Source organism: Amphiura filiformis, chromosome 17 (genome assembly GCF_039555335.1).
Source record: "Amphiura filiformis chromosome 17, Afil_fr2py, whole genome shotgun sequence".
In the NCBI taxonomy this organism is placed as follows: domain Eukaryota; kingdom Metazoa; phylum Echinodermata; class Ophiuroidea; order Amphilepidida; family Amphiuridae; genus Amphiura; species Amphiura filiformis.
The window spans coordinates 18335310-18407398 of NC_092644.1; the positions used below are offsets into that span (position 1 = coordinate 18335310).

A 72089-nucleotide genomic window follows, 5' to 3' on the forward strand; every position below is an offset into this window, starting at 1 on the left:
AATCACCCCCCTATAAAAAAATTAAGATTTGAGAGGTTTAAGGACTTGTGCCGATTTGTCACCTTAAGACAATTTTGCTTCAAATCTGACAAATATTAGTTTTCTCACAATTTTTGACAGTTTCTTTAACCTTGAAGGCCTCTGAGAGAATAAACTTAGCGCGACTTGCATCTAAAACGCATTAAATATATTCACTAACATAAAAACTATCTATATAAATCAAAAAACCGCAATTTAATCGAAAGCCAACTTCAATTTTGGCTGAATCTCTCTAGAGCACGATTTTACACCTAGGCCCTTCGAAGGGCGCACACCACTAAATAATCTTCCCATTGAAACACGTGTAAAAACACCGGTTTTCTTTGCTCATTTTGAGGCCTTTTGGGCTCGTTTTAAAATATTTTATGATGACCAGTCGATTGCAAATCGATGAAAGTTTAACATATGTTTCAATGTACGGGGTTCTTCCATCTCGTTTTTTTCCCGCTAGGAGGCCGCGAACAGCGCCCTCACTGTTTTGACATGCTCTCAAGACTGCAAACCCGATTCTGCCATTTTTTTAATTCGCGGACCTATTTTCTCAATAATTATAAAAATGCGACTTTTTTGGCGACTCAAATTTATGTATAGGCTTTACACTTTTATTTATGCTAAAATTCTCCACTCTTTCTGATTAATAAGTCTACAGACCAGCCCAAAATACCTCAAAAAGTTTCTGTTTTTTTCCTGAACTCATTAGGGTTACACAAATGGCGCATTGTTTTAGTGGTGTGCCCCCTTCAAGGGAATAATGATGTTCATAAAATCGAATTTTTTATATTTTTCTTGAAATATAAAATGGTTTGAGTAAAACACTCAAGGTTTGAGTGCTCTGTGACATCCACATCAAGAGAAATGTCCTATCAAAGATACATGGTGCATTCCAAAAATGTGCACATTTTCAACATTTTGACCATTTGTGCTTATTTCCCTAGATTTGCATTAAATACCAATTATCAACATATAGTTTTAGACCGTTTATCTGCTAAAAACCGCTTTAAAATGAAAAGAAATTAGGTTTCATAATGGCAAAGGTCTATATATTAATGATTTACAACAATCACCCCCCCCCCTATAAAATAATTAAGATTTGAGAGGTTTAAAGACTTGTGCCGATTTGTCACCTTAAGACAATTTTGCTTCAAATCTGAGAAATATTAGTTTCTCACAATTTTTGACAGTTTCTTTAACCTTGAAGGCCTCTGAGAGAATAAACTTAGCGCGACTTGCATCTAAAACGCATTAAATATATTCACTAACATAAAAACTATCTATATAAATCAAAAAACCGCAATTTAATCGAAAGCCAACTTCAATTTTGGCTGAATCTCTCAAGAGCACGATTTTACACCTAGGCCCTTCGAAGGGCGCACACCACTAAATAATCTTCCCATTGAAACACGTGTAAAAACACCGGTTTTCTTTGCTCATTTTGAGGCCTTTTGGGCTCGTTTTAAAATATTTTATGATGACCAGTCGATTGCAAATCGATGAAAGTTTAACATATGTTTCAATGTACAGGGGTTCTTCCATCTCGTTTTCCCGCTAGGAGGCCGCCAACAGCGCCCTCACTGTTTTAGACATGCTCTCAAGACTGCAAACCCGATTCTGCCATTTTTTAATTCGCGGACCTATTTTCTCAATAATTATAAAAATGCGACTTTTTTGGCAACTCAAATTTATGTATAGGCTTTACACTTTTATTTAAGCTATAATTCGCCACTCTTTCTGATTAATAAGTCTACAGACCAGCCCAAAAAACCTCAAAAAGTTTCTGTTTTTTACCGGAACTCATTAGGGTTACACAAATGGCGCATTGATTTAGTGGTGTGCCCCCTTCAAGGGAATAATGATGTTCATAAAATCAAATTTTTTTATATTTTTCTTGAAATATAAAATGGTTTGAGTAAAACACTCAAGGTTTGAGTGCTCTGTGACATCCACATCAAGAGAAATGTCCTATCAAAGATACATGGTGCATTCCAAAAATGTGCACATTTTCAACATTTTGACCATTTGTGCTTATTTCCCTAGATTTGCATTAAATACCAATTATCAACATATAGTTTTAGACCGTTTATCTGCTAAAAACCGCTTTAAAATGAAAAGAAATTAGGTTTCATAATGGCAAAGGTCTATATATTAATGATTTTACAACAATCACCCCCCCCCCCCCTATAAAATAATTAAGATTTGAGAGGTTTAAAGACTTGTGCCGATTTGTCACCTTAAGACAATTTTGCTTCAAATCTGAGAAATATTAGTTTTCTCACAATTTTTGACAGTTTCTTTAACCTTGAAGGCCTCTGAGAGAATAAACTTAGCGCGACTTGCATCTAAAACGCATTAAATATATTCACTAACATAAAAACTATCTATATAAATCAAAAACCGCAATTTAATCGAAAGCCAACTTCAATTTTGGCTGAATCTCTCAAAACACGATTTTACACCTAGGCCCTTCGAAGGGCGCACACCACTAAATAATCTTCCCATTGAAACACGTGTAAAAACACCGGTTTTCTTTGCTCATTTTGAGGCCTTTTGGGCTCGTTTTAAAATATTTTATGATGACCAGTCGATTGCAAATCGATGAAAGTTTAACATATGTTTCAATGTACGGGGTTCTTCCATCTCGTTTTCCCGCTAGGAGGCCGCGAACAGCGCCCTCACTGTTTTGACATGCTCTCAAGACTGCAAACCCGATTCTGCCATTTTTTAATTCGCGGACCTATTTTCTCAATAATTATAAAAATGCGACTTTTTTGGCGACTCAAATTTATGTATAGGCTTTACACTTTTATTTAAGCTATAATTCGCCACTCTTTCTGATTAATAAGTCTACAGACCAGCCCAAAATACCTCAAAAAGTTTCTGTTTTTTACCGGAACTCATTAGGGTTACACAAATGGCGCATTGATTTAGTGGTGTGCCCCCTTCAAGGGAATAATGATGTTCATAAAATCGAATTTTTTATATTTTTCTTGAAATATAAAATGGTTTGAGTAAAACACTCAAGTTTTGATTTCTTTTTGTCATCCACTTCAAGAGAATTGTCCTTTCAAAGATACATGGTGCATTCAAAAATGTGCACATTTTCAACATTTTGACCATTTGTGCTTATTTCCCTAGATTTGCATTAAATACCAATTATCAACATATAGTTTTAGACCGTTTATCTGCTAAAAACCGCTTTAAAATGAAAAGAAATTAGGTTTCATAATGGCAAAGGTCTATATATTAATGATTTTACAACAATCACCCCCCTATAAAATAATTAAGATTTGAGAGGTTTAAAGACTTGTGCCGATTTGTCACCTTAAGACAATTTTGCTTCAAATCTGAGAAATATTAGTTTTCTCACAATTTTGACAGTTTCTTTAACCTTGAAGGCCTCTGAGAGAATAAACTTAGCGCGACTTGCATCTAAAACGCATTAAATATATTCACTAACATAAAAACTATCTATATAAATCAAAAACCGCAATTTAATCGAAAGCCAACTTCAATTTTGGCCTAAATCTCTCAAGAGCACGATTTTACACCTAGGCCCTTCGAAGGGCGCACACCACTAAATAATCTTCCCATTGAAACACGTGTAAAAACACCGGTTTTCTTTGCTCATTTTGAGGCCTTTTGGGCTCGTTTTAAAATATTTTATGATGACCAGTCGATTGCAAATCGATGAAAGTTTAACATATGTTTCAATGTACGGGGTTCTTCCATCTCGTTTTTCCCGCTAGGAGGCCGCGAACAGCGCCCTCACTGTTTTGACATGCTCTCAAGACTGCAAACCCGATTCTGCCATTTTTTAATTCGCGGACCTATTTTCTCAATAATTATAAAAATGCGACTTTTTTTTTTTTTTTTATTTATGTATAGGCTTTACACTTTTATTTAAGCTATAATTCGCCACTCTTTCTGATTAATAAGTCTACAGACCAGCCCAAAATACCTCAAAAAGTTTCTGTTTTTTACCGGAACTCATTAGGGTTACACAAATGGCGCATTGATTTAGTGGTGTGCCCCCTTCAAGGGAATAATGATGTTCATAAAATCGAATTTTTTTATATTTTTCTTGAAATATAAAATGGTTTGAGTAAAACACTCAAGGTTTGAGTGCTCTGTGACATCCACATCAAGAGAAATGTCCTATCAAAGATACATGGTGCATTCCAAAAATGTGCACATTTTCAACATTTTGACCATTTGTGCTTATTTCCCTAGATTTGCATTAAATACCAATTATCAACATATAGTTTTAGACCGTTTATCTGCTAAAAACCGCTTTAAAATTAAAAGAAATTAGGTTTCATAATGGCAAGGTCTATATATTAATGATTTTACAACAATCACCCCCCTATAAAATAATTAAGATTTGAGAGGTTTAAAGACTTGTGCCGATTTGTCACCTTAAGACAATTTTGCTTCAAATCTGAGAAATATTAGTTTTCTCACAATTTTGACAGTTTCTTTAACCTTGAAGGCCTCTGAGAGAATAAACTTAGCGCGACTTGCATCTAAAACGCATTAAATATATTCACTAACATAAAAACTATCTATATAAATCAAAAAACCGCAATTTAATCGAAAGCCAACTTCAATTTTGGCTGAATCTCTCAAAGCACGATTTTACACCTAGGCCCTTCGAAGGGCGCACACCACTAAATAATCTTCCCATTGAAACACGTGTAAACACCGGTTTTCTTTGCTCATTTTGAGGCCTTTTGGGCTCGTTTTAAAATATTTTATGATGACCAGTCGATTGCAAATCGATGAAAGTTTAACATATGTTTCAATGTACGGGGTTCTTCCATCTCGTTTTCCCGCTAGGAGGCCGCGAACAGCGCCCTCACTGTTTTGACATGCTCTCAAGACTGCAAACCCGATTCTGCCATTTTTAATTCGCGGACCTATTTTCTCAATAATTATAAAAATGCGACTTTTTGGCGACTCAAATTTATGTATAGGCTTTACACTTTTATTTAAGCTATAATTCGCCACTCTTTCTGATTAATAAGTCTACAGACCAGCCCAAAATACCTCAAAAAGTTTCTGTTTTTTACCGGAACTCATTAGGGTTACACAAATGGCGCATTGATTTAGTGGTGTGCCCCTTCAAGGAATAATGATGTTCATAAATTCGAATTTTTTTATATTTTTCTTGAAATATAAAATGGTTTGAGTAAAACACTCAAGGTTTGAGTGCTCTGTGACATCCACATCAAGAGAAATGTCCTATCAAAGATACATGGTGCATTCCAAAAATGTGCACATTTTCAACATTTTGACCATTTGTGCTTATTTCCCTAGATTTGCATTAAATACCAATTATCAACATATAGTTTTAGACCGTTTATCTGCTAAAAACCGCTTTAAAATGAAAAGAAATTAGGTTTCATAATGGCAAAGGTCTATATATTAATGATTTTACAACAATCACCCCCCTATAAAATAATTAAGATTTGAGAGGTTTAAAGACTTGTGCCGATTTGTCACCTTAAGACAATTTTGCTTCAAATCTGAGAAATATTAGTTTTCTCACAATTTTTGACAGTTTCTTTAACCTTGAAGGCCTCTGAGAGAATAAACTTAGCGCGACTTGCATCTAAAACGCATTAAATATATTCACTAACATAAAAACTATCTATATAAATCAAAAACCGCAATTTAATCGAAAGCCAACTTCAATTTTGGCTGAATCTCTCAAAGCACGATTTTACACCTAGGCCCTTCGAAGGGCGCACACCACTAAATAATCTTCCCATTGAAACACGTGTAAAAACACCGGTTTTCTTTGCTCATTTTGAGGCCTTTTGGGCTCGTTTTAAAATATTTTATGATGACCAGTCGATTGCAAATCGATGAAAGTTTAACATATGTTTCAATGTACGGGGTTCTTCCATCTCGTTTTCCCGCTAGGAGGCCGCGAACAGCGCCCTCACTGTTTTGACATGCTCTCAAGACTGCAAACCCGATTCTGCCATTTTTAATTCGCGGACCTATTTTCTCAATAATTATAAAATGCGACTTTTTGGCGACTCAAATTTATGTATAGGCTTTACACTTTTATTTAAGCTATAATTCGCCACTCTTTCTGATTAATAAGTCTACAGACCAGCCCAAAATACCTCTAAAAAAGTTTCTGTTTTTTACCGGAACTCATTAGGGTTACACAAATGGCGCATTGATTTAGTGGTGTGCCCCCTTCAAGGGAATAATGATGTTCATAAAATCGAATTTTTTTATATTTTTCTTGAAATATAAAATGGTTTGAGTAAAACACTCAAGGTTTGAGTGCTCTGTGACATCCACATCAAGAGAAATGTCCTATCAAAGATACATGGTGCATTCAAAAATGTGCACATTTTCAACATTTTGACCATTTGTGCTTATTTCCCTAGATTTGCATTAAATACCAATTATCAACATATAGTTTTAGACCGTTTATCTGCTAAAAACCGCTTTAAAATGAAAAGAAATTAGGTTTCATAATGGCAAAGGTCTATATATTAATGATTTTACAACAATCACCCCCCTATAAAATAATTAAGATTTGAGAGGTTTAAAGACTTGTGCCGATTTGTCACCTTAAGACAATTTTGCTTCAAATCTGAGAAATATTAGTTTTCTCACAATTTTTGACAGTTTCTTTAACCTTGAAGGCCTCTGAGAGAATAAACTTAGCGGACTTGCATCTAAAACGCATTAAATATATTCACTAACATAAAAACTATCTATATAAACCAAAAAACCGCAATTTAATCGAAAGCCAACTTCAATTTTGGCTGAATCTCTCAAGAGCACGATTTTACACCTAGGCCCTTCGAAGGGCGCACACCACTAAATAATCTTCCCATTGAAACACGTGTAAAAACACCGGTTTTCTTTGCTCATTTTGAGGCCTTTTGGGCTCGTTTTAAAATATTTTATGATGACCAGTCGATTGCAAATCGATGAAAGTTTAACATATGTTTCAATGTACGGGGTTCTTCCATCTCGTTTTCCCGCTAGGAGGCCGCGAACAGCGCCCTCACTGTTTTTGACATGCTCTCAAGACTGCAAACCCGATTCTGCCATTTTTAATTCGCGGACCTATTTTCTCAATAATTATAAAAATGCGACTTTTTGGCGACTCAAATTTATGTATAGGCTTTACACTTTTATTTAAGCTATAATTCGCCACTCTTTCTGATTAATAAGTCTACAGACCAGCCCAAAATACCTCAAAAAGTTTCTGTTTTTACCGGAACTCATTAGGGTTACACAAATGGCGCATTGATTTAGTGGTGTGCCCCTTCAAGGGAATAATGATGTTCATAAAATCGAATTTTTTATATTTTTCTTGAAATATAAAATGGTTTGAGTAAAACACTCAAGGTTTGAGTGCTCTGTGACATCCACATCAAGAGAAATGTCCTATCAAAGATACATGGTGCATTCCAAAAATGTGCACATTTTCAACATTTTGACCATTTGTGCTTATTTCCTAGATTTGCATTAAATACCAATTATCAACATATAGTTTTAGACCGTTTATCTGCTAAAAACCGCTTTAAAATGAAAAGAAATTAGGTTTCATAATGGCAAAGGTCTATATATTAATGATTTTACAACAATCACCCCCCCCCATAAAATAATTAAAATTTGAGAGGTTTAAAGACTTGTGCCGATTTGTCACCTTAAGACAATTTTTGCTTCAAATCTGAGAAATATTAGTTTTCTCACAATTTTGACAGTTTCTTTAACCTTGAAGGCCTCTGAGAGAATAAACTTAGCGCGACTTGCATCTAAAACGCATTAAATATATTCACTAACATAAAAACTATCTATATAAATCAAAAACCCGCAATTTAATCGAAAGCCAACTTCAATTTTGGCTGAATCTCTCAAGAGCACGATTTTACACCTAGGCCCTTCGAAGGGCGCACACCACTAAATAATCTTCCCATTGAAACACGTGTAAAAACACCGGTTTTCTTTGCTCATTTTGAGGCCTTTTGGGCTCGTTTTAAAATATTTTATGATGACCAGTCGATTGCAAATCGATGAAAGTTTAACATATGTTTCAATGTACGGGGTTCTTCCATCTCGTTTTCCCGCTAGGAGGCCGCGAACAGCGCCCTCACTGTTTTTGACATGCTCTCAAGACTGCAAACCCGATTCTGCCATTTTTTAATTCGCGGACCTATTTTCTCAATAATTATAAAATGCGACTTTTTGGCGACTCAAATTTATGTATAGGCTTTACACTTTTATTTAAGCTATAATTCGCCACTCTTTCTGATTAATAAGTCTACAGACCAGCCCAAAATACCTCAAAAAGTTTCTGTTTTTTACCGGAACTCATTAGGGTTACACAAATGGCGCATTGATTTAGTGGTGTGCCCCCTTTAAGAAATCATGATGTTCATAAAATCGAATTTTTTATATTTTTCTTGAAATATAAAATGGTTTGAGTAAAACACTCAAGGTTTGAGTGCTCTGTGACATCCACATCAAGAGAAATGTCCTATCAAAGATACATGGTGCATTCCAAAAATGTGCACATTTTCAACATTTTGACCATTTGTGCTTATTTCCTAGATTTGCATTAAATACCAATTATCAACATATAGTTTTAGACCGTTTATCTGCTAAAAACCGCTTTAAAATGAAAAGAAATTAGGTTTCATAATGGCAAAGGTCTATATATTAATGATTTTACAACAATCACCCCCCTATAAAATAATTAAGATTTGAGAGGTTTAAAGACTTGTGCCGATTTGTCACCTTAAGACAATTTTGCTTCAAATCTGAGAAATATTAGTTTTCTCACAATTTTTGACAGTTTCTTTAACCTTGAAGGCCTCTGAGAGAATAAACTTAGCGCGACTTGCATCTAAAACGCATTAAATATATTCACTAACATAAAAACTATCTATATAAATCAAAAACCGCAATTTAATCGAAAGCCAACTTCAATTTTGGCTGAATCTCTCAAGAGCACGATTTTACACCTAGGCCCTTCGAAGGGCGCACACCACTAAATAATCTTCCCATTGAAACACGTGTAAAAACACCGGTTTTCTTTGCTCATTTTGAGGCCTTTTGGGCTCGTTTTAAAATATTTTATGATGACCAGTCGATTGCAAATCGATGAAAGTTTAACATATGTTTCAATGTACGGGGTTCTTCCATCTCGTTTTCCCGCTAGGAGGCCGCGAACAGCGCCCTCACTGTTTTTGACATGCTCTCAAGACTGCAAACCCGATTCTGCCATTTTTTAATTCGCGGACCTATTTTCTCAATAATTATAAAATGCGACTTTTTGGCGACTCAAATTTATGTATAGGCTTTACACTTTTACGTAAGCTATAATTCGCCACTCTTTCTGATTAATAAGTCTACAGACCAGCCCAAAATACCTCAAAAAGTTTCTGTTTTTACCGGAACTCATTAGGGTTACACAAATGGCGCATTGATTTAGTGGTGTGCCCCTTCAAGGGAATAATGATGTTCATAAAATCTAATTTTTTTATATTTTTCTTGAAATATAAAATGGTTTGAGTAAAACACTCAAGGTTTGAGTGCTCTGTGACATCCACATCAAGAGAAATGTCCTATCAAAGATACATGGTGCATTCCAAAAATGTGCACATTTTCAACATTTTGACCATTTGTGCTTATTTCCCTAGATTTGCATTAAATACCAATTATCAACATATAGTTTTAGACCGTTTATCTGCTAAAAACCGCTTTAAAATGAAAAGAAATTAGGTTTCATAATGGCAAAGGTCTATATATTAATGATTTTACAACAATCACCCCCCCTATAAAATAATTAAGATTTGAGAGGTTTAAAGACTTGTGCCGATTTGTCACCTTAAGACAATTTTGCTTCAAATCTGAGAAATATTAGTTTTCTCACAATTTTTGACAGTTTCTTTAACCTTGAAGGCCTCTGAGAGAATAAACTTAGCGCGACTTGCATCTAAAACGCATTAAATATATTCACTAACATAAAAACTATCTATATAAATCAAAAAACCGCAATTTAATCGAAAGCCAACTTCAATTTTGGCTGAATCTCTCAAGAGCACGATTTTACACCTAGGCCCTTCGAAGGGCGCACACCACTAAATAATCTTCCCATTGAAACACGTGTAAAAACACCGGTTTTCTTTGCTCATTTTGAGGCCTTTTGGGCTCGTTTTAAAATATTTTATGATGACCAGTCGATTGCAAATCGATGAAAGTTTAACATATGTTTCAATGTACGGGGTTCTTCCATCTCGTTTTCCCGCTAGGAGGCCGCGAACAGCGCCCTCACTGTTTTTGACATGCTCTCAAGACTGCAAACCCGATTCTGCCATTTTTTAATTCGCGGACCTATTTTCTCAATAATTATAAAAATGCGACTTTTTTGGCGACTCAAATTTATGTATAGGCTTTACACTTTTATTTAAGCTATAATTCGCCACTCTTTCTGATTAATAAGTCTACAGACCAGCCCAAAATACCTCAAAAAGTTTCTGTTTTTACCGGAACTCATTAGGGTTACACAAATGGCGCATTGATTTAGTGGTGTGCCCCTTCAAGGGAATAATGATGTTCATAAAATCGAATTTTTTTATATTTTTCTTGAAATATAAAATGGTTTGAGTAAAACACTCAAGGTTTGAGTGCTCTGTGACATCCACATCAAGAGAATGTCCTATCAAAGATACATGGTGCATTCCAAAAATGTGCACATTTTCAACATTTTGACCATTTGTGCTTATTTCCTAGATTTGCATTAAATACCAATTATCAACATATAGTTTTAGACCGTTTATCTGCTAAAAACCGCTTTAAAATGAAAAGAAATTAGGTTTCATAATGGCAAAGGTCTATATATTAATGATTTTACAACAATCACCCCCCCTATAAAATAATTAAGATTTGAGAGGTTTAAAGACTTGTGCCGATTTGTCACCTTAAGACAATTTTGCTTCAAATCTGAGAAATATTAGTTTTCTCACAATTTTTGACAGTTTCTTTAACCTTGAAGGCCTCTGAGAGAATAAACTTAGCGCGACTTGCATCTAAAACGCATTAAATATATTCACTAACATAAAAACTATCTATATAAATCAAAAACCGCAATTTAATCGAAAGCCAACTTCAATTTTGGCTGAATCTCTCAAGAGCACGATTTTACACCTAGGCCCTTCGAAGGGCGCACACCACTAAATAATCTTCCCATTGAAACACGTGTAAAAACACCGGTTTTCTTTGCTCATTTTGAGGCCTTTTGGGCTCGTTTTAAAATATTTTATGATGACCAGTCGATTGCAAATCGATGAAAGTTTAACATATGTTTCAATCTACGGGGGTTCTTCCATCTCGTTTTCCCGCTAGGAGGCCGCGAACAGCGCCCTCACTGTTTTGACATGCTCTCAAGACTGCAAACCCGATTCTGCCATTTTTTAATTCGCGGACCTATTTTCTCAATAATTATAAAATGCGACTTTTTTGGCGACTCAAATTTATGTATAGGCTTTACACTTTTATTTAAGCTATAATTCGCCACTCTTTCTGATTAATAAGTCTACAGACCAGCCCAAAATACCTCAAAAAGTTTCTGTTTTTTACCGGAACTCATTAGCGTTACACAAATGGCGCATTGATTTAGTGGTGTGCCCCTTCAAGGGAATAATGATGTTCATAAAAATCGAATTTTTTTATATTTTTCTTGAAATATAAAATGGTTTGAGTAAAACACTCAAGGTTTGAGTGCTCTGTGACATCCACATCAAGAGAAATGTCCTATCAAAGATACATGGTGCATTCCAAAAATGTGCACATTTTCAACATTTTGACCATTTGTGCTTATTTCCTAGATTTGCATTAAATACCAATTATCAACATATAGTTTTAGACCGTTTATCTGCTAAAGACCGCTTTAAAATGAAAAGAAATTAGGTTTCATAATGGCAAAGGTCTATATATTAATGATTTTACAACAATCACCCCCCTATAAAATAATTAAGATTTGAGAGGTTTAAAGACTTGTGCCGATTTGTCACCTTAAGACAATTTTGCTTCAAATCTGAGAAATATTAGTTTTCTCACAATTTTTGACAGTTTCTTTAACCTTGAAGGCCTCTGAGAGAATAAACTTAGCGCGACTTGCATCTAAAACGCATTAAATATATTCACTAACATAAAAACTATCTATATAAATCAAAAACCGCAATTTAATCGAAAGCCAACTTCAATTTTGGCTGAATCTCTCAAGAGCACGATTTTACACCTAGGCCCTTCGAAGGGCGCACACCACTAAATAATCTTCCCATTGAAACACGTGTAAAAACACCGGTTTTCTTTGCTCATTTTGAGGCCTTTTGGGCTCGTTTTAAAATATTTTATGATGACCAGTCGATTGCAAATCGATGAAAGTTTAACATATGTTTCAATGTACGGGGTTCTTCCATCTCGTTTTCCCGCTAGGAGGCCGCGAACAGCGCCCTCACTGTTTTTGACATGCTCTCAAGACTGCAAACCCGATTCTGCCATTTTTTAATTCGCGGACCTATTTTCTCAATAATTATAAAAATGCGACTTTTTTGGCGACTCAAATTTATGTATAGGCTTTACACTTTTATTTAAGCTATAATTCGCCACTCTTTCTGATTAATAAGTCTACAGACCAGCCCAAAATACCTCAAAAAGTTTCTGTTTTTACCGGAACTCATTAGGGTTACACAAATGGCGCATTGATTTAGTGGTGTGCCCCTTCAAGGGAATAATGATGTTCATAAAATCGAATTTTTTATATTTTTCTTGAAATATAAAATGGTTTGAGTAAAACACTCAAGGTTTGAGTGCTCTGTGACATCCACATCAAGAGAAATGTCCTATCAAAGATACATGGTGCATTCCAAAAATGTGCACATTTTCAACATTTTGACCATTTGTGCTTATTTCCCTAGATTTGCATTAAATACCAATTATCAACATATAGTTTTAGACCGTTTATCTGCTAAAAACCGCTTTAAAATGAAAAGAAATTAGGTTTCATAATGGCAAAGGTCTATATATTAATGATTTTACAACAATCACCCCCCTATAAAATAATTAAGATTTGAGAGGTTTAAAGACTTGTGCCGATTTGTCACCTTAAGACAATTTTGCTTCAAATCTGAGAAATATTAGTTTTCTCACAATGTTTGACAGTTTCTTTAACCTTGAAGGCCTCTGAGAGAATAAACTTAGCGCGACTTGCATCTAAAACGCATTAAATATATTCACTAACATAAAAACTATCTATATAAATCAAAAACCGCAATTTAATCGAAAGCCAACTTCAATTTTGGCTGAATCTCTCAAAGCACGATTTTACACCTAGGCCCTTCGAAGGGCGCACACCACTAAATAATCTTCCCATTGAAACACGTGTAAAAACACCGGTTTTCTTTGCTCATTTTGAGGCCTTTTGGGCTCGTTTTAAAATATTTTATGATGACCAGTCGATTGCAAATCGATGAAAGTTTAACATATGTTTCAATGTACGGGGTTCTTCCATCTCGTTTTCCCGCTAGGAGGCCGCGAACAGCGCCCTCACTGTTTTTGACATGCTCTCAAGACTGCAAACCCGATTCTGCCATTTTTTAATTCGCGGACCTATTTTCTCAATAATTATAAAAATGCGACTTTTTGGCGACTCAAATTTATGTATAGGCTTTACACTTTTATTTAAGCTATAATTCGCCACTCTTTCTGATTAATAAGTCTACAGACCAGCCCAAAATACCTCAAAAAGTTTCTGTTTTTACCGGAACTCATTAGGGTTACACAAATGGCGCATTGATTTAGTGGTGTGCCCCTTCAAGGGAATAATGATGTTCATAAAATCGAATTTTTTATATTTTTCTTGAAATATAAAATGGTTTGAGTAAAACACTCAAGGTTTGAGTGCTCTGTGACATCCACATCAAGAGAAATGTCCTATCAAAGATACATGGTGCATTCCAAAAATGTGCACATTTTCAACATTTTGACCATTTGTGCTTATTTCCCTAGATTTGCATTAAATACCAATTATCAACATATAGTTTTAGACCGTTTATCTGCTAAAACCGCTTTAAAATGAAAAGAAATTAGGTTTCATAATGGCAAAGGTCTATATATTAATGATTTTACAACAATCACCCCCCTATAAAATAATTAAGATTTGAGAGGTTTAAAGACTTGTGCCGATTTGTCACCTTAAGACAATTTTGCTTCAAATCTGAGAAATATTAGTTTTCTCACAATTTTTGACAGTTTCTTTAACCTTGAAGGCCTCTGAGAGAATAAACTTAGCGCGACTTGCATCTAAAACGCATTAAATATATTCACTAACATAAAAACTATCTATATAAATCAAAAACCGCAATTTAATCGAAAGCCAACCTCAATTTTGGCTGAATCTCTCAAGAGCACGATTTTACACCTAGGCCCTTCGAAGGGCGCACACCACTAAATAATCTTCCCATTGAAACACGTGTAAAAACACCGGTTTTCTTTGCTCATTTTGAGGCCTTTTGGGCTCGTTTTAAAATATTTTATGATGACCAGTCGATTGCAAATCGATGAAAGTTTAACATATGTTTCAATGTACGGGGTTCTTCCATCTCGTTTTCCCGCTAGGAGGCCGCGAACAGCGCCCTCACTGTTTTTGACACATGCTCTCAAGACTGCAAACCCGATTCTGCCATTTTTTAATTCGCGGACCTATTTTCTCAATAATTATAAAATGCGACTTTTTGGCGACTCAAATTTATGTATAGGCTTTACACTTTTATTTAAGCTATAATTCGCCACTCTTTCTGATTAATAAGTCTACAGACCAGCCCAAAATACCTCAAAAGTTTCTGTTTTTACCGGAACTCATTAGGGTTACACAAATGGCGCATTGATTTAGTGGTGTGCCCCTTCAAGGGAATAATGATGTTCATAAAATCGAATTTTTTATATTTTTCTTGAAATATAAAATGGTTTGAGTAAAACACTCAAGGTTTGAGTGCTCTGTGACATCCACATCAAGAGAAATGTCCTATCAAAGATACATGGTGCATTCCAAAAATGTGCACATTTTCAACATTTTGACCATTTGTGCTTATTTCCCTAGATTTGCATTAAATACCAATTATCAACATATAGTTTTAGACCGTTTATCTGCTAAAACCGCTTTAAAATGAAAAGAAATTAGGTTTCATAATGGCAAAGGTCTATATATTAATGATTTTACAACAATCACCCCCCCTATAAAATAATTAAGATTTGAGAGGTTTAAAGACTTGTGCCGATTTGTCACCTTAAGACAATTTTGCTTCAAATCTGAGAAATATTAGTTTTCTCACAATTTTTGACAGTTTCTTTAACCTTGAAGGCCTCTGAGAGAATAAACTTAGCGCGACTTGCATCTAAAACGCATTAAATATATTCACTAACATAAAAACTATCTATATAAATCAAAAACCGCAATTTAATCGAAAGCCAACTTCAATTTTGGCTGAATCTCTCAAGAGCACGATTTTACACCTAGGCCCTTCGAAGGGCGCACACCACTAAATAATCTTCCCATTGAAACACGTGTAAAAACACCGGTTTTCTTTGCTCATTTTGAGGCCTTTTGGGCTCGTTTTAAAATATTTTATGATGACCAGTCGATTGCAAATCGATGAAAGTTTAACATATGTTTGAATGTATGGGGGTTCTTCCATCTCGTGTTCCCGCTAGGAGGCCGCGAACAGCGCCCTCACTGTTTTTGACATGCTCTCAAGACTGCAAACCCGATTCTGCCATTTTTAATTCGCGGACCTATTTTCTCAATAATTATAAAATGCGACTTTTTGGCGACTCAAATTTATGTATAGGCTTTACACTTTTATTTAAGCTATAATTCGCCACTCTTTCTGATTAATAAGTCTACAGACCAGCCCAAAATACCTCAAAAAGTTTCTGTTTTTTACCGGAACTCATTAGGGTTACACAAATGGCGCATTGATTTAGTGGTGTGCCCCCTTCAAGGGAATAATGATGTTCATAAAATCGAATTTTTTTATATTTTTCTTGAAATATAAAATGGTTTGAGTAAAACACTCAAGGTTTGAGTGCTCTGTGACATCCACATCAAGAGAAATGTCCTATCAAAGATACATGGTGCATTCCAAAAATGTGCACATTTTCAACATTTTGACCATTTGTGCTTATTTCCCTAGATTTGCATTAAATACCAATTATCAACATATAGTTTTAGACCGTTTATCTGCTAAAAACCGCTTTAAAATGAAAAGAAATTAGGTTTCATAATGGCAAAGGTCAATCACCCCCCCCCCCCCTATAAAATAATTAAGATTTGAGAGGTTTAAAGACTTGTGCCGATTTGTCACCTTAAGACAATTTTGCTTCAAATCTGAGAAATATTAGTTTTCTCACAATTTTGACAGTTTCTTTAACCTTGAAGGCCTCTGAGAGAATAAACTTAGCGCGACTTGCATCTAAAACGCATTAAATATATTCACTAACATAAAACTATCTATATAAATCAAAAGACCGCAATTTAATCGAAAGCCAACTTCAATTTTGGCTGAATCTCTCAAGAGCACGATTTTACACCTAGGCCCTTCGAAGGGCGCACACCACTAAATAATCTTCCCATTGAAACACGTGTAAAAACACCGGTTTTCTTTGCTCATTTTGAGGCCTTTTGGGCTCGTTTTAAAATATTTTATGATGACCAGTCGATTGCAAATCGATGAAAGTTTAACATATGTTTCAATGTACGGGGTTCTTCCATCTCGTTTTCCCGCTAGGAGGCCGCGAACAGCGCCCTCACTGTTTTTGACATGCTCTCAAGACTGCAAACCCGATTCTGCCATTTTTAATTCGCGGACCTATTTTCTCAATAATTATAAAATGCGACTTTTTGGCGACTCAAATTTATGTATAGGCTTTACACTTTTATTTAAGCTATAATTCGCCACTCTTTCTGATTAATAAGTCTACAGACCAGCCCAAAATACCTCAAAAAGTTTCTGTTTTTTACCGGAACTCATTAGGGTTACACAAATGGCGCATTGATTTAGTGGTGTGCCCCCTTCAAGGGAATAATGATGTTCATAAAATCGAATTTTTTTATATTTTTCTTGAAATATAAAATGGTTTGAGTAAAACACTCAAGGTTTGAGTGCTCTGTGACATCCACATCAAGAGAAATGTCCTATCAAAGATACATGGTGCATTCCAAAAATGTGCACATTTTCAACATTTTGACCATTTGTGCTTATTTCCCTAGATTTGCATTAAATACCAATTATCAACATATAGTTTTAGACCGTTTATCTGCTAAAAACCGCTTTAAAATGAAAAGAAATTAGGTTTCATAATGGCAAAGGTCTATATATTAATGATTTTACAACAATCACCCCCCTATAAAATAATTAAGATTTGAGAGGTTTAAAGACTTGTGCCGATTTGTCACCTTAAGACAATTTTGCTTCAAATCTGAGAAATATTAGTTTTCTCACAATTTTTGACAGTTTCTTTAACCTTGAAGGCCTCTGAGAGAATAAACTTAGCGCGACTTGCATCTAAAACGCATTAAATATATTCACTAACATAAAAACTATCTATATAAATCAAAAACCGCAATTTAATCGAAAGCCAACTTCAATTTTGGCTGAATCTCTCAAGAGCACGATTTTACACCTAGGCCCTTCGAAGGGCGCACACCACTAAATAATCTTCCCATTGAAACACGTGTAAAAACACCGGTTTTCTTTGCTCATTTTGAGGCCTTTTGGGCTCGTTTTAAAATATTTTATGATGACCAGTCGATTGCAAATCGATGAAAGTTTAACATATGTTTCAATTAATGGGGGTGTTTCCATCCTGATTTGCCGCCCGGATGCCGCGAACAGCGCCCTCACTGTTTTTGACATGCTCTCAAGACTGCAAACCCGATTCTGCCATTTTTTAATTCGCGGACCTATTTTCTCAATAATTATAAAATGCGACTTTTTGGCGACTCAAATTTATGTATAGGCTTTACACTTTTATTTAAGCTATAATTCGCCACTCTTTCTGATTAATAAGTCTACAGACCAGCCCAAAATACCTCAAAAAGTTTCTGTTTTTTACCGGAACTCATTAGGGTTACACAAATGGCGCATTGATTTAGTGGTGTGCCCCCTTCAAGGGAATAATGATGTTCATAAAATCGAATTTTTTATATTTTTCTTGAAATATAAAATGGTTTGAGTAAAACACTCAAGGTTTGAGTGCTCTGTGACATCCACATCAAGAGAAATGTCCTATCAAAGATACATGGTGCATTCCAAAAATGTGCACATTTTCAACATTTTGACCATTTGTGCTTATTTCCCTAGATTTGCATTAAATACCAATTATCAACATATAGTTTTAGACCGTTTATCTGCTAAAAACCGCTTTAAAATGAAAAGAAATTAGGTTTCATAATGGCAAAGGTCTATATATTAATGATTTTACAACAATCACCCCCCTATAAAATAATTAAGATTTGAGAGGTTTAAAGACTTGTGCCGATTTGTCACCTTAAGACAATTTTGCTTCAAATCTGAGAAATATTAGTTTTCTCACAATTTTTGACAGTTTTCTTTAACCTTGAAGGCCTCTGAGAGAATAAACTTAGCGCGACTTGCATCTAAAACGCATTAAATATATTCACTAACATAAAAACTATCTATATAAATCAAAAACCGCAATTTAATCGAAAGCCAACTTCAATTTTGGCTGAATCTCTCAAGAGCACGATTTTACACCTAGGCCCTTCGAAGGGCGCACACCACTAAATAATCTTCCCATTGAAACACGTGTAAAAACACCGGTTTTCTTTGCTCATTTTGAGGCCTTTTGGGCTCGTTTTAAAATATTTTATGATGACCAGTCGATTGCAAATCGATGAAAGTTTAACATATGTTTCAATGTACGGGGTTCTTCCATCTCGTTTTCCCGCTAGGAGGCCGCGAACAGCGCCCTCACTGTTTTTGACATGCTCTCAAGACTGCAAACCCGATTCTGCCATTTTTAATTCGCGGACCTATTTTCTCAATAATTATAAAAATGCGACTTTTTTGTCGACTCAAATTTATGTATAGGCTTTACACTTTTATTTAAGCTATAATTCGCCACTCTTTCTGATTAATAAGTCTACAGACCAGCCCAAAATACCTCAAAAAGTTTCTGTTTTTTACCGGAACTCATTAGGGTTACACAAATGGCGCATTGATTTAGTGGTGTGCCCCTTCAAGGGAATAATGATGTTCATAAAATCGAATTTTTTATATTTTTCTTGAAATATAAAATGGTTTGAGTAAAACACTCAAGGTTTGAGTGCTCTGTGACATCCACATCAAGAGAAATGTCCTATCAAAGATACATGGTGCATTCCAAAAATGTGCACATTTTCAACGATTTGACCGTTTGGGAAGATTTCCCTAGTCGTGCGTCGCAGTCTCATTATCAACATATAGTTTTAGACCGTTTATCTGCTAAAACCGCTTTAAAATGAAAAGAAATTAGGTTTCATAATGGCAAAGGTCTATATATTAATGATTTTACAACAATCACCCCCCCTATAAAATAATTAAGATTTGAGAGGTTTAAAGACTTGTGCCGATTTGTCACCTTAAGACAATTTTGCTTCAAATCTGAGAAATATTAGTTTTCTCACAATTTTTGACAGTTTCTTTAACCTTGAAGGCCTCTGAGAGAATAAACTTAGCGCGACTTGCATCTAAAACGCATTAAATATATTCACTAACATAAAAACTATCTATATAAAACAAAAAACCGCAATTTAATCGAAAGCCAACTTCAATTTTGGCTGAATCTCTCAAGAGCACGATTTTACACCTAGGCCCTTCGAAGGGCGCACACCACTAAATAATCTTCCCATTGAAACACGTGTAAAAACACCGGTTTTCTTTGCTCATTTTGAGGCCTTTTGGGCTCGTTTTAAAATATTTTATGATGACCAGTCGATTGCAAATCGATGAAAGTTTAACATATGTTTCAATGTATGGGGGTCCTTCCATCTCGTTTTCCCGCTAGGAGGCCGCGAACAGCGCCCTCACTGTTTTTGACATGCTCTCAAGACTGCAAACCCGATTCTGCCATTTTTTAATTCGCGGACCTATTTTCTCAATAATTATAAAATGCGACTTTTTGGCGACTCAAATTTATGTATAGGCTTTACACTTTTATTTAAGCTATAATTCGCCACTCTTTCTGATTAATAAGTCTACAGACCAGCCCAAAATACCTCAAAAAGTTTCTGTTTTTTACCGGAACTCATTAGGGTTACACAAATGGCGCATTGATTTAGTGGTGTGCCCCCACAAAAAGTTTTCACACGAGCTCTCTGATGCTGTAACACATGCTGTCAATAGAAAAATCGTACCCATGCTGAAAATTACGGTAAGTTTTCTGTTATTTATTTACACGTTTTTATTTTGCATGAAATCATGCCACTAAGCAGATAATGACCCTGGAATAATTTGTCTAAAGTAACGTTTTTAATCATATGGGATCATAGTTGGAAACAGAAGCAATGCCCGGTATATTAGAGAAAATGATTCAAGCTTAAATTTAAGCTTACTGAACATGCTGAACAAACTGAATACTTCATTCTTCACTAGTACTTCAGCATGTTCAATCAAGCTCAATCTCCACCAACTCACCTATAGTATTCTCTCGGTCGGGGTTGTTCCATCTATTGCACTTACCCACCTCTCACGTCTGTCAAAGCTAAAGGGGACAGCCGACACCCTCGCGAAATCCCTAATAATATTAACAGGGCCTTTCAGTTCAAGTCAATTTTCTCAGCACAGAAAATACCAATTTGCCTTGTCTTTGGTAATGATTTAAAGTTGATTTTCCTGATGAGAAATCAGACTTTTGGAATTGTTTCATCAAGCGGTATATTTTATAATTTATGGCATGTTTTGTGATTTCCCCCACACACCGACATCGCCTGGCTAATAATTATTTGGTGCAGCAGAGACACTAAAATGAATACACGGGATCGATACCCGTGAATTGCTATGCACGATTTTGATATCAGACGAAAATCTTCGGATACCGGGTTAGAAAATGATGAATATCTCCCGTAAATGATTTCGTCTCAAAAACCAGATGTGGTCTCATACACTTGAAAATACGTGTTGAACAGATATGATAGTCGTTAGCGTGCGCTTTGAAAAAAGGCCGTACGTCTTGAACTCAAAATCTGACCAAAACTCTGTGAATTTTATATTGCGTTGGTCCTGTATGGAGTACAGCGCACAGGCTAGCTCTGCACTCACTACTCAAGTGGAGGCAGTATGACCATTGACCGCAATGTCGTATACAAGCTTACTCACACACAGCAAGAAATCAATTACCCCGGCTATTGTCAGTAGCCTTTGTCAGGTCACTTGGCTAATTATGCATCTCATAAGGTCGGAATAAAATGGCATGTGGCTGTGGATTCAACCTACCATGGCGATTTCTACATCGAAGCGATGATACTGTGCCCCATTCAGGGTCAGAATTTCGGTGTGAATCAGACAGAGAATCGATTCTCGCAAAGATTCTCGTAAACAGACAAGCAATGTCCAAGAAGCGATCTATCGTTAGTGACACCATTCACTCGGTCGGACATCCGGGAACATTGTCCCCTTCGTCTTGTTCGAGCATATTCTCTAACACGCAATGCTAACTAGCATTGCTGTTAGAGATGGCTTGTATTTCATCCTTGTGCAGAGTCCGATACATAAAATTGTACCGGGCCATAAACATGCTTCATAGTTCACAAACACACTTCATAAGCGTGTCATTATAAGCTTTATTCTATTTCATGTATTACGCCGTACCTTTTTACATTTTCGATACTTACGATCCTAAAAATGCGAAGCAAATATAAGCTGATTTTTGATGACTGCACAGCCGACGAAAAGATGGCAGAAATTTAGCCTCAACCTGTACGGGCATTTGGCGCAGGTAAATATTCATGAATAATGACTGGGAGGTCATAGGCTAACAGATTCTATAGATGAGAGTATCTTAATTATTCTGATTACCACGTGAGCTTACTTGACGTGACCTGACCTTAGATTGCTGCCCTCAGTCAGGCGGCGGATGACATGCATGATAGAGAGGCGGCAAAACTGCTTAGCCGTATGCACATGATCAGCGGCACTTTCCACACAAGTGCGATGAATTTCGCAGCTGCCGTGATCACTGGTACGCGCCATTCAATTTGCACACTGAGTGATCGGAGCCTAACCAACACGGCGAATTACGTCAGAGTGACTCTCAACCAGTAAATAATCAAATTTTACAGTATTTAATTAATTTGAAGGTTATTTTTGTAGGGTTCATTATCGAACTCTTACGGTTTCAGCTTGTATTAATATTTATTAACATAGGCCTACTTGTTTGTGATATTTTAAGCGTTTTTAAATTTCAAAATATAAATCCCATTCAATTACACGGCTGACAAAGCAAATTTACTGAATTTAGAGATTGCACGGCGTTCACCACCTGCATCTCTCTGACCTTTTACTTGAATTACTTCCTGACAAAATGGTGACGCTAGCCGATCGCCGGAAAATATTGCAGCAATTTCTCCAGAAATAGTAATGAAATATTTACCTAAATGCACCTGAAATGACACATAGAACTGAGAATTACGTCAACAACTCGCATAGTAACAAATTGGTAGGTAAAGCTATGTACAAGGAGGTATTTAGGGGGTATTTCAGAATTGCCTTTTGTTATTACATTGACATTACGTAACGGTAAGCTTACGTAATTTGTTTACCGACCGATATTCCGGGCAAAGGAACACTAGCCACGAATGCGAGGGCATCCGTGAGCAAATTCGTGGCTAGTGTTTCTCGAGCAACCTTCGTCCCCTTTGCACAAGCATGCGCATACATGTAGCAACCAGCTCGAGAAAGGGGAACTGCCAGGGTTCGAATTTGGCTGTATCGCATAGCAGTTTGCTCCACATTTTGAAGTAACTGCTACCCAATTTTGCATTTGTATAGCAGTTTTTATAGTGCTTTATTATATGAAAGTATCCTGATTATGATGAATTAGCCAAAAACTGCTACACAAAATTTTTAACGAATTCGAACCCTGGGAACTGCACATGCGGTCACAGGTTTTACAAGGCTATTTCCCCTTTGTGACGTCAGCCCGACCAAGAGAATGCTGACTGACAGAATTGTATTATTGGCAAGGGTGAAATTAAGTGGGAGACTGGAGCCGTTTGGCCCCCAGAAACTCTGAAATGGCAGGGACTGTCTTTTGGAATCTGCAGGAGAGCATTTAATAGCTCTTCTGGAGCCTTCAAGGAGAGCTGTTTAAAGCATTTGCAATAGAACGTAAGGAGAGAATGTTCAGCTAAGGCGAGGTAAAAATCACTCTCCTATATCAGATTTAAGGAGAGCAGTAGAGAGTGATTGCTCTCGCTCTCCTCAAAAGGCAGTCCCTGAAATGGCCCCTGGTTCCATCTGAATTTTAGTTGACCAGGGGACACTTTTCTCACAAAACTGGCCCTCTGGATAGTGAACCAAAAATATCAAATTCAAAGCAAAGTAGTGCTTATTTAACTCATCCAGCACATCTTTATTTTTATTGGCGTTTTATTGGAAACGGCCCCTGGTTCCTCCAAATATTGGTGAACCAGGAGCCACTTTTTTGCCAAAGTGGCCCCTGGTTCAAGATCTGTTATTTTCACCCTTGATTATTGGTTGGCCTCAACTTCAGTTGGGTAGTGGGTAGCAGTACTACTAGTATCAAATCGAGCATGTAAAGTTAATTGTGCATTTCATGCAAAAAAGCATTGAGCTACTGAACTTGAGAGGAGTTAAACCAAGCATTATTTTTAAAAACAAAACTGCTCCAGTCCATTGTCATACATGTAGATGCTGTACAGAATTTCGATTTGGCAGTCTGGGCATGCGCACTTTGAATTTTGCATACTGGTAGCTAAATGAGCTTTGCCCACATGCCAGGGTCAGAATTTCATTTTGCAGCGCTAGAAGCCTAGAATCAATCTTGATTCTTGCAGAAAGAATTTGCGGGAATCATTTGATTCTTGCAAATCAACTACTGTGTAAACTACAAAAGTTTGCGAGAATCAACTAGGATTCACACAAGTCTGTTTACGAGAATCTTTGGGAGAATTGATTCTTGGATTCTCGCCGAAATTCTGAACCTGCATGCAGTGTCTTAGCTAGCCACCCATCTGGCCCGTCATTTTAGACGGGGAGTTTGCTCCTGCGACGGGCAAAATTAATGCCTTTGACAGATGCTGCATTATAATTCTAGGTATTGACAAAGGCTGTTGACCTTTTTAGAAGACCAGCTTTGCAAAAGAAGGCCACAGCAAGACATATTTGAACTCTTTGAACCCCAATGGACTGTAGAGATCTGGTAAATGTTTTAAAGGTTAAATTAGGACAGGCATTTTTGTTCAAATGACGGGCAACCTCAATTTATAGCTAAGACCCTGCCTGCATGCAGAAATGCATGTAGCCCAAACCATCTAATTATCATATCACATTCACAATAACATTTAGTTCATAATGCATATCAATCGTGCTGTAACACAACTTGGCAGTGCTGTCAGCTGAATTCAGTACCAAAAATGAAATATGACTCAACTTTACACTACCCGATTGCTGAAAAACCTGTTTATTGATAGGTGCAATAAAAGTTTTGGCTTATATCTTGTTCTTTTATGCTATTTATTTGCATTCCGCCTTGCCCCCTACTTTGTCCTCATTGTCATTCAATAAAAGGACCTCAAAGGAAATAAGCCTCTATTATTAGAGGCTTTTTGGGTTCTCCTTGGTACGTACTCTCTGGAATGTGAAGAATTTTCTCATTTTTGTCATTTTTTTATACCGGTGCTAATCACTTTGCATTCATCCTGTATTCAAAGTTGACAATGTCTTGACACTAGAGTTGCGACTGGTATGTATATCCCACCGGGTCAAAATGATGCAACTGGGAATTTTTTTTATCTTTGTCCCCTAATTTTTCACCCCCACCCCGACCATGAAAGTTGGCTATGCTAGCTGTATATAGCCAGCTGTATAGGGGTGTCTAGGTTTATACATTTCACGTTTAACCGACCGCAAATGCACTATTTGTTAGGAAAATCACTAACCATTTAAACAAGAGTTGTCAGAGGACGATTAAACAAAAATATTACCAAAGTTTCATTATATGTTCAACCAACTTTAAAAGTCAAACATTCTACATTTTCATTGTGCTTTTATCATTGATTTTAGTGAGACAACAAGTGAGATCAATATGGACACATCGCAGAAAAGGAAGAAAGACAAAAAGAAAGACAAGAAATCCAAAAAGAAGAAGTTGACACAAGAACAACCAGTGTTGAACAAGTCTGATGGAGAGGATGAGGTTCAATATGGAACAAAGGCAGTAGAGGATGTGCTGAATGAGGCCATTGAGGACAAAGGTGAGAACTTGGGGGTCTGGACTTTGGTTTGGTTGGGTAGGGTGCCTGATGGATCAGAGGGAGGTGCAAGCTCAGGGGCAACAAAGGCAGTAGAGGATGAGCTGAATGAAGTCAATGAGAATAAAGGTGAGAATGTCTCACAGAGAGGAGGGAGGTCTTGACTTTGGTTTGGTTAGGTAGGGGTGCCTGCTGGATCAGAGGGAGGGGCAAGCTCAGGGGCAACAAAGGCAGTAGAGGATGAGCTGAATGAAGTCAATGAGAATAAAGGTAAGAATTTCTTAGAGGGTTTTTTAACTGGAACCAAGCACTATCTTTTAGCACAGCCTTGGCAAGCCCTCTGTGATGTTCACAAGGGTATTTAGCCAGAAGATCTGCTTTAAGTTATGAGGCCTGACAGAGAAATTGGAACTTAATATTTCCATGTTTTTATCTTTTATACAGGACGACCATGGACAGTGTCTGTAGCTCTTCCAGGATCTATACTAGACAATGCACAGTCTCTACCATTAAGAACATATTTAGCTGGTCAGGTAATTAGTTATATCTGGTTCCATACAGCAATACGCAGTATTGCTGTCTGGTAAGCAGTACGAATTGAGACGTCGTCAGAGCCGGTCAAACACAGAGGACTAGCCTACATCCCGTATCCTACTATCACTCAAACAAGCAAATCTCTTCACGAATTCACTCACCTTGCGATCCTACATCATCAGTTGAAACAAACATCTAAGTTTCCAAAAACAACTTTGTCATTCCTCAAAACTACAAGTAACTTCATTAATAAAAAATTGAAATCATACTATTACCCGTTATTGAAAATTTTGTTCGATTTATGTCAACCAAAAGAACGCACAAGTCGAGTTCAGTTTACCAAAATGGTAGCTCCTGCCTCCTGGTCACCTCAGATATGACGTCAGTATCAAGCTGCTTATTAAACGGTGGATCGGATTGGTTGAAATCAATGCCACGTTTTGACCTTACAGGGTCAGAGATATGCATATATTCATGTATGAAAACAGCGATGCGGATATAGTATCATCACCGGAACTGAGAATTGCGACATTTTCGATGTTTGTACCGGGGAATTTCAGACACGGAGACTCCGCTGAGATTTCGACAAATTCGTCCAAAGGTAACCAAAGGGTTGGGGATCGCATTTTTAACTATCACTAAATGTTTCGGAATTGAGGTCGGCTAAAAAGTAGACAGTTTCGGGGACTGTAATTGGTGTAGATGTCACATTTTGAACAGTGAGCGATAAGTGACCAATTTGATGCTCAGCACAAGTGACTATCTTTACTCAGGGTAGTAATTAGTCTGCATCTAAAGTGAAAATTTGTAATCAATTGTCACAAGGTTACACTACAGTCAGTCTACTCTGAAGTACAAAGTACAGACGCGGACGCAAACATTATGCCGACTTTGAAGGTACGCATACCTGCAGCGGAGACGCAGCACTACGCACTGATATTGCGCTTTATACGCACGCATTGTCACTTTGTACTTCAGAGTGGACAAACGTGGCAGTGTAAGGCTGTGGTAAATCTGCCTTATTGGATTGCCAATCATGGGACCTAAATAATGTTACACGGTTACACTAGAGACAATGTATGGCAGGCAGTGTAAGGCTGTGGTAAATCTCCCCAAAATTTTAATGCTGAAATGGGCCAAAATAAGGATAAATGTGGCCTAAAGGCCACACAGAAGATAAACATCGCAAATTTGATTAATTTTGTAATGGTATTTTGGCCCTTCAGTCACAATATTTCAGGGTGTCCATTGGGCTATTCCATTTGAAATTCACACTCCCCCTGTGGAAGATTTTGGAAATATCTTCCATAGAGGGAGTATGAATTTTAAATGGAATTAGCACATTTGTTAGCTCCATTTGCATTTCATACACCCTCTGAGGAAGATTCAACCTGAATCTTCCCCCGGGAATCTTCCACACAGAGATGGCGAGTTTCAAATGGAGCTGCCTAATGTGCTAATTCCATTTAAAATCCATACTCCCTCTGCCACAGGGGAATTGTGGATTTCAAATGGAATAGCCCATAGGAAAATAGCATATGCGAAGACAAGGTAGCCCATCTTGGACGTGCGGACGGGCTCTATTTTACAGAATGCACCAAGGAAATAGTTCCAATTTACTGTCCTCTGCAAGTCTTGCACACATGCAGCAATTAGTTTCGAATGTGTTCCCAGCAAAAGATGAATACCTCAAATTTTCCCACTATGCCCAAACAAAGATGGTGACAACTCTAGATCAGGCGGTCTCAACTGGCGGCGCGTGCGCCACTTGTAGCGCATGGAGTCAGTCGAAGTGGCGCACAAAGTGGCGCACAGTAATTTTAATGATTTTTTCACATAAATCTTGAACAAAAAAGGGCCTTTGGGCAGTCAGGCACTGCCTCCTGGACCCCTGATAAAGCAACACCAGTGCACCATACCCGTATGCACCCGCTCTAACTCACAAAGGCCTCCGGCTCCCTCTTATCATGTTGGCACTTCATGATCACTGAACTTTTCCAGTTGGCACTTCAAATAAACTAGTTGAGAGGACCTGCTCTAGATTCTCTGTCATTTGGTGTAACTATGAATGGATGATAATATGTGATGCGATCAAGCAAAATCAGTCGGAACTCGGAAATATCAAATTTTCAGTTTCTTATAGGATAGTGAAAAGGATTTACAAAGCTGCATTTTGCAGAAAACCCCATTGAAATTGAACAACTAGTTCCAAAGATATGAGCAATTAAAGAGTTTCCAAAACAAGAGGAAACAAAATGAAATATTTCCTTTGTTTGGCTATATCTCAAAACCAATATTTCCGAGTTCCGACTGATTTTGCTTGATCGCATCACATATTATAAACTTAAGGAGGGCCTATATTTTAGTTATTGACAGCTTCACAATAATTTTGTTGTATTATTTTAATTCTACAGATTGCCAGAGCCTTGGTTGTGTTCAATGTTGATGAAGTCATTGTCTTTGATGAGTCAGGCTATGATGCAGTAGAGTAAGTACTTATAATCAGTCCAGCATAAGCATGTGTCAGTTGTGAGCAATGTTTATGAAATGCGGCATCATTATTTTTGGCGTAAAACAACCTGGCTTCGTCTCGTTGTTTTACTTAAAATAATGATAAATAAACATAATTTTTCACCAGGTTCGCCGTTGCAAATAATAAAGGAGACAAGTAGAAAAAGTGATCCCGCCTGGGAATCGAACCCTGGACCTCAGGTTTACGAGGACCTCATAAACATGAGTTCCTGGGTTCGATTCCCAGGCGGAATCACTTTTTGTCTCGCCTGATAAGGCAGGAGACTATATAATCACTTTTCCGTATGTAGGGGTGTGTGTATGTGTGTATGTGTGTATGTGTGTATGTGACAAATTTGGTTAAAGTTTTGGTTAAAGTTTGCTTTCCGCCTATTTTCTCGGAGACTATGAGTCGCACGTTCCTCAAACTTGGTGGGTGGGTGCATCTTGACTTGAGACAGAACCGGTTCATATTGGTTAGTGGGTCAAGGTCACTGAGGTCATCTGGGGGTCATCTGAGGTCAAATTAGTAAAAACTGTCATATGGCCATGAAACTTGGTGGGTCCAGTCAACATTTAAAGCCAAATTTTTGGGAGGTCATTTCAAGGTCACCAGAGGTCATCTGAGGTCAAATTAGTAAAAACTGTCGTATGGGCATGAAACTTGGTGGGTACAGTCAACATTTAAAGCCAAATGTTGGAAGGTCATTTCGAGGTCACCAGGGGTCATCTGAGGTCAAATTAGTAAAAAGTGTCGGATGGGCATGAAACTTGGTGGGTACAGTCAACATTTGAAGCCAAATTTTTGGAAGGTCATTTCGAGGTCACCAGGGGTCATCTGAGGTCAAATTAGTAAAAACTGTCGGATGGGCATGAAACTTGGTGGGTCCAGTCAACATTTAAAGCCAAATTTTTGGAAGGTCATTTCGAGGTCATCTGAGGTCAAAATAGTAAAACTGTCGGATGGGCATGAAACTTGGTGGGTGCAGTCAACATTTGAAGCCAAATTTTTGTAAGGTCATTTCAGGGTCACCAGGGTCATCTGAGGTCAAATTAGTAAAACTGTCGTATGGGCATGAAACTTGGTGGGTACAGTCAACATTTAGAGCCAAATTTTTGGAAGGTCATTTCAGGGTCACCAGGGGTCATCTGAGGTCAAATTGGTAAAAACTGTTGCATGGGCATGACACTTGGTGGGTACAGTCACCATCAGCCAGATAATCGTGCCCAGCCGATAACCGCCAAATTCATTTACCGCTACCAAAAGTAATTGAAAAAGCAGGCGGTCGCAAAAGCAGGCGAGACTCGTGGTTCGAGAACCGCCTTGTTCTACTTGTCTCCTTTATTATTTGCGACGGCGAACCTGGTGAAAAATTATGTTTATTTATATATAATTCCCGTCGATCATGTAAAATAAATGTAAAATAATGATGTCCCCAGCACGTCCGTATTATATGAGATGATAGATGCACTCCAGCGGCTAAAAATAACATTTATTCTCTATTTTATGTTGAGTAGCAATGACTACATGACACTCCTTCGTGAAATAATCATGTGGATTAGATGATAGTTAGCTTAAATTTATTTGCTGTTTATTTGCTTGCTTTTATTATTGAAAGGGATTCAACCATATTTCACTGTTATTCCCCCAGTAGAAAACAGGATTGTCTTGTTCATATTGTGGCGGAATCTATCTTGGTGTGCGTGGGGCCAATCCGCACAGTCTTATGTATACCTGGTCTTACTAATAAGTCAGACATGGAGTCGGATCTATTCTGTCATGTCTTTAATCATTTATCGAGGTTTTGGGCTGATCTAGGTGATCGGATTCCGGAGTATTGTAGTAGTGGAATCGATGCCGAAAGATGAGGGATATTGACCAGCCTACCTCGATGGTCGCAGGGTAAGGAAGTGCACTGAATGTTCAGGAGCTCCGGTTTTTATAGTTCCCCAACAATCTTGTGACCCAACACTACTGAACGGCATCCTATCTTTCTCGAATTACATTTTCCCTACAATATTATTATAAAGCAAAGATTTTTCATGAAGGAAACATGTTTTTACCATCAACATATCATTCTATTCTCTTTACACAGGAGTACAGAAGGCACATTCCAAGGAATCGGACGTAAGGGTAATGCCAACGTACAACTAGCCAGAATATTACAGTACTTAGAATGTCCGCAGTAAGTATTAAACATTAGCGTATTTTACATTTCTAGCCCCCAGGTGCTCAAATAGTTGGTGTTTATATATGAAGGTGGTGTTTATTATGTACCATATTTTGAAAGTCAAACTAGACATGTTTTATGCAAAATAATGTTGTTCTTCATTGTCAAGCAGGTTGGACTTGCTGTGAACCATTTGATTGGCCCATCAGAGCTCTTCTCAAGAGTTATCAGTTTCACATGGAAAAACAGTGGCATGCTCGACAGGAATTATAAAATAAACATAATTTTTCACCAGGTTCACTGTCACAAATAGTAAAGGAGACAAGTAGAAAAAATTATCCCGTCTGGGAATCGAGCCCAGAACCTTAGGTTTACAGCTTTCAGTTTGATATATCATTCTGTTCATTGACCTTGCCAATGTTTGATGGGCTATTGTTCACAGTTGTCCCCTTCTGTAAATCATCTTGTGTGTTACTTGTTTCTCCACATCAAGTTGGTATACTTTGCTCTTTCTTTTCAGTTGTCTGTAGTATATTCAAGGTACCCTCTTGTATCATTTTTTGATTCTTGATGTTTTTTTGTGTCCTCATCCGTTGGATTCCCCTTTATTTACTTTTATATTAAAATAGTTCTACTATTTTCACTCGATGCATTGGTTCTCACTGGAAGAAGATTATCAAACAATAGGCGGTGATTTTCAAATTGAACTTTAGACATACAAATACAATGATTCCAATAGATGTAATGTTGGTAGATACTACTGTGACCACTCATGTATAAGCCCACCCCTCTAGATGGCTGATTTCCCCTCAAAAATGGGGGTGGGCTTATAAGCAGGGAGGGGCTAGTATACTGATCAAGCAATCATCCCCATTTGTATATGCCTCATGTACTTGTAATTTGTGTCATCTGTGTCAAATGGAATGTTAATTATCAATTGATATTTTTTATATTTGTTCTTAAATGTGAGAGAAAAGCATTGATTTAATTTAAGAACTAAGCCAAAATTACAACTGGGCTTATACCCGAGTGCACCCTTGTTCCCAGAATGTTTTGAAAAATAGGGGGTGGGCTTATAGCCAAAGGTGGGCTTATACTCGGGTGGTTACAGTACTAATTATTAATAGAATTGTCTTGCTCTTTAATGTTTCAGATATTTGAGAAAAAATTTCTTTCCAAAGCATCCAGATTTACAGTATGCAGGTAAGCTGCAGTAATGGGCTATTCCAGTTGAAATCCATACACCCTGAATGGAAGATATGACCTTAATCTCTCACATAGGGAGTGTAGATTTCAAATGGGAGTCACCAATTCAGCTATATACTCCATTTGAAATTCACAATCTCTGTGTGGAAAATTTTATGTGTGTATGGATTTCAACTGGAATAGCCCAAGAATTGAATTGAATGCAGACGGTTTATATATGCATAAGTTGGATTCAGCAGAACAGATACTACAATATGAGGAAATGAAATACGAAAGTGGCGCTAAGGACGATGGAGAAAAATCAGGACAGGAATGTAAATCTTCATGAAATGTCCTGATTTCAGGAAATTTTGCTTGGATCTTCACTGAACAAAGTATAGGGAAATACACATTTTCTGGAAATTTATGTTAAGGTGGTACTACACCCCTTGATAAATTTGTGACTATTTTTGCATTTTTCTCAAAAAATAATAACACACTGGTAACAAAAGTTATATATTATAGGGGCAAGGGATCCAGTTACTACACTGGAATTTCAGTGACTCAAGACAAGCGGTATGTTATATATGATAAGAAAAGAGGCACCGCTAGAATGTACCTCATTTCTTAACATTTATAATGAACCACTTCTTGAATTACTGAAATTTCATTGAAGTAATTGGATCCCTTGCCCCTATAATATACATAACCTTGTTACCAGTGTGTAGTTATTTTTTGTGAAAATGCCAAATTAATCATAAAATTTATCAGGGGCTGTATTACCCCTTAAAGTAGTTTCAGGAAATTATGTCAGTGCTTGTTTTCATCCCTGTCAGGAGGAGCTTGACGAGTCATGGACCCTCTACATGAAACAGGATTTGAGAACAGAATCAAGAGATTTAATGTGTAGATCTCCAGTTTGATGTAAAAGAAACCACAAGTTTTCACAAGTTCTCAGAACTGTTAAATTTGTGAAAAATAAATACTGCTAATATATTCCTCCTTGCATTACTAATTCCTTAACCATTCTATTTTCATCATTAGGTGTATTAAACCCACTTGATTGTCCCCATCACATGCGAGCAGACGCCCTGTCTTCATACAGAGAAGGAGTGGTTTTGAAGAAACAAATAGCGGTGGGCAAGGGATCTTATGTAGATGTTGGCAAAACTAAGGTTAGTGTGTACCTAACCCTATGGTCACTACCGGCCAATTTATCGGCCTCAAAGAACTATTTTGATTGGTTATAAAGAGGGCTATATCATGTATTGAGCCAATCAGGGATGTGGTAAGAATAGTCAGTAAGGCTGAAGGAGATTAAGTTTAAAATTACTAAGAGATCTATAAGCTCTAATTTTATTGGTTACCCAGATGATTATATCATGTAATAAACCAATCAGGGGCACTGTAAGAAAGGCAGTAGTACCCAGGGGGTTAAAGAAAAGTCACAGATTTATATTGCGCAATTATATTGTGATCAGCTCGTAATATGCGAGAATTGTTTGTTTTTGTTACTGCACAAGTCAATAAAGTCCAAACATAGGCCCGTGTAAGTGCACATTAGCGTGTATCAGTCACACAAATTGTATACGCAAAATAAAGGTCGTGTAGGTGCTGCGCTCAGCTGCGTGTACGCCATTCTATATCAGTACACAATATTATGAGTCTCCCCTATTACGTAGCTGATCAGAGTATACATAAGATCATTGCGCTGTACAGAAAGTCTCTGACCACTTAGGCCCATGCATCATTCTGGGACACAGCGCTATATATAGGTACGAACCCTAGCCTACATATCGTTATGAATTCGGCAGACGGCTGAATCCGTATTCGGCTTTTGGTAAATTTATTTTACGCGTGCATTACATTTGAATGAGAGAACAAGGGATCAATGTTGTACATAATAGAGGGCAGCATATCGATTTTTTAATGGGGGTTAAGATGATAACAGCATAATTATGTAATCAAAATAGGGCGACATACAGGGTTAGCTAACGGTGTCAACGACGATAACCATTAAAAAATCGATATGCTGCCCTCTATAGGTAAAGCATAGATCCCTTGTTCTCTAATTCAAAAATAATGCATGCGTAAATTGAATTTACCAAAAGCCGAATCTCGATTCAGCCGTCTGCCAAATTCATAACGATATAATTACCACGTTCAGATACGCAGTACAGGCACAAACCCTAATCAGCCTACATAATAACCATCGGACGCAGCAAGGACCAGCTCTCCGAGTTCCGTATGGGAAGACCGGGACGATTAGCAATAAGTTCCTTGTCCAGAATCTCGAGCTAGCTCAATTTTCCACGAGAAAGTATAGAATCTGCAGGGCTCAAACCTGTGTGTTCAAATGCATATATAAATGCTTCGGATGTATGTATGAATGTATGCTCTACATAAGTACAGGCAAGCACATTAAAGTTGGTACTCTTTGCTTTTTACCTCATTGTTTAGACCAGGTCTAAAGTTAGACTTGCTATAACTTGTTTTGTGCATATGGACCTTTAAGTCTAATTTCTTGAACTAAATTTGTTGATGCGATCAAGCAAAATGAATCTGATGTCGATCAAAATCAAAATTCAGTTTACAATATTATTCTCAGAGCTTTATGTTGCTGAAAACCCCATCATAATTAGACTGATGGTTCCATAGATATGGCCATTTTAGTGTTGCTTAGAAAAATGAAATACAATGGAAGTTGAGCACTATTATTGGCCATATCTCAACTCAATATTCCTGATATCCGGCTTGACACATCAAATTTTTACTTGATCGCTTTTGCAGAAAAACGAATCACACCCATGCTCCATATGTATAAACACATGCGAAACACATGCGCGCAGTTTGTACACTCAGAAATGTTTTTGCATACTGAGCATGTGTGTGATTCGCTGTTCTGTAAAAGCTATCTCGAGTATAAATTCATCAATAGAGTACTCAGTGGGTCCTTTTTTATCCACCCACCATAATTCTGCTGTATTCTGACATTTTAAAGCAATGTGATATAGGCGTATATCTTAACTATGCAGAAGAGACCAAAGTTGGCAATTGATTTTATTTTTCAAACCATTGTTATTTTATCCAGGAAGTACAAATAGACAAACAGCTGCAACCAGGTTTGAGAGTGACAGTGAGGATGAATGAAGGTGCTGAAACATCAGGTATTTATCTGAAGAGCAACTATTGTCCATTTCTGTCATTTCCTTTATCCCATTAAAAAAAAATCCCAAAAAAAAACAAAAACAAAAAACATTTTCACTCTCTTCAGAGATTTGGTATGCTGAATGAAATTGTTTTTCTCAGGGTACTCTTTTGCAGTGAGAATGGCTATTCTCTTCTGGTCAAATACTTCCCAATGTGTCATACAATACCAGGCGAGAAGGGGGTGATGGAGGATGTGGGACAAAAACCTCAAGTCAAACAGCTTCCTCCCCCAGTAAACACACACAAATTTTTGATTTAATGTAGGACTAAAAATCCAGGGATTGTGTTTTAAGGTGTGTGAGTGCGATCACACACCGTCCATCGCACACCTTAAATTGCCTGTCCGAGTGCGATTTATAGTACACCCTAATTCCTAAACCTCTCACAGAGTGCAATTTAATAGCACACCTGACAGTCCGCCTTAACATTTCCAGAAGTGCAATTTGTAGCATGCCTGTTATTTTCAAAACTCAACCCTTGAAAATCAGCAGCTTTAATGTTTTAATCAGATTATGTTAACTATTTCAGCATCTAGCATTCCCTATCTTAGTCTATATTTATTAAATTGTTTGTCTCAAAGCTCCCGCACAAAAAAAAAAAATCGTGCACGTTATGTTCAATGAAAACTCATATTTCAATTTTTTCCTTTTTTTTTTTTACATTTTCTGTCCAAATTTTCCAAGAAAACAAGCAAACCTGTATAAAAGGAAACAAAATGCTTTCGCATTTAGGGATTCAATCATGTTTCACCGTTGTTCATCACCCGTTTGACGCGTCGTCTGCGTGGTTTACTTAGCGAGGGCAGCTTTAGCTGCCCGGCGAAAGCTAAGTAAACCACGCAGACGCTACCGGACGCGAAGTTGTTAAACGGTGATGAACAACGGTGAAACATGATTGAATCCTTTCAACAACGAAAAGAAGCTAAATATCGTATAATTCACGATTATTTTACGAGGAATGTCAGTTAATCATTGCCACTCAGCCTTACAAACACCTCGATGATTTCTCTGTTAATATCAGCAATAAAACTACAGAATAAAACGGCAATGTTTAGCCGCTACCTGAAAAATACTGAATTCAACTTGTAAGCTGGCATACGCACAAAGGTTCCAGGCATGACGAATTTTTACGCTCTCGCGCAGAACGCGTAGTCTCGCTTCGCGTCACAGATCACGCTTACAGTAAAAGTGTGGGTTCATCACGGTTTAACAACGGTTGGCTCCTGTACAAAAGTATAGGAAGAGTTGTTGAAAAGGTTTTCAAAACTTAAGAGTTTTGAGACAAACAATAAAATTAATATAGCCTTATCCAAATAATTATGTTAAATCCTTTCCTTTTTGATTCAGAATTTAAACACTGCAAGGTAGTGCCTCCATCAGAGCCGAGAACCAACGCTGGTCTCTATTGGGGTTATTCTGTTAGACTGGCTTCAAGTCTTGGGGCTGTTTTCACCAGTTGTCCCTATAAAGATGGGTATGATCTCACTATTGGGACGTCAGAGAAAGGAGAAAATGTGGACGATGTGGAATTACCAGAATTCAGGTACCATATCCATACATCTGCCCACTAAGAAATAGCATCATAATTTAATTTTAATGCACACTTTGGATATTTTTAATGCTCAGTTTCCAACATGCATGCATGTAGTCACTTGACATGTTCAACAGGTAAGCTTATATTAATGGAAGTATTTTGACAACATTGGATGGGTGGTTAATAATCACATTTTGTTTGTTGTAATGTTGCTGGGTGGGCGCTTATAGGGCATGGGCAGTTAATGGAATGAATACGGTATGAAGGATCATACCAAGCCAGTAACTTCTGACTAAAATATGTCAGAAAAAAAACTTACAATTCGCTACTTGCATGGTTTTGCTATTATGCACTATATGCGGGGAGATCCTTGAACTGGCAGCATATGACAGGAAGAATTATGTAACCTTACACAGAATGTTATATGACTGGTACAATTCCTAGTCATGTATGCTGCCAGTTCAAGGCTCTCCCCGTCCATAGTGCATAATGGCGGAACCATGCAAGTAGCGAATATCTTGCAAACAGTAGCTTGGAGGACATAAACATCTTAAAAAATGTAACTAACCCCCCTTAAATATTGGCCATTATTCACAAAGGGGCTATTGTATTACAAATCTGTAAAATGTGTTGGAAGCAGAATTTATTTCTGCGCATTTTGACACCTCATTTGATACGATAGCCCAGAAAACAATAAAACACCGGTCAATTTAATGTAGTGAGGTCCAGATTTGAAAGTTCCACTTACATAAAAATTTTTACAATACAAAAACACTCAGATATCATTTACACAGATTTCCTTCCATTACACTGAATGCAAAATCAATAGAATTTACTGCAACTTTCAAATCTTGGGCTACATTGATTTAAATGTACGCTGTGACGTCAATATTTAGTCAATTGCTACAAATGAGATGTCAAAATGTGCAGAAATAAATTCTGCTTCCAACGCATTTTACAGATTTGTAATACAATCGCCCCGATTTTTTTAATAATGGTCATTATTTTTAAGAGGGGTTAGTTACTTTTTTGAGATGTTTACATACTGTTGGGTTTCACACAGAAGAAATACAAGAAAAAATATAATCACCCAATCAGATATAAGAACAGCCTCATTTAATTAAGATACGAACATAGGTAAATATGGGCAGGGAGTAATTAATACAGGAGTGACCAGAGCAGTGACCAAACTCAAACATATTGACCATGCGTTCTTAGAGCCTCCTGTTTTATAATAGTCAAAAATTAGGGTGGTGTGCACCATGCCTAGTGCAAAACAACCTAAGGAGAAAATCTTGAGGAAGGGTTGCCTACCTTATTCATGATACTGTAAACATTCGCCTAATGGCGCACCTGGGCTCCTTTGCCTTGGGGTAAATTTCATGTGCAAATAGAGAGCTCCCTCCTCTGAAATCCTAACAAGAATTAAGGTACAGCGCCCTTTTTTGCTGGTGGGAACTCTACGTGAGGACACTTCTTTTAGGTTGTGCCTAAAATTCCACTTATGTCAAGGGAGCCCATAGCGCCATTAGGCGAACGTTTACAGTATACATGTAGTGCACCAATTTATCTCTTAAAAATCCCTATCCCTGAATCCCAACAATACCTTGCTGATTGATTACTATTATATTTTATTTGTTTATTCCAGACATCTACTTGTAGTCTTTGGTGGATTGAAAGGTCTTGAAAACAGCCTGGAAGCAGATGAAAAGCTTGAAGTACCAGAACCAAGTCTCTTGTTTGATCACTATCTGAACACCTGTCCAAATCAAGGCAGCGGCACAATTAGAACAGAGGTACAGTATACACTTTGGTCCTTCTCAGTGGCAGGGTCTTAGCTAGCCACCCGTCTGGCCGTCATTGCTCCTGGAACGGGCAAAATTAATGCCTTTGACAGATGCTATATTATAATTTGTATGTTTTAAGAAGATAATTGACCTTTTTAGTAAACCCAATTTGTAGAACAAGGCCATATCAGCACATATTTTAACTCTTTGAACCCCCAATAGGCTTTAGACGTCTGGTAAATGTTTTAACGGTCAAATTAGGACAGGCAATTTTATTCAAATGACGGGCAACCCTCAATTTCTAGCTAAGACTCTGCTCAGTGGCATCACTAGACTTAAATGAGGACGGGGAGTAGGAGAGGGGATTGCAGTAATCGGAGGGGAGGGGTGGGGTGCAGTTGAGACCTTCTCAAAAATAAAAATAATAATAAAACAGCAAAAAAGATATGGACGCGGGGCCCACCGACAATAGCCAGCAGATTCTGTTTTTTACACAATTATAATGAACTTCAAGCCATATTGTAACATTTCTATAAAAAAAGTATTTAGTAAAAGTATATTAGTATTTCTTTTCCATAAAATGTTAGCTTTTACTGTCAGATATGTCCCTGAACAACTGAGGTAAAGCAAAGAAAATTTGAATTTACTACCAGCGCCAATGCGTGTTACTCTGTCGGTTGTGCTACGGTACGATCCTTTGATGTGTGTGTGAATGACCATCCCGCACGCCACACAGTGTCATCGGCATCGCCCCGATATCTTCATGGCAGAAATCGCCATGGTAGGTTGAATCCACAGCCACACGCATGGCCATATTTTTCCGACCTTTGAGAAACATAATGAGCCGAGGGACGTCCGACTAAGGCTACTGACAATAGCCTGGTAATTGACCTCTCTGTGTGTGAGTGAGCATGTATACGCCATGAGGTCAATCTGCTTTTAGACTGCCTCCACGAATGAATGCAGCTAGCCTATGCTACGCTATAGTTCGGCACATATAAAATCAGAATTTTTGTCAGTTTTTGAGTTCAAGTCGCACGGTTCTTTCTCAAGACGCAAGCTAACGACTATCATATCCGTTCAACACATATATTCAAGTGCAAGGAACAAAATCTGGTTTCTTTAGACTAAATAAGTTACGGGAGATATTCATCATTTTCTACCCCGGTATCCAAAGATTTATCATCTGAAAATCAAATCGTGCATAGTACATTCACATGTATTGATCCCGGGTATTCATTTCAGTGTCTATGCTGTATAATGTAATTGAATACCTGAGTGGAAGAAGGGCCCAACTCCATTTTACAAAAATGAGTTAATCATATTTTAAAAGACCTGTACCATTGCCATTGCAACTTATATCATTTCACATTTATGTTATAATGTATGTTCATGTACCAGTACCAAGGTCCCCAGAAGATGAAAACAGTCTGTCTCTTAAAAAAGTGTTGATGGAGTTGGGCCCTTCTTCCACTCAGGTATTCAATTATTAACCGGGCGATGTCGGTGTGCGCCATGTATATACTGTGTTATGAACATCGCATGTGTGTTCGACCAATATTTAAGTCTTATTAAAGCAATATTATAACATTTTCAAACAAAATAGATTAGCATTTCTTTGCCATAAAATGTTAGCTTTTACTGTCAGATATATCCCCTTTTATTTTTAAGCCGAACAACTACGGCAAAGCAAAGAAAATTGGAATTTACTACCAGCGCACATGTCGCCAATACGTACCACTCCTTCGGTCATGTTGTGGTACGACCCTTTGTTGTGTATATCACCTTCCCGCACGCCGTGACGTACTGTGTGTTATGAACATCGTGTTTGCATTCGACTAATAAGTCCATCGTAATAATAAAGGGCTGAATCAGCCTTTAATTCAAAATCACGGATTTTGACAAAACTACAGCACTTAGAGTCTTGATTTTTGCAGGGTATATTGGTTTAATAAAGTACAATTTAATCGTGTAAAAAGGAATTTTTAAAATTCAGTGAGGGCGTCTTCCTCAGCAAATGTTATAATATGGCTTTAAGACGGTTTATTCAATGATACTACAGCTTCTAACGTCTTGATTTTTGCAGGGCATCTTAGTTTACTAAAGTACATACAATCTTGTAAAAACCAAACTTTTAAAAAAATATTTAGGGCATCCTCCTCAGCAAATGTAACAATAATTATGGCTTTAAGTAAACTAATATACCCTGCAAAAATCAAGGCTTTTAAAGTGCTGTAGCTATGACAAAATCTGAGATATTAATTATTACATTTGAAATATTAGTCGAATATGTTTGCATTGTTCATAACATTGGCAACGTATGCGCTGGTAGTAAATATCCTCATCTGTTTGGGCCAAAATTAATAGGGGGGATATCGGACAGTGAAAGTAACATTTTGTGTAAAAGAAATGCAATTCTCTTACTTATGGAAATGTTACAATATGGCTTTAAGAAGAAACCTTTTTATCAGCATTCTGTATATCTCCAATAATTCCATCATTCTTTTCTTAATTTTTCTACCAACAGGAAGCCATCCTCGTGACTATGTCAATACTAAGGTCCAAGATATTACAGGCAATAAGCTGACACAGGAGATGACAAGGAGAAGATTTGGGAAAACTCTAAACATGCTATACAGCTAAACAAGGTTGCAAAATAATGCGAAATAGACTTTAAAGCCATAATATACAATTTTATAAGATGAAGTTGATTAATTTGTTTCAAACCCAGAAATTTTGACACGCATATCCCAACTTATGCCTGAATTGAATCAGCCAATTTGTCAGCAATTCGTCGGCCGTATCACATACTGACGTATTCGACATTTTTAAAATTTTTGAGAAAATTGGTATATTAGTTTGTTACGTTCTACTCTATATATTCACCAAAAACCATGCCTCAAAGTGGCTTAATTAGTAAGATATTAATTAATTCAATTATGTCGTATTTACAAAACCTTGAAATGTCTGCATCACATAACGACGTATTTGTCGATCATCTATACTGCGCAAGCCCAGTATATCATATTTGCAATTTGAAGAATTTGCCGTTTCACATACGGATGTATTTGCGTGACGCTGTCATTGCACGGTAAATCGCTGTTTTGTCCATTTCACATAGTGACATATTTTATTTAATATTGATTTTTTGCAGAATAAGTAATGTTCTGATAGTGATAAGTGAATTATATTGAAAATATGGTATATTTGCATTACTGTTAACCTAGTTTTAATTGACAATGATATTTTAATCAAGATTATGCAGCAAATGAAAATCGCTAAATTGTCAAGTTTGATTTTCTCGAAATGCGTATTTTGCAAATACGTCAGTGATACGGCCGACGAATTTCCGTCATAATGTTATACATCAAGTCCCCCCATAGAACATGTTAAACTGCCAAAATAACCTGCGGATAAATAATAGTCAATCATTCCTGTTGAAATCCATACACCCCCCATGTGGAAGACATGACCTTAATCTCCCACACAGGGGGTGTCGATTTCAAATGGAGTCACCCATTCAGGTAACCCCATTTGAAATTCACACTCCCTGTGTGAGACCTTAAGGTCATGTCTTTAGTAAGGTGTGTATGGATTTCAAATGGAATAGCCCAATATCTGCTACTTATTTCATAAAACATTCCAAATAACTGTTTGTTTGTAATTGTTATTGGCTATCCCCATTGTCGTCTGCTAGCATTCATATGTAAACCATCATAACCATGGTTGATGAATTCGGCAGCCTTACTTACTTACGAGAATAAAACTATGTATGAACTTTTATTATACCTTCATTTTTGTCGGAGTTGGTCATGTCATTAGATTGTTGTCTTGTTTATCATTTCAACTGTGTATAATCTCATACTCATGCTAAAAATACCACAATCTCTGAATTTGGATGAATTTCAATGTGTCCTGGTCTAGCAAATCACCGATTGTCCCTATATGTACCTTCCTGTGTGGATTATTATGTGTGCTCCTGGTGGGGGGGGTCTGCCAAAAATTGTCCCCCTCTTTTGACAATCTTTGCTCCTCCTTTACATATGCCTGATTTGGAGGAACCCAAATTTAAAATCTGAAATCTGAATGTTTGTCACTTCGTAACATGTTTCTACTCCCTTTTTATTAAGATGTAATATCGAAACTGTGCCCAAATACCTGTGCCAAAAATTGGTTGTCCCCCCCGCATGCATTGCCTACCAAAAAATCTTTGCCTCCCGTTTTGTCTTGCCAACAAATCTTTGCCCCCCCTTTTTTTTTAGAATGCCAAAAATATTTGCCCCAACCCCCTTTTTTTGGCATGCCAAAAAATCTTTGTTCCCCCAATAATTCACCACCTGGTGAATAATTATACCACAATCCCTGATTGTCTGGTTAAGCTTTGGCTTTAACCATTTGCATGCTCTGACTTTTGTGTATCATCAATGCGAGTCAATGAGGTTAATGTTGGCAAATGCAATTTTGCGGTAGAGTTCAATATGTGAATTATTGGGGTAAAACTTGAAATTCGGGTGTGCATTCTTTGGATTTTGTTGTCAAAACACTTCCATACATTAATAATAATTATAATAAGTAAGATTTCAAATGCCCTGCGCTGGAGCTGAGATGTATAGCAACTTGGGCAGTATAACCAACCCGAGGGTGATTTACATTGAAATATGAACATAGACAAAATTGACATGGTCTAATCACCAAACTTGAATTATTTATAGCTTGATGATCTCACCCACCTGGAGCAATGAAACCAGCTACGCCTCTACTGAGTGTAGTAATTGTTCTGTGTTATTTGTTGTGTTTTTTGAGTAATATGTATAAACAGGCACCATGTTTATTCTTTGTTATGTTTCCTTTTACGTCAAAACTAGTCATTTCAATTCAAACCAAGACTAATGCATCATAAGTCTGTATGTCATACCCTGGTGGAACTTTTCATGTTCACTCATATGTGCAAGGTGTTCTTGAACACAAAGACATAAGCATAATGCACAGGTAAAAAAGGGCAGTTCCTGAATACTTAACATGCTTAAGGGCTGGGGTATGAACGTTTGGACAGTATTTATTTTGGGACATTAGAACACATCAGACATATCGAATTGCATTCTGAATACGAAGAATGTCATTCTGATATCAAATAATTTTGATTTTTTGACATTCGCACTTTAATACACATTTTATGGCAAATAATTAAAATTGATATTTTTGATATTTAACAGACTCGAAGTAAACTTGATAAATCTGATACTTAAAGTGTATGTAGGTGGGATGAAAAGCCGACGATCAATTGAAAATTTGGACCTTTCGTATTGAATATATGGATTTTTTTCCAAAAACACCAAAAGAAAATTGGTCTTTTGGGGAAAAAAATCCATATCTTCAATATGAAAGGTCAAAATTTTCAATTGACCGTCGGCTTTTCCTCCCTGCTACATACACTTTCAGAATATATCATTAGATTTATATAATTTACTTCGAGGACTGTTATATATCAAAATTTGAAAAATATCAATTTTTATAATTTGTCATAAAATTTGTATTATATCGTGATTTTCAAAAATGAAAATTATTTGATATCAGAAAGACATGCTTCAGTATTCAGAATGCAATTCGATAGGTCTGAGGTGCTCTCATGTCCCACAAATAATACTGTCGAAACGCAATAAACGCTCATTCTAGATCCCTTAATGAAAGCTACAGCGAGCATCAGAGCATGCCATTCAACTATGCATAGCCTAACAAATACAAGTTCAGTGGGCGAATCTTGTTTTTGTGATAATTATTGTATACATTCCAAGTTCTGCCATGGAAGTGATTTCAGTGTGCACCATTCCATGTATATGAATACGCCGCTGTTGATGCATTGCTGTTTTTCTGTACATTTCAAACACTTGTTATTTCCTGTACATTTGCTGGTAAATCAAGTCTTCAAAGATATCATCTGTTTGAACACTTATTTGCTACTCATCAAGTTTTCATCATGATTTTCTCACTAGTCTGCTTGTTTCCTATCCTCTTTTCCACCGTGGAATCATCCAGTGAATTCATCTTCCCAAAAGGATTACCTTGTAAGGTGTACAACAGGACAGCTTTAGACTGCAGGAATAGAAAACTTACACACATTCCATCACTGAAATATGCCAACGCCAAGAGTTTAGATTTGAGTTATAATGAACTTGGAACTGTGAATGGGACTAGTTTTATTCATCTTGATCAACTTGAAGAATTAGATTTGAGCGGTAACTCCATTAGTAACATCAGTTTTGGTGCATACTTGTCTCTACGAGTGTTGGATTTAAGGTTCAACATGATTCGCAATATTGGCACAAATACATTTGCAGGATTGAACAAGCTGGAAACTCTAGATTTAAGTGTTAACTCTATTAGTAACATCAGTTTTGATGCATACTTGTCTCTACGAGTGTTGGATTTAAGCTACAATAAGATTCGCAATATTGGCACCGATACATTTGCAGGATTGAACAAGCTGGAAACTCTAGATTTAAGCGATAACTCTATTAGTAACATCAGTTTTGATGCATACTTGTCTCTACGAGTGTTGGATTTAAGCTACAATAAGATTCGCAATATTGGCACAAATACATTTGCAGGATTGAACAAGCTGGAAACTCTAGATCTAAGATGGTATGATGAATGTGAACCACCGTCTGTTCTTACATTGCATGGAAGCCCATTTCGTTCAACTACATTATTAAAAAAGTTAACTCTTGCTGGAAGTTGTTTGTTCAGTCTACCACCATCGGTATTTGATGGGCTACATGAGTTACAAGAGCTTGATATATCCTGGAATGAAATAGGATCTTTACCTATGAATGTTTTCCGTGGTTTGACCAATCTAACTCACTTGGATGTAAGCATTAATAATGTCTCTGGCTTACTACCAGCTGTTGTCTTTCAAGACCTCATCAGTCTGGAATATTTAGATATATCCTCCAATAAGATATCAAACTTTATAATGCCAGATATAACTGAGACATTGCTTGTGAATCTCAAATATTTAGACCTATCCGGCAATATCATATCCAGCTTACCAGAGACATTGTTTGAAAATCTTATGCATCTAACATATTTGGATATTTCTTTCAACAGACTAACCTCTATACCATGTAAAGCAATAGAAGGCCTACAAATGTTAAGAACACTAAACATGCGTTATAATGACTTTGGCTATTTACCTTGTTCTTTGGCAAATATGACTAGTCTAAAGGAGTTGCATACATCTTATAATTGGGGTCATTGGGAAGGTACTGAGTATTGGAATGAATCTAAATGGTCAGAACTAATCACACGATTACCAGCTTCACTATCTACTCTACACCTGGAAGTATATCATAGGAGTGTATTTCAGCCTGTGATGGCTGCATCCTATTTGAACTCATCTTTGTCATCATTGGAAATTTCCTATTGCAAAAGTGATTCATATCCATCAATTGAAGATGATGCATTTAGTGTGTTTCCATACCTACGAAATTTGAGTATTAATAGCTACTGTACCCCTGGTTCGAGCCTTAGTTATCCCATAACTCTATCCAAATATGCCTTTCGCAATTTATCCCACCTTGAATCACTGGATCTCAGTAGAAATGGTCTTACTGAATTTCCTCTTGAAGCACTGGCAAACTCAGTCAAACACTTGGATTTGAGCAACAATGACATAAAGCATATATCATATTATGGTACACAGTATAACATTAGTTTACAATTGGAATCACTGGATGTATCTTATAATCCAATTTGTACGCTGGATCTGTCCTTTTTTGACAAATTGGTTGATGTGAGTTTAAATGTTGACAGTGATAGCTACTTCTACATATATGGCATCAGTACAGCACTTAGATATTTGGACATATCAGCTGACTCAATTGATACAGTTACCTTTAATACTGATATGCCATTGTGTACCAGAGTGACTGCACTAGAGGAAATTAGCGTGAATAGACTTTTTTTTTTTTTTTATTGATGCAACATGCTCAATGGGGTAACTGTTTACATCTCAAATCACTTGCCATATCTGACTCATGGGGGAGTATTTTCGGTAACCCAAAAATGGAAAATTTTCCTTGCCTAGAAATCCTGACATTAACAAAATGCAAGTTGTCATCAATTGACCAATTTCTCCTAGAAAGTTACAGCCTACAATATTTAGATCTCAGTAGCAATAACATTGAAAATATTAATGGAAATAACTTTTCTTCACTGGTTAACCTCAAGCACATGGATCTCAGTCATAACAAAATAGGTAGTTTACCTAACAATATATTTAATCCCATGTCAAATTTGGTATACCTGAATTTGGCTGGAAACAACCTTGTCAATTTGAATGGGTTGAAAGGTCTCCATGGTCTACAAACACTTATTGTATTGGGAAACAGACTTACCAATTTGAATGCGTTGAAAGGGCTCCGTGGTCTACAAACACTTATTGTATTTGATAATGTATTGTTTACACTACCTGGATTCTTGATGAAACCACCATTCAATTTGCAGCATCTTGAATTTGGGAAGAACTCCTTTTCTTGCACATGTGATATTAAACCCCTGCAAGACTGGATACTCCGCGATGATAAAACATACATAGATCCACAACCTTCATACCTGTGTAATTCTCCTCCTAGCCGTCATGGACTTGGTATCACACAGTTTAGTTTAGACTGCAGTCAGCATGGTCAGAGTCTGCATCCTGCATACTTCATTCTCATCAGTATCGGATCTGCTGTAATTGTTATCGGTGTAATAATTGCCCCCATTTATAGGAATATCGGTATCGCATACATTACAAATTCTGGGTTTGGTTTTATCAGAGAAGATACCAACGATACATAGATAATGATGATGATGCTGACATTATGGATAGCGATGATGAGACTGATGTTGATAACAGATATGAAGCACCAATCATGCGGCGTCAATATCACGCATATGTTGCCTACCACAGGGAGAGTCAAGCATGGATAGATGATCAACTCATTGCAAACATTGAGGATGGACAAGAACAGTTCCGTCTTTGTCTAAAAGAAAGAGGTGACATTCCAGCCGGGCATTATATTCTCAATGCTATATGCCATGGTATTTATCACAGCCGTAAAACTATTATAGTTTTATCAGAGAATTTTATGGATGATGGATGGTGTAATTATCAGCTACAAATTGCGCAAATGCGATTGGTAAAGGACAATGAAGATGTCATTATTCTTGTACAAATTGGGGAAATTCCTGAGGACAATAAGACGTTTTTGCTTCGCCAGATATTGCTCAACAAGGAAGTGTTGATGTGGACTGAAGATCCGATTGGACAAGAGTTGTTCTGGAATAAGTTAAGGATGGAACTACGTAAACCATCGCGTTTTAATCGTAGATTTGAAAATGTTTGAAACCATAATTGATTAGTTCTGCTTTAAGGGGGTACTGCACCCCTGCCCAAAAAAACAAATAAGACATATGTATATTATAGGGGCAAGGACTACAACTACTGCACTGGAAATTTTTATTTCAGCACAGACAACAGTTGTGGAGTTACAGTCAAAAATGAGGGAAACCCAATATTTGATCAATAAATCAATAACTACTTGCTCTGAGTTGCTGAATTTTCAGTACAGTAGTTGTAGTCTTTGCCCCTATAATATACATATCTTACTTGTCCCCAATGTGCTATAATTTTTGAGAAAAATGCAAAAATAGGCCCAAAAATGGCCAGGGGTGTAGTACCCCCTTAAACAGCAGTATTATACAATTTTTAGAAGTCATTAGTCGTGTTTATATGAATTATTATGATTTAAAATATGTGGGTCTTTATGTTCTAGCTCTAAGGTTTCAAAACAATTATTATTAGAGAGATCTGAGCTGACTACAAAAGTGTTTGTGTGTAACATTACTTGGACCTTCTACAATCTATTGAGTTTGTGCGTAACCTTGAATTGATATTAGGAGCTGTATGTACTTTCCCCCATGATGGATGATAATCTCTCTATTTTTGTACCACACATTTTGAAGTTTTTTTGACAAATATCTCAATAATAACATGACCTGTTAAACTAAGTGTTATATTTAAAAGCAATATAAGATTTGTGGCAAATTAAGATTTTTTTTCACATGATGTTAGCTTTGACTATCAAATGGCTATTGCAATTGAAATCCACACTTACCACTGTGGAAGATTTTGGAAATATCTTCCACAGAGGGAGTATGTTTTTCAAATGTAATTGGTCAGGGTTAATCATTTTGAAACCCACACTCCCACTGTAAGGGGCTTTGCCTATATCTTCCACAACTGCAGTATTTCAAATGGAAGTTGCCCAATTGTCTATTTTATTCAAAACCCATACACACCTCTGTGGAAGACTTAAGCTAAATCTTCCACAGGGGTAAAGCTGAATTTATACTCGATCGCCGAGCGATTGCGATGCACCGCTTTTGAAAAGCGATAGGCAAGCGCCGAATTTTGCGATGCATCGCTCGTCGCTTTTGTATTTATACTCATCACCATGATCACGGCGATAACGATTGCAGACGATTATTAAAACATTCTAAATGCCAATTTTTTAGAACATCCATTGCTGTCAATAGTAACTAATTCATCATCTAAAGTTAATAATTGAGCATTGGCGTAGATTTCTTTTTGACATTGGGGGGATGGGGTTGGAAAAAAATTGAAGTAATGTGAATGCAGCACCTTTTGGCGACAAAATAAGTTGATGGTACAAATGCGCGCAAAGCGCACGAAAAATTTTGCCATATTGAAGCAAAATTGGTGAAATATGGTTCAAAAGCGGAATATATTCGCGCAAAATGTGGCACTTTGGGGGCTAAAATGGCCAAATATGAGGTTAATTTGGTCAGAAACCTACATACAGGCGTCAACATTGGGGGGATGAGTGTATGTATCACCCCCCTGGCAAAATATTGGAGGGATTTATCCCCCATCCCCCAGGATCTACGCCTATGTAATCGAGAAAGATAGCAAAATAATAGATCCAGTTGGTTGGCAAAGATTGGTTGAATCATTCCAGTGTAAGCGATATCGCTCAGAAATTGAACTTGCAAAAGCGACGTCGTTTTTGCCTCAGTAATTTGTATCGATTGATCGGCTTGACGCTCTGAAAATGGAAGTAAACACCGAGCATGCGTGAGAATCGCTTTTCTGCAAAAGCCATCAAGTATAAATGCAGCTTAATGTGGATTTTAAATTATGGAATAGCCCAATATGCCTGAAATGTTTTAAAAGGTTATGACATGTTATAAAGGCATTTTGGTTTTGGTTGAAATATTTTAATAATTATCATTTAAATAAATGTCAGGTTATTGTTATATAAAGGTCATGAAAATGTTTTTAAAAATGTAATATATGAAAAATTACTACAACAGCATTTTCAATATGTTGTCAAAATTTTATTGTAAAATATTATTTGGCAAACATTTTGTTGCAAAATATTTTGTCAATAAAAAGACCATAATGTTAGAATTATTGCAGCAAGTTTTCAAAAATGTGTTTTATTGTTATCAAGATGTTTTATACCCTTTTTATATACCTTTAATATAAACTGGTAAAACCATTAGGACATGAATTTGAAGAAAACCTTCTGTTAATAAAATACTATGCTGAGCCACCAGCCTGGGTGGCTCCAGTAATTTCAGATGATTGAGCTCAGTAATACATCAAAGAATGTCTTCCAATTCATGAAAACAAATAGATCATCAGCTTATCGGATTAAAAGCTTAGAGGGAAGGTCTTGCTGCTCAGCGAGTGTTTGTAATTATCAGAAGGTTTTCTCCAAATTCATTCTCTAATGCATTTTGTGTTTGCTGGGGTAACATGAAAGAAGAGAAAATAGCTATTATATAGTTCATTCCAGCGTCTAGATCGTAAACAAAATAATGGTGAATGTGTGCATTATATTATCTGATTTAAGGTGGTACTACACCCCTTAATAAATTTGTGACTATTTTTAAATTTTACACAAAAAATAATAACACACTTGGTAACAAAAGTTATATGTATATTATAGGGGCAAGGAATCCAGTTACTACACTGGGGTTTCAGTGACACAAGACAAGTGGTGCGTTATTTATGATAAGAAAATAATGAACCACTTGTCTTGAATCACTGGAATTGCAGTGAAGTAATTGGATTCCTTGCCCCTATAATATACATAACTTTTGTTACCAGTGTGTAGTTATTTTTTTGAGAAAAATGCAAAATTTGTCACAAAATTTATCGGGGGTGTAGTACCACCTTATTAATTCAATCTGATTTTGTCACAAATACAACACCTCGGGCATTTTTAACAGGGTATTTTAGCCTTCAATCAAACCATTAGGGGCAATCTTGTTCTGACCAGGGTCAATTGTTATGACCCCTCCTATCTCGAATGGGAGCAATCTTTTTCTGAATGAGGCAAAGAATTGGGGCAATCTTTTTCTGGGGGAGGTGTCAGTGACCAGGGTCAATAATGTTATGACCCCTCCCATCTCGATTTGAAAAATATTATGACCCCCTTCACAGTGGCGGCAATACAGGGGACAAGAGGGCATTTGCCCCCCCCCCCCCGTCCCAATATTTTTCTTCACCCAGTTTTTCCCTTCCCCCACTTTTGAGGCAAAACCTCAAAAATCACACAACTTTTCATTTCCAATTTTTGAGGCAATTTTGTGCAAAATTTGTTGCTTTTTCCACTCCTTAAATTCACTTTACCCCTCTCCATGCCCCCCCCCCGAAAAAATTCCTAGTGCCGCCACTGCCCCTTCCACACCCACATATCGAAAAGAAATAATCCAAAACGTCAGAAAATGTGTTAATTTATCAGGATTATGATAATGAAATAATTCGCACGTAGCATGTGACAATATTGAACTGCAATGGGCTATTCCAGTTGAAATCCATACACCCCTGTGGAAGACACGACCTTAATCTCACACACAGGGAGTGTAAATTTCAATTGGAGCACCCATTCAGGTATAACTCCATTTGAAATTCACACTCCCTGTGTGGAAGATTAAGGTCATGTTTTCCATAGTATAGATTTCAAACTTTTAAATATCAGGTTATATAAAGATCACGAAAATATTTTTAAAATGTTTTATATAAAAAATTACTACAACAACATTTTCAATATGTTGTGAAAATGTTGTTGTAAAATATTATTTGGCAAACATTTTGTTGCTAAATATTTTGTCAATACTTAAATACCATAATGGTAGAATGTATTTGCAGCAAGTTTTGAAAATGATGTGCCTATGACTAAATGACTTTTCAATAGTAAGCTCACACAGTGTTTGGTGTAAGTGTTATGAATTCAATAGGCTCTCAAGTATATATCAAGTAGCTATCTACTGCTGATAAAGGTTGGCGAAGTAGCTATCTACTGCTGATAAATGTGTTGAAGTAGCTATCTACTGCTGATTGATAAAGTAGCTATATACTGCTGATAAAGGTGTTGAAGTAGCTATCTACTGCTGATAAAAGGTGTTGATTAAGTAGCTATATACTGCTGATAAAGGAGTTGATGAAGTAGCTATCTACTGCTGATAAAGGTTGATGAAGTAGCTATCTGCTGCTGAAAAAGGTGTTGATAAAGTAGTTATCAACTGCTGATAAAAGTTTTGAGATAGCTATCTATTGTTGATAAAGGGTCGATGAAGTAAATATCTACTGCTGATGAAGGTGTTGATGAAATAGCTATCTAATGCTGCTGAAGGTTGATGAAGTAGCTATAGACTGCTGATAAAGGTGTTGATGAAGTAGCTTTGTACTGCTGATAAAGGTTGGTGAAGTAGCTAGCTATCTACTGCTGATAGCGATAAAGGTGTTGACAAAGTAGCTATCTTTTGCTGATAAAGGTGTTGATGAAGTAGCTATCTACTGCTGATAAAAGTTGAAGTAGCTATCTACTGCTGATAAAGGTTGGTGAAGTAGCTATCTACTGCTAATAAAAGTTGATGAAGTAGCTATCTACTGCTGATAAAGGTTGGTGAATTAGGTACCTACTGCTGATAAAGGTGCTACTGCTAATAAAGGTATTGATGAAGTAGTCATCTGCTGCTGAGAAAGGTTGATGAAGTAGCAATCTACTGCAGTGTGATCTACTGCTGATAAAGGTTGTGAAGTATCTATATGCTGCTGATAAAGGTGTTGATGAAGTAGCTATCTACTGCTGATAAAGGTGTTGATGAAGTAGCTATCTACTGCTGATAAAGGTGTTGATGAAGTAGCTATCTACTGCTGATAAAGGTGTTGATGAAGTAGCTATCTACTGCTGATAAAGGTGTTGATGAAGTAGCTATCTACTGCTGATAAAGGTTGATGAAATAGTTATCTACTACTGATAAAGGTTGGTGAATTAGCTACCTACTGCTGATAAAGGTGCTAGCTGCTAATAAAGGTATTGATGAAGTAGTCATCTGCTGCTGAGAAAGGTTGATGAAGTAGCAATCTACTGCAGGGTGATCTACTGCTGATAAAGGTTGGTGAAGTAGCAGTTGGCCGTTCATGGCTTAAAAACGGATGTCGGCGTCATTCTCAGACTTTCTAGCTTCTCCTGACCAGCTCAGGAAATTATACAAAACGATCTGTATGATAGGAGCGGACTTGGGCCAAGAGTTTGAGGAGGTGATCACGACGGACCGTGCTGACGACGATGATGTGTGATGACGACAATGGCGACGACGACGATCATGGTGATGATGATGATGCTAATAGTGATGATGATGATGATAATGATGATGATGGTGACGATGATGATGATGATAATGATGGTGATGATGATGACGATGATGATGATGATGATGATAATGATGGTGATGGTGATGATGATGGTGACGATGCTAATAGTGATGATGATGATGATGATAATGATGATGATGATGATGATGATAGTGATGATGATGATGATGATGATGATGATGATGATGACGATGATGATGATGATGATGGTGACGATGATGATAGTGATGGTGATGATGATAACGACGACGACGAAGACGATAGATGTCTGTGAGTTAAGGGCTGGGGTATGAACGTTTGGACAGTATTTATTTTCGGACATTAGAGCACATCAGACATATCGAATTTCATTCTGAATACGAAGAATGTCATTCTGATATCAAATAATTTTGATTTTTGAAATTCGCAATTTGATACACATTTTATGGCAAATCATTAAAAATTGATATTTTGATATTTAACAGTACTTGAAGTAAACTTTATAAATCTGATGATTTATACTTAAAGTGTATGTAGGTGGGATGAAAAGCCGACGATCAATTGAAAATTTTGACCTTTCGTATTGAAGATATGGATTTTTTCCCAAAACACCAAAAAAATTAGGTCTTTTTGGGAAAAAATCCATATCTTCAATATGAAAGATCAAAATTTTCAATTGACTGTCGGCTTTTCCTCCTGCTACATACACTTTAAGAATATATCATTAGATTTATATAATTTACTTCGAGGACTGTTATATATCAAAATGTGAAAATATCACATTTTTATAATTTGTCATAAAATTTGTATTATATTGTGATTTAAAAAATGAAAATTATTTGATATCAGAAAGACATGCTTCGTATTCAGAATGCAATTTGATAGGTCTGAGATGCTCTCATGTCCCACAAAAAATACTGTCGAAACGCAATAAACGCTCATTTTGGATCCCTTAACCATCTTTGTATATAACTTGTAACAGCGTGTTTTAATGCTATAGGGGGCCTAATGTTGACTTACCATGTTCTGGGCTTCCAAGCCTTTGCATCGGGGTTTGAGATTGGATTTCCAGTTTCCTTTTCACGAAGTAAGGGCTAAGAGTAAAATTGTACAAAAATTGTGTTTGGGAGTGGCCTTCTCTCCTTTCTCCTTTTCCTTGCTAATATGTTCTTCCATTTCTTGCTTTGTTTATCAAAGCTCTCTGGGCCAGCCTACACTGGCTATCCAGTAATCAAGTTATCAACATTATTTTCAAAAGGTTGCCAGAAAACGTTTAGATGTCCCGTTATAATTATATAAAGAGTAGATATAAATGGTATAAATTTGCTCCCCGTAAAAACCCAAAATTACGAAATTTTCACTTTTTGTGGCAATAGCGCTAAATTTGTTGAATTTTTTTTAACGAAAACCAAAACCCAAATTACTTTGTCACCTTGCCCTCAATGCCCCCCCCCCCCACCACCGAAAAAAAATCCTGACGCCGCCACTGCATGCCAGCTGAAATGTCAGATTCATTTTTTTGGCATAAAAATCATGAAATTCTGAGACATATGCCTATTTGGAGGAGCATAAATTTAATTTATTCGATACTCGCATTGTTTAGGTATTGCAATTGATATTTGTACTTCAAATGTGTAAATCTACCACATTTCATATGTACTTTTGAACACTCGAAAATGACATCTTAATTGAAATTTAAGAAAAGTCCTATTTCCATAATCCTGTCAATTCGAAGTCCCGTTTCCATAATCCTGTCAATTCGAAGTCCTATTTCCATAATTCTGTCAATTCGAAGTCCCGTTTCCATAATCCTGTCCATTCGAAGTCCCGTTTCCATAATCCTGTCAATTCGAAGTCCCGTTTCCATAATCCTGTCAATTCGAAGTCCCGTTTCCATAATCCTGTCAATTCGAAGTCCCGTTTCCATAATCCTGTCAATTCGAAGTCCTATTTCCATAATCCTGTCAATTCGAAGTCCTATTTCCATAATCCTGTCAATTCGAAGTCCTATTTCCATAATCCTGTCAATTCGAAGTCCAGTTTCCATATTCCTGTCAATTCGAAGTCCCATTTCCATATTCCTGTCAATTCGAAGTCCCGTTTCCATATTCCTGTCAATTCGAAGTCCCGTTTCCATATTCCTGTCAATTCGAAGTCCCGTTTCCATCCTGTCCATTTCCATAATCCTGTCAATTCGAAGTTCAATTTCCATATTCCTGTCAATTCGAAGTCCTGTTTCCATAATCCTGTCAGTTCGAAGTCCTATTTCCATAATTCTGTCAATTCGAAGTCCCGTTTCCATAATCCTGTCCATTCGAAGTCCCGTTTCCATAATCCTGTCAATTCGAAGTCCCGTTTCCATAATCCTGTCAATTCGAAGTCCGTTTCCATAATCCTGTCAATTCGAAGTCCCGTTTCCATAATCCTGTCAATTCGAAGTCCTATTTCCATAATCCTGTCAATTCGAAGTCCTATTTCCATAATCCTGTCAATTCGAAGTCCAGTTTCCATAATCCTGTCAATTCGAAGTCCCGTTTCCATAATCCTGTCAATTCGAAGTCCCGTGTCCATAATCCTGTCAATTCGAAGTCCTATTTCCATAATCCTGTCAATTCGAAGTCCTATTTCCATAATCCTGTCAATTCGAAGTCCAGTTTCCATAATCCTGTCAATTCGAAGTCCCGTTTCCATAATCCTGTCAATTCGAAGTCCCGTTTCCATAATCCTGTCAATTCGAAGTCCCGTGTCCATAATCCTGTCAATTCGAAGTCCCGTTTCCATAATCCTGTCAATTCGAAGTCCCGTGTCCATAATCCTGTCAATTCGAAGTCCTATTTCCATAATCCTGTCAATTCGAAGTCCTATTTCCATAATCCTGTCAATTCGAAGTCCAGTTTCCATATTCCTGTCAATTCGAAGTCCCATTTCCATATTCCTGTCAATTCGAAGTCCCGTTTCCATATTCCTGTCAATTCGAAGTCCCGTTTCCATATTCCTGTCAATTCGAAGTCCCGTTTCCATCCTGTCCATTTCCATAATCCTGTCAATACTTTTGAACACTCAAAATTGGCATATAATCGAAATTTAAGTTAAGTCCCATTTCCATAATCCTGTCAATTTGAAGTCTTATTTCCATAATTCTGTCAATTCGAAGTCCCGTTTCGATAATCCTGTCAATTCGAAGTCCTGCTTTTCCATATTCCTGTCCATTCGGAGTCCTGTTGCGGGCATATTCCTGTAAAATCACCCCAATATACCCCGGGCAAGGCGGTACTGTCTGTGTATAGTTTTACGTGTCTGTCCAGGGTCGTGAACAGGGCCTGGCCGTGAATGTCAAGAAGAATAGCGCCCTCTAAAATTTGTAATTATAATTTTAAAAGGAGGGCGTCATCTGTATGCCTGTACTACTACTCAACCCAGGTCAACCTGCAATATCTGTGATTATAGGAGCGTTCACATTAAAAATACTTTGATGGGGGGGGGGGGGAGTTGGAACCTCCCAAAATGGGTGGATTTTTTATCCCCTTTTTGATGATCTAAATTTTGTTTGATCCCCCCTCCTTCATGTATAAAAAAGAAACCAAAAATATTATTACCTCATTTTAGATGACCATGGATGGAGTTATGCTTTAGTGTTAGGCTACATCCAAATTGTATGCAGAAAAAACGTGTGCCGATTTTGTTGAGTTGAAGCTTGAGAGTACACAATTGAATACTTAACATTCATGCGTGTTCAATTTTTGGAATGTGCATGCCTTGTAGGCCTACCTTTACCCTTAATTTTTTGTATCCCCCTCCTATTAAGGGCTAGCATTTTCTTCGGTAGTGGGTCCCAAATATACTGGTGGTTATACATTTTTGGAAAGAAAAATAGGGGGGGGGGGTCATAAAATATTTATGACCAAAATGTAGGGGGTCACAAGATGACCACTAGGCCTATATTTCCAACCCCCACCAAAGTATTTATGAACACTCCCTAAATGATGCCTGAACTTGATGATGACTAGTCTCAGGTACGATAATGAAGAGGAAGGAGAGGCCATACAACCATGGAGGTATATAAATAAATGGAGAATGATCCAGCCAAAGCTCTTTTGTACTACGTTGGTTATGACCAATTATTGTTGAATGGGCATTTTCAGGTTTATATTGATTATGCTAAGCTGATTACATTGTGAAGTCTGTTTCACTGGCCATTGATTTCAATGGGGTAAAATGAAGTTTATACTTATTGGAAAGTGCTCATGTTTCATAAAATTTTGATATCAAAATCTCATTTTCGCCCAAAATTGAGTGCTTAAATTCTGAGACTAGTAGGCCTATACCTAGGTTTAGGTATACTAGTCTCAGTTAAATACATCAAGAAATCAGTCTTTTGATAAAAGAAACACCTTATCTGTTGTCATGCATCTTGTGACTTCCTACATTTGGTCATGAAAAATTGAATTATGACTTTTTTTCCCAAAAAGTTATGACCCCCCGTATATTTGGAACTCCTCCCTCCAAAGAAAATGATAGCCGCCTAATAATATTAATATAATCATTTAGGCCTAAATACTGATAATTATTTATTATAAAATGAGAAGTTTAATGATGATGATTTAGGCGGCCTATACGATTTCATGACAATACAGATTTAAAAGTTTAAAAAGCAATAATATGACATATCCGTCATGGCACTCAATCAATTTGACCCGAAGCTTCAACCCAAATCACGGTTATCATACACTAAACTATGAGAAACTGTTTAAACAAAGTATGTAGGGCCTATACATTCCGTATAGGGCCTATCAATTCTCTCTAGAAAAGATTGTCTGATCATCACTTTTGCTTGAATTCCGAAGTACTTCCGGTAAATTTTGCTCGCTCGTAACTCAAATGGCCCAAATTGGCCCAACATAATCTTTTCACAATCGGAAGGTAAAAACGTTTTGCTTTCATTTGCACTATATTTGAACTCCCTCAGACCCCTTAAAAGCTTAATATATGAACATGAAAACTAAGTATATTTGTCAAGTTACGGCACAACTAGTGTAGAAAACAGTTTAATAACTTGAGAACAGAACATCCTAATTTCTTCGGGTTTTCGCACGATCATACATTGAAACTATAAGCTATCAAAACTGGTGACTTTGAACATCTGATTGACTAGCTGACGTCATTATACAGTCTCTTTTACAAGGCTTCCGGTACGGGTCAATGTAGGGTCAATTCCTATGAGAAAATTTTGGGAGTGACAATCAATGAACCATGGTAGAGGCTCATAACCATCGTGGAGATCAATAGCTTGGCTGAAGTGGCTGGTCAATTCAAGTTTGGTGACTCATTGAATAGAGGTAACGGGATAATCTCCACTTAGGAGATTAGAATTCTGGCGATCATTCTCCATTTATTTATATACCTCCATGATACAACTATATCAAGTTGGGTGTGGTCCGATGATGACTCGTCGAAAATATGAAGCCTTATAGGCCTACGCCTTAAAAATCCTGACGTCGTGCGCACGGCATCACGATATGACTTATGTGATAGATGATGCCCATATTGAAATGTGCCGTGTTTTTTTTTCAATTGTGTGTTGATGACTGGGGTGGGGGTGTGTAATCCTGTGTATCATGTAGTGCTGAGCAACTTTTATAGAAAGGCCTCATCTTTTTCCTCGAAGTGCTTTTTAAGTCCCTGGTTTAAATGACTTTACGTGAAAAGTGCTGGATCAATGTCAATTTTGCAATAAAAAAAACCCTAAAACAAACAAACAACAAACACCTCCCTCCCTCCACACTTTTCCAAAAACGTGAGGACGTGAAACGAATTAATTTGTTTTTTCTTATGTGGTCTTGCTTTTTATCATTAAAAAAACCAAAAAAACTAATTATTGCGATCACGGACCCTAGGCCTCGCCTAGAAAACGATGATATCAACAGGGAAAATTAATTTTAAATCATCAAAATTGCCTCATCACAATAAACAGGACCCTGGATGTTTACAGACGGGGATTTCAAGTGACGGTATTGTTTCTAAATGTGATTTAACTGGCCCGGGAATTTCCCTACCAACAATTATACACAATCGGGTTCCATACGTTTGATGACCCCGAATTCAACTCGATCACGCAGCTCAATACCAAACCTGGCCAATGTCCAATATCCGTGCATAATGATATCGAGTACGTGAGAGGGATTTCCCCTGTATTTCCCCATGAAAATATCGTTCGAAACAAGTAAATACGATCTTCTTCTTTAAAGCCAAAATCTGATAGGCCTACCTCAGTTTATTATAGTATTATCAAAAAATGATAATTTAAAACATTTATTTATGAAAAACAAAACAAAAACAAACAAACAAACAAACAATTGAATAATTTTTTTTTTTTAAATGATTATTTCTTGCACTTTGCACCACTATAGAGATAGCAGCCTGGGTCATATAAAACGTGTCTAGGCCTGAATAGCCTACAAAATTAAAGTTACTCAATCTATAAAATTATGTCAACATTTGTATTTATTTTGGTACTCCATCCACGTCTCCCCATATTAGGGGCGCACCATTAGATTTTTGTGCTCTTGGAGGCGAAAAAAAAAAAATTCCGCCGCCTTCGGCGGCGAAAAAAAAATTCTGCCTGACCCAAACTCCCATGCCCCCCCCTGAGAATCTAATGGTGCGTCCCTTAGGAAGATTACAAAATTATACACACATATCCAGGTATAAATTTTGACCTTTGTACCTGATACTATACTCGGGTGTATGACTGTACAGTACACTTCCTTGACAACTATCCATTGTTTGGGTTATCGTAAGTGTGTGACGTATCAGTGGAAATTCCTTTCATGGCAATCACGGTGACGTCAGCCTTTTAAAAGGCGGGTTACTGATTTTTCTAACGTGGGACTTGATTGGTTGAAATCCAGTCATGTGCTCGGTCAGGCGGAAATGCATGGAGTCTATTTATACCATTCAGCAATCTGATTGGTCGATTAATTGATTGGATGACGTCAACACGCGTCCTGAACAAAATTAGTGCAGGTGCATGAGTAACGGTCATTTCCATTCATGATTTTCTACGGAGCTGCAAACACGTAGTATTTCTGTCGCTGAAGCACAACAACAGTGTGATTTTACTACATCGAGTGCAGCTCGCCTTTGAGACACAACACAAACATTGTATTAGTGGAACTACACTTGAATATTATTGGAATAAGCTTTTATCAACATGGAAGCTCAACGAATCATCACGATTTCTATCAACAAGATAGCTGGTTCACGCAACCAACGAGGAGGTATAAACCTTCGTAAAAACTTGCTTGTTGCATCAGTTCTGCAATCAGCACGGACATTATATTATGAAGAAATGTGCAATACTATGTCAAGAACAACAACATTGTACAATCGTTGTGATTCCGAGATGGATTCTGAAGACGATTGTACCGAAGCTCCAGACTGGGGAGATAATGAAACTGACTCTGCATCGTGCGAGCAAGAGAACAACGCACCGGCGGGAAATGTTGAATGTAGCAACCCGGTTGGACCGGCTCACGAGGACAAAGAAAATCGCCTACCCGATTACATCACCCCTGTTGTGGACACATTGGAACCTGTAAAATGTGAAAGAATCGAGCAGGTTGAGGACTTGAAATGTGAGGAATCAGTTGATGAATCTAGTGAGAGACCAGTGTTGAGAGACTTGAGCAGTCAAAATTACAATTGTGTATCGTGCAAGAGGAAAAGGAATGATGACGATTCGTCTTGTGAGTCGAACAATGTGCCAAACAAAAAGGCGAAAGTAGACTCTGACTGTTGTTACTCTAATAATACAGACAATACACAAGAAACCATGCAAACTGAAGGACCTATTACTAGTTTGGTTTCCATATTTAAATCAGGTTTTCATGGACTATCAGGAGATTCAGTTCGTAACTCAAATTCATCCTCAGATCAAAGCCAAAACAACAGATCAGCCATGTCATCACATTTAGAACAGTCTTCATACGTATCACCAATTGCAAGATCGCTGGACATTTTATCAAGACCGATTGCTGCTTGTTAAAACAAGTGAAGAGACAATTTTCATGATGAACTATTTGTGAACTTTTTATCCTGTTGGACTATGTTTTAATTTATTCTGGATGTTATGGTGTTCCGACAAGGCTTGGTGAAGACATTTTGTTGAATTGGATGAGCCATGCTGTAATTCACATCACTAATCAATTATTGACTGTTTCTAAATTGTGTTGGACCAATTTTATTGTGAACATTTTAAATTTAACTTGAATTTGTTAACAGTAGCTTTTACGAACGATTTTCATAATTGTTTATGAAATTATGTTTTATTTAAACCCTATAAATGGTCACGACCACTTTGAAAATTGAAGTTTAAATCGACCTTGCAGTAAACACAATTCGACGAACACGTTTCAAATGGATTGCATGACTGGACAAAAGTACAGTCACGTTCTCAATCTCAATCAAGAAGACCTTCATGTTGCGTTTTGGTTAAAATTCTCACAAACAGTCTTGAATTCATCTTCATCATTACTAAATATTTTTCAATTTCGTAATTTTGATGTTTTAAATATTGACAGAATTGGGTGGAGTGATACATATGATTGACGTCCGCACATGAGTACGTAGTATTTGTCCATTGTTCATGGAATACCTTTTGTATGGCGTGTCACATGTACACACATCCATACATGGGTCGGGTGCAGCGTGTTCAGTCAAAAGTTTACACAAAGGGCATATCCCAGTATCACGCCTTGCATAACAAAGGGTAAACTGTGTGCTTAGAGACGCTGTTTTTAAAAGCCACAGTAATCAATTCAAGGCATGGGATTCCGCGGGAAAAATTACCTCAGCCTAGTCAAGACAATTATTTATTTAACTTGTTTACCACTTCCTATTTTGATCATGATTACAACACACCACGGGAAAATTATTTCCGGTCGCGGATGTATGACTTTTGAAATTGGGTCTATTTTACAAACCCGCGGCGGAAATACTTTCAAGGTTTTCCTGCTATTTTAAAATCATTTTAATCTGGTGTTTTAAAGTCATTGATCAAACCTCAAATGAAATCAAATCAATCGTCTAGTGGAATATGTGGAAAAAGGCCTAAAAATATCTATACATACAACCCTTTGTGTAAACTGAAAGACTCTTTTCAAAAAGGTTTATTCCTAAAATCAGTAAAATGTCAATTTTAATGAGTAAACATTTGTTAACGGACTACCTTTTTTCAAACTAATGACCTCAATTTTCTAGGACTGTCAGTGTCATAAAAGTGGTAATCTCTTTCTAGGATTTTGAACAACCTAGCAATGAGTGACCAAATTTCCCCATTGAGGAAATTAAATGAACGAAACCTCTGAATCAACTTCCCTTTTACTATGTGTAATAACACAAATAGTCTGAGAATCATCTGTCACCTTTGGCTCACTTTCTAGGCCGACTATTTATATAATTTTAAGTCACAGGCCTTTGGTTTTGTTATTCATTCAAGTGCGTCTCGGACGTGTCTCCGGAATCGATGCAACTTTGGAAGGAAAAGCCTGCCCACGGCCCAGACTTGCGTCAGTTTCCCTGATTTCTCTTATTTGTAATCAATTTGTTGTTACACAATTTCCTCTTTAGGTGAGGTCACTCAATGTTTTTGTCTTTTATTATTATGTAAAAGGAAACACAGAGAATGATTCAATTTGGTTATTTTGTTAATCCACTTCTTAGTGTTCTTTCTATTTGACGCAAACATGACTATCCCGGTATTTATGTAAGAAGTTTATAGTTAACAATTTTTCCAATCAAAAGCTGTATGTAATACAGACTTTAATCCATAAAAAATCCAATGACAGTTTTTAATACCGGTAATTATGATTTTTTGAAAATCTTAATCCTTAAAAAAAGGCTGAGCCTTTTGGTTTCAATATGATACTAAGTAAGAGTCAATATTTTTGTAATAATTATTGTAATTGATGTTTGATGTGTGTGCAAGTATTTTACTGTTTATTATTAACATCAAGCTCATTGTCACTGATGGAATTTTATTCCCATCGACCAAAGCTATGTTTTAAGAATAAAACATAAGAAAATGTGAAAACAAATATTTAACTGTGTCTTGTGTGTTGATTATGTCTAAATATTATTATGGAATTTAAGACTTAAGGTGGTACTACACCCCTTGACTATTTTTGCATTTTTCTCAAAAACTAATAACACATTGGTAACAAAAGTTTTGAATATTATAGGGGCAAGGAATCCAGTTACTACACTGGAATTTCAGTGACTCGAGAAATATGATAAGAAAAGAGGTACTGCTAGAATGTACCTCATTTCTTAACATATATAATGGTAATGATAAATGAACCAGTCTTACTGAAATTTCAGTGAAGTACTTGGATTCCTTGCCCCTATTATATGCATAACTTTTGTTACTGGCAGCAGTGTGTAGTTATTTTTTGAGAAAAATGCCAAATTTATCACAAAATTTATCAGGGGGTGTAGCACCACATGTTAATATTGACATCGGGTATTCACCAGTTTATTCTGAATCAATAAGTTTATATTTTGAGGCAACATGGAATGGGCTATTCCAGTTAAATTCCACACTACCCCTGTGGAAGATTTTGGAAATATCTTCCGGACAGGGGAGTATGTTTTTCAAATATAATTGGTTAGGGTACATCATTTTGAAACCCATACTCCCTCTGTATTATGGCTTTACTTTTACCTTCCACAACTGGAGTGAGTATTTCAAATGGAAGTTACCCAACAGTCTCTTCTATTTGAAACTAATACTCCCTCTGTGGAATACTTTAGCTTAATCTTCCACAGGGGTAGTGTGGATTTTAACCAGAATTGCCCAATAAATATCTTACCTATTCCATGAATTCATTATGAATAATACATTTAATAGTTAAAACTGATGCCCAAAATTCTAGTTAAGGCATGTACGTCAACTGATGCAACATCTACCTGACGCATAATTATACTGAAGGTAGTCATGGCAACAACATTGCCCTCGGCAACAGGTAAAGTGCTACTAGATTGTGAAATCTTGGAAATCTCTGGAAAGAAGCCAGAATAAATCTTTTCAGGCACCTCATGTTTCCCTCCTAACATAATTTGCCAACATTAATAATGATCAGAATACAAAAGGTGTGCATTTTTTTTCACACAACCTTGGTATTTAATTATAATAGATAATTTGACCTTGATACATGTACATAATTCATGATGTCTTGGTATTTATGCAATTCTTGGATCAATTTATTTTCCCCCAAATGTCCTTGCTTTTAGTTGTTTTTGGCAAAGTTTCAATACTGAGGCAATCACCTTTGGAAAAGCATGGGAAGAGTTACTTTGAGAAACAAGAAAACATAATAAGATTATAATACACTCCTACAACAACCAATAGGTCATTGGCCTTTTAGAAATTCTATTATCATGATATCTGAATTGTTGGGGTTTTGGTGTTTAGATGGTTATGAAATAGCACCCATGTTGGCAAAGATCTACCAACCATAATTATTTCTTTTTCATTGGTTGAAAAGTTCAACAGGTCAAAGTGTGATGTGGCAATTGTGAGGATTCTCAGCTATGACTGATATTAGGCCACATGAAATTTTTAAGGGCTGGGGTATGAACGTTTGGACAGTATTTATTGTGGGACATTAGAGCACATCAGACATATCGAATTGCATTCTGAATCTGAAAAATGTCATTCTGATATCAAATAATTTTGATTTTTTGAAATTCACAATTTATTTAAATACACATTTTATGGCAAATCATTAAAAATTGATATTTTTGATATTTAACAGTACTTGAAGTAAACTTTATAAATCTGATTATTTATACTAAAAGTGTATGTAGGTGGGATGAAAAGCCGACGATCAATTGAAAATTTTGACCTTTTTGTATTGAAGATATGGATTTTTTTTCCAAAAACACTTAAATTAATTATTTTTTTTTTTTATAAAAATCCATATCTTCAATATGAAAAAGTAAGCCTATTCTGTTTGATAATTTGATTTCAAAATAGTCACAGAAATTCATGATGATATGATTTACTCAAGCAACATGAATCAATTTTAAGATGTTTTGTAATTTGTAGTAGTCTACCTCCTGAACTGTTGCCCCAGTAAAAACCCAAAATTACGAAAATTTCCACTTTTTGGAGCAATTTTGCGCAAAATTTGTTTATTTTGCCAGCCCCCCACCCCGATCCGGCCGACTGTGATGCAAGCAAAGCGGCAAGTGGGTCTCCCTCCCTATATTCATGTATTGGGCTATTCCAGTTAAAATCCATAACCCCCTATGGAAGACATGACCCTAATCTCCAACATAGGGTGTGAAGATTTCAAATAGAGCCATCCATTCAGGTAACTCCGCTTGAAAATCACACTCCATGTCTTCCATAGGGGGATGTATGGATATCAATATCTCAGCTTCATGTTGTGCTTAAAATCACAAGATAGCTGAGCTGTAATTTGAAATAATGTAGAAACTTCACAAGCAATGTCCCAATATAAATATATATTTTATTTTATTTTAAAAAAAAGCGCAGTGATTTATAGTGCGTTACACACAGGCACGAGCCTAGACGTTGGTCCACAGGCCTCAGCACACTTTACGGCAATAAGAAGTAATAACACATCAGTATTTTTAAAAACACATTTCTTTAATAGTGTGTCAAACTAACATACAATGCAATAAATATGATAAAGCTGTTACGAAATAAACAAATTTTAACAATGACCCACATGACCACGAAATCACAAGACTATTCATATCACCATGATGATGATAGTCATGGGAAATTGACATGGAATAAAAACTGAAAGCATTTTCCTCTTCTACTACTAGGTTGATGACACATGATGACAGTGCCAACCCAAAATGATAATCCCACCACAGTGGTTTACTTTTCTCTGTTCACCTGATGTAGGTGGCATTCTTTGGGCATTGCTCATCCCTATTTCATATCACTTGCGGGATCATTTGATGCCAAGTTGACAGATGATACAAGAAATTAGCATACAACAGTGTATAAATGAACTTGCAAGTACAGTTCATTTGGAATTGAAATAAGTGTCAAATTTCACATTAGCAATGACAATGTATGCAATTAGAATTGATTATTTCTACTGCTGGGGGAGGGGGCATGCCGTACAAATGCGCATGCATAGATGGTTCAAATGTTCTACCTTTTGGAATATCAATGACCCCCGTTTTGAAGTCTACATTTTTTGGTATATGGATGGGCCATTCTCAAAATTTTGCGGCAAATAGCCCATGAAGCAAAAAATCTTCGAAATGTGACATATATTTCTGGAAATTTGGTAAAAACTGCAAATTTGTTTAACATTTGAATTAATAACTGTTAAATTCAACATTAGTAATGATGATGTAATTAGAATTGCCTATTTCTAATGCCAGGGGAGGGGCGCTCCTTACATATGATCATACATATTTTCGAACCTTTGGTATATCAATGACTCCCGTTTCTAGGTCTAATTTTGCCCCATATGGATGGTTTATTCTCAAAATTTCTGAAAAATAGCCCAAAATTTACCTCGTATCCAAAATCATTAAAATTTAATTTAACTTCTATAAATTGAGCTTATATATACACAGACATTGTATGGTTATATTTTAAGTGATGAACAATTTAATTGCGTCAATATTGATGGTCCATCTTTCTTGGTAAATTGGTATTGCAATAAATTCATTTCTGTGATTCTCTTTGGCACTTCCACTCACTAAATCAATCCCCGGTTCTGATGTCGAACCCGTTACACAAATTAAGGTACCGTATGTGAACAATGACAATATTGAAAGTAAGCTAAAAAATTGGTCTAATTCCACATCATCAATGATGACCTGATCTGCGATTGCATCACCAATACTGATGCGATTAAATCGTTCATCATTGAATAACAGTGTCCGATGCCTCACATATAGTAGATTGTGAACATGCCTAATTACCAACTCAGAAATACAGTTCAAGCCTGAGTTCAAGTTGAATTGAAATTCTGTTGCAGACATCACCTGGTTGCATCATCAATACTGATACCATCAGAATTGTTGATCGCTTAATAACCATACAATGTGTGTGTATTACAATGTATGATATGAACACGCTTGCCAACTCAGAATTAGTGTACTTGGAATTGAAATGCCAGTCTTCCTATTCCACATCATCATTATTCGCATCATCAATGCTGATGCCATCACTTTCAGTAATAACCATACAATGGACATTTACCAACTTACAATTACCACAAAATTTCAGTCCTATTTACTGTAAAAGTAGAAATTTTTGTGAGGTTTTTATTTTTGCAAATTTCGTGAGTTGACATTAAATCGCGAAAATAAAAGCTCACAAAAATATCCTTTTGCAACAGAGATGCATTATAAATTTTGTAATTGATGTAGATACCGCAAAATTAAATTCTCATGCATTTTCTAAAAACTATAAAATTGTGAAAAAATTGTGAATATGTGCAAATTTCTGCTTTTACAGTATTCCACATCATCAATGACTGCATCATCAATGCTGATCCAATTACACCAAATAAAGCCATAATGTAGGATGTCCGTCATATTTTAATTTTGTTAATCTTTACACAATATGTTGAAATAATATGTGACCATCCAGCACAACTGAGCCCTGAAGTCGCCAATCATCATTTTTGAGATATTCAACCAAAATATTCTGCTTGAAATTAGCTTTAAAATGATGTATATCATGTCTATAGTACTTGACATTTAAGTAGTGAAAAATCAATAAAACAGTCAATAAATCCTTTGTTTCCTATTGTTTATTGTTAAGTTCAATGGAGCATATCTCAATAGTGGCACTGGAGACATCCGGGCTCAGTTGTGGTGGATGGTCACATATTATTAGTAATAACAGCCTGTTTTAAGCAGAAATAACGAGGTTAAGTGAAAGAAACCGGTGGCTAATTAATGTGTGATTATGACATTCAGAAATAGGTCTGATGACCTACAAACACAACAAATTTGTCTGATAATATTTACTGTAGGTGTAAGTTGGGACATGTGTAAATACAAGTTAAAATGTAGCAAAAAATCAGGTTTGAAAAAATTTCATGTTCTAAAGATCGTACATTATGGTGTTAAGATGTAAACATGATTGTTTGCCAACTCAAAATTAGTTTAGATGGAATTAAATACCAGTATTATTTATTCCACATCATTACAGTCAATTTACATATCATCAATGATCGCATCATCAGTGCTATGCCATTGGAATTTTTCACCTATTAACCACGTAATGTCTGATGCCTTTATACACTAATTAGGACATGAACTTGTACAATCATTTTAGCTTGAATACCAGCTGTATTAATCCACATCATCAATGATCGCATCATCAATGATGATGCCATTGGAATTGTTCATAAACCATACAATGTCTGATGCCTTAGATGTTACAGTCAGTTTAGCTTGGATACCTGAGTTGTATTTTAATTCCACATCATCAATGCTGATGCCATTGGAATTGTTCATCACAGTACAATGTACAAAATGTATAATAGGTCGTCAACACAACTTCAGTTATATGAGCCTCTTGAACAAACCATCATTTACTATCATAAGTTTGAACTCTGAATATATTAGTTTTAACAGAGGCATAGCCAAGGGTTGTGACGCACCCCACCCCCGCCCCAATTTGCAGAAGTATACAAAAAAGTCCCAAAATTTAAGAATTTGCGAGCATAGCGATCCAAAAAATCTGATTTTTTTTGTCAAAAAAAAGGTCCAAGTTTGGGGAAGAAAGTCCTCTTTTCACAAAATTGCCCCCATTGGAAGCTTGGAAAAAAGTCCACTCTTTCAAAATTGGCACCCCCCCCACAAAAAAATCCTGGCTATGGGCCTGAGTCTTAGATTCCACATCATCAACAATGATGCATTAAAATAACCATATACCTTACACAAATGATCCACATCCATGATACAAATGTTTCACTGTATAAGGCCCCCAAAAAGGTTTGTCTCAAAGCTCGCGAAAAATTCAGCGAAAATCAGATTTTTTTCTCCAAATACCATGAAAAAAGTCGGGAATAAAAAAATAAAATAAAAAAAATCGCATTTTGCATTTGGTTTTCAAACCACTTGTGAGCTTTGAGACAAACCATTATTTTTTTTTGGCCTAATAACAATTTAACTTGTTTAAAGGAACTTTCAGAGCACCCAGTACCAAAAGTAACCATATGTAAAATTGCTTAAAATTGTTGGAAAGTTGTGAAAATGGCCCTAAACCATTTTCTTCCTGAAATAGCTACAAAATATGATATGACAGTATCCGTTTTTGAGATTGCATCTCCTATGCCGCCCGGGCATAACGAATTAAAAGAGTTGTCTCTCTTCTTGTCATGAAAATGCTGCATCTAGCTTATTCATATTCTAGAAGTGCCAAAAATATTTGTTTGGCAAAAGTGTCGCTTGGGATTATCAGATATCTGAATGTCCCTTTAATGTCAAATTTCTGATGTTTTACACACATTTCGTTACAAATATTTACAAACCTTGATCATACATGTAGGGCTATACTGATCATACAAATGTATGTACTCTGAAGTTCAGTTTGAATCCAATTAAGGCCACATGTCACAGGGGAAGTTGCCCAAAGGTGTCAAAATTCTCCAAAAATGTCTGAAATTTTGCAACATTTTTTAATGTTATGTAAAGTTCCCCAAAAGTGTGTGAGGTTGCTGACCTATTTGCGCTGCATTGGAAATTTTTTGACAATTTCATAGAATCCGCTCACTTTACATAGATTAGCGGGAGTTGAAGCAATTTTGAGTAATTTTGAAAACTTTTGAGCATCTTTTCAGCAACTTTAAGCAATTTTGAGAAAATGTTAAGCAATTTTGTGAAATTTTGAATAACTTTACGCGATTTTGAGAAACTTAAAAAGCAACTTTGTGCAACTTACCGCAATTTCGAGGAAGTTTTAAGCAAGTTTGTGAAACTTTGAATAACTTTATACTATTTTGACAATTCTGGACCAATTTGGGCAACTTCCCCTGTGACATAGGGCCTCAATTACTCCGGTTCCACATCATCAGTGATGATGCGACATGGGATGCAACTCACTGGAATAATGGTCTATTCCAGTTGAAGTCCATACACCCCCCCCCCCCATGGAAGACATGACCTTGATCTTCCACACAGGGAGTGTGAATTTCAAATGGGGTAACCTGAATGGGCGTCTAATGGGTGACTCTCCACACCTTCTGTACTGAGGTAGAATAAGGTTCTGTCTTCCATGGGGTGTATGGATTTCTAATTAATGAATATGTGTAACAAACCTATGATATTAGTAATATACACATCTGAATCATAGGACTGTAATTCACTATGTCACCTTTCATACTTGACATAGTTTCTAGATAAGATTACAAGGATTATTAAACTATTACATGTGTAATTGTGTATACAATGACATTTACAAATCACATTAGGCCTACATCATGTACATGTATACACATGGCCGGGGTCACTCCCATTGTGGCCTGTACACCATCCGCAATAATCAACTTTTGGAAAGCACCTTAAAGAAGGATTTAACCCTTGGCTAAAACGATACCCTAAACAGGTAAACGCACCTGTTTTCACACCCTAAACAGGGATTTTATTCCTTGCATCAAATTTCATACCCTAAATTTCATTTCGCGTATTAGCAATTGCAATTTTGCCACCCTTTTTTTCCCCAATTTTTCATGTTTTTGACACCCTAATCACGATACGTGCGTATCGTGCCTACCCACAAAAAAACTACCCTTTTTACACGTTTTTATTATTGCGGATGGTGTAATAGGCCAATGTGACACCCCGGGACACATGGGAAGAGTTCAGATACAAAAGCTGCTGAATGTCATTTTCAAACTGTTCACCCATCCCCCCCATGTTCTATGGGCCAGACAGCAACCAACCCAGATATTATAAGGGCATTTCGTGATCCACAGCATCATCCCCCCACTTTTCTCAAAAAAAGTTGAGATTTTCATATCACTGGAAACCTCTGGCTACATAATGTTTATGTACAAAAAATTTCTTGCAGATTAATATCATGAAATTCGAATTGTCTATGGAGCAGTGTAATACACATGTCACATAATCATGCATAACTCGCAAACGCAAAATCGAAATCAACTGAAATTTTGGGAATAAGCTTTTTTCGTGGATATCTACTGAAAAATGTCATAAAAAGAGGATGCTAGGATCACAAAATACTCTTTAAGAAATTGGGAACATTTTCCAGTGCAAATTAATGCCGACCCAAATCTATAAAATTTCAAGATTTTTTTGTGTATCAAAATATTGCAAAATATTTACAGTTTTTGGGTGATATTTTTTTAAAAGGCCAGACTGACTAATTGTTCTGTCCACCGCACCCATAGCACAGAGGTTTTTTCTGTCGCCTAATGATATTGTTGCCAAATTTTAATTTTGTTTACTTCAGGTACTCACCTATATCAACAAGTTGAAATTAAAAATAATTATAATAATAATAAACTTACATGGAAATATGAAAAAAAGTAATAAAAAATAAAATATGAAAAGCCAAAGGATTGACAAATGGCTTATGTATTTTCAAAGAATGACAATATTGGCTTATCATCAGTAGTATAAAGCCTCACGCCCATTTCCTGTATTGGTATACTATTTGGGTGGTAACAATATATGGCTATTATAATTCTTTGTGTGGGTTGACAATACAATACAAACTCTTGATGACATTTGCTTTTGAGTCCATTGGAAAATATTTTGGGAAAATATCATCATGGTTATAAAAATACAAGCATGTATGCAGGGTTGCCAAACCCGTGATTTGGTAGCCCAATTGAAGACTTTTG

At 36.7% G+C, this 72089-nt stretch overlaps 4 protein-coding genes across 5 annotated transcripts; all 4 read left to right on the forward strand.

Annotated features, from left to right (window-relative positions):
• The first annotated feature begins 20428 nt into the window (after positions 1–20428).
• Positions 20429–42263, forward strand: LOC140137406 (putative methyltransferase C9orf114). 2 transcript variants are annotated; one of them, XM_072159053.1, is made up of 11 exons: positions 20429–20508; positions 25380–25570; positions 26012–26100; positions 28516–28589; positions 30709–30798; positions 31937–31986; positions 33013–33143; positions 35060–35135; positions 36525–36720; positions 38360–38507; positions 41026–42263. In XM_072159053.1, the coding sequence occupies exons 2-11, from the start codon at positions 25402–25404 to the stop codon at positions 41083–41085; spliced, it is 1083 nt and encodes a 360-aa protein (XP_072015154.1). In that variant the 5' UTR covers positions 20429–20508; positions 25380–25401; the 3' UTR covers positions 41086–42263. The 2 variants fall into 2 exon arrangements, with proteins under 2 accessions (XP_072015154.1, XP_072015155.1); XM_072159054.1 differs by lacking the exon at positions 20429–20508 and adding an exon at positions 25003–25059.
• Positions 42264–44156: 1893 nt separating this feature from the next.
• LOC140137407 (uncharacterized) lies at positions 44157–47357 on the forward strand. Its single transcript, XM_072159055.1, has one exon. It carries the CDS (start codon positions 44473–44475, stop codon positions 46471–46473), a length of 2001 nt encoding a protein of 666 aa, XP_072015156.1. The 5' UTR covers positions 44157–44472; the 3' UTR covers positions 46474–47357.
• Positions 47358–47359: 2 nt separating this feature from the next.
• LOC140137019 (toll-like receptor 2) lies at positions 47360–47884 on the forward strand. Its single transcript, XM_072158678.1, has one exon. It carries the CDS (start codon positions 47360–47362, stop codon positions 47882–47884), a length of 525 nt encoding a protein of 174 aa, XP_072014779.1.
• Positions 47885–60230: 12346 nt separating this feature from the next.
• Positions 60231–63302, forward strand: LOC140137408 (uncharacterized). The gene has a single exon (XM_072159056.1). It carries the CDS (start codon positions 60419–60421, stop codon positions 61250–61252), a length of 834 nt encoding a protein of 277 aa, XP_072015157.1. The 5' UTR covers positions 60231–60418; the 3' UTR covers positions 61253–63302.
• Positions 63303–72089: the final 8787 nt, after the last annotated feature.

What these genes read in the sequence shown, in the direction of transcription:
- LOC140137408 (XM_072159056.1), top strand. Translation starts at nt 60,419, where the DNA reads ATGGAAGCTCAACGAATCATCACGATTTCTATCAACAAGATAGCTGGT.
- LOC140137407 (XM_072159055.1), top strand. Translation starts at nt 44,473, where the DNA reads ATGATTTTCTCACTAGTCTGCTTGTTTCCTATCCTCTTTTCCACCGTG.
- LOC140137019 (XM_072158678.1), top strand. Translation starts at nt 47,360, where the DNA reads ATGGATAGCGATGATGAGACTGATGTTGATAACAGATATGAAGCACCA.
- LOC140137406 (XM_072159053.1), top strand. Translation starts at nt 25,402, where the DNA reads ATGGACACATCGCAGAAAAGGAAGAAAGACAAAAAGAAAGACAAGAAA. An exon ending in TCAGGCTATGATGCAGTAGA is followed by an intron (nt 28,590 to 30,708) that starts GTAAGTACTTAT and finishes CTCTTTACACAG; the next exon opens with GAGTACAGAAGGCACATTCC. An exon ending in GCGGCACAATTAGAACAGAG is followed by an intron (nt 38,508 to 41,025) that starts GTACAGTATACA and finishes TTCTACCAACAG; the next exon opens with GAAGCCATCCTCGTGACTAT.